A 72,089-nucleotide genomic window follows, 5' to 3' on the forward strand; every position below is an offset into this window, starting at 1 on the left:
CTTCTCCTCACCAAAACAACTTTTTATGGCGCAGAGAGCGTCTGTAATGAATAATTTTTATTTCTGTTTGACGCCTAGGGCGTTTGTTTGGATAATTTTTTTTATTTTTGTTGGATTTGGCGCCGTTTTGAGCGCAGACAAGTGGTAATTCGTCACCTTTTTATGTTCATCATTTTTATTTCGAGACTTTTAAATGCCTTCTCTGTTATTTGTGTATGTTTTGTATGTTGACAGACGTCTACTCTTGTGCCCCTGAGCAGGCGTTTGTAAGTCTCTGAGCAGGACTCCCATGCCCAAGTTTATTTTAGTTGATTGATTGATTGACGCAAGTCAATCAATCAGTATGATTGCCGCTGAACTTGGGTATGGGGATCGTTGAGTGGCTTTTGGTAGCGGCATGTTTTATGCTACGGCAGATAGGAGTAGTCCTGTGTGCCTTTGAAAAATAATTATCTGTTTTAAGGAAAACAATTTGCTTGGGGGATTTGCCCTCGTCTTAGAATAGTAGCGGCATGTTATATGCCGCAGCAGGTTGGAATAATCAACGACTGTTGGGAGTTTGCCCCCGTCTTAAATTGTTAGCGTCATGTTTTATGCCGCGGCGTATAGGAGTAATCCTATTTGCCTTGGAAAAATAAACGTTCGTTTTAAGAAAACGATTGTTGTTTTTGGGGGTTTGCCCCCGTCTTAAAATGGAAGTGGCATGTATTATGCCGCGGCCTATAGGAGTAGTCCTATTTGCCTTGGAAAAATAAACGTTCGTTTTAAGAAAACGATGGTTGTTTTTGGGGGTTTGCCCCCGTCTTAAAATGGAAGCGGCATGTTTTATGCCATGGCATATAGGAGTAGTCCTATTTGCCTAGGAAAAATAAACGTTATTTTAAAAAAACGATGGTTGTTTTTTGGGGGTTTGCCCCTGTCTTAAAATGGAAGCGGCATGTTTTATGCCGCGGCATATAGGAATAGTCCTATTTGCCTAGGAAAAATAAACGTTCGTTTTGAGAAAACGATTGTTGTTTTTGGGGGTTTTCCCCCGTCTTAAATTGGAAGCGGCATGTTTATTCCGCGGCATATAGGAGTAGTCCTATTTGCCTAGGAAAAATAAACGTTCGTTTTAAGAAAACGATGGTTGTTTTTGGGGGTTTGCCCCCGTCTTAAAATGGAAGCGGCATGTATTATGTCGCGGCATATAGGAGTAGTCATATTTGCCTTGTAAAAATAAACGTTCGTTTTAAGAAAACGATGGTTGTTTTTGGGGGTTTGCCCCGTCTCAAAATGGAAGCGGCATGTTTTATGCCTCGGCATATAGGAGTAGTCCTATTTGCCTAGGAAAAATAAACGTTCGTTTTAAGAAAACGATGGTTGTTTTTTGGGGGTTTTCCCCCGTCTTAAAATGGAAGCGACATGTTTTATGCCGCGGCATATAGGAGTAGTACTATTTGCCTAGGAAAAATAAACGTTCGTTTTGAGACAACGATGGTTGTTTTTGGGGGTTTGCCCCCGTCTTAAATTGGAAGCGGCATGTTTATGCCGCGACATAAAGGAGTAGTCCTATTTGCCTAGGAAAAATAAACGTTCGTTTTAAGAAAACGATGGTTGTTTTTGGGGGTTTGCCCCCGTCTTAAAATGGAAGCGGCATGTATTATGCCGCGGCATATTGGAGTAGTTCTATTTGCCTTGGAAAAATAAATGTTCGTTTTAAGAAAACGATGGTTGTTTTTGGGGGTTTGCCCTCGTCTTAAAATGGAAGCGGCATGTTTTATGCCGCGGCATATAGGAGTAGTCCTATTTGCCTAGGAAAAATAAACGTTCGTTTTAAGAAAATGATGGTTGTTTTTTGGGGGTTTGTCCCCGTTTTAAAATGGAAGCGGCATGTTTTATGCCGTGGCATATAGGAGTCACTAGAGGAAAAAACTTGATAAGTTGCTCTTAAAAGTGGCTTATAAGTTGCCCTTCGTAAGTGCCACCAATTGGGGGGTCACTTTTGTAAAATTATCAAAAGTTGCCCTTAACAAGGGCAACTTATAATCTTATAAGGTGCCCTTGTTGCAAACAAGGGCACCTTATGTGAAACTTATAAGGTGCCCTTGTTGCAAACAAGGGCACCTTATGTGAAACTTATAAGTTGCCCTTGTTGCAAACAAGGGCACCTTATAAGCTGCACATAAGTTGCTCTTGTTGCAAACAAGGGCAACTTTAGAGTTTTTTTTTTTTTTTTTTTTTTTAAAAAAAAAAAATCTGCAATATTATTCCTAATATTCTGCAATATAATTTCTGATTTTGCAATATAATTTCTGTTTCATCAAACATCAGCTTGACATTCTCAAAAATGATATAAATTTCAAATTTCCAATAATATTACCGAATTAATTCAAATGTAATTAATTAAATCGATAAATAACAAAATAATGTAAGAGTCACGAATAACTACAAGCCTTCTCTATTTATTACACCGAGGGTAGTTCACAATCGTTGAAGTAAGTAGCCCACTTGTCTCGAACTTCATCCAACTCCTTTTTGGTAAAGGGCCCCTCCCTTGGAGTTTTGAAAACCTTTAAAAGAACACCGTACATGCAAACCAATAAATTAAATTAAGTTTCATATGCGAAAACAAAAATTATATTGGTCGTGAAAACAATTATATTGGCCAAAAATGACATTTTTGAACCCAACTACCAACAAACGAACCTCTTTCCACATTCTAACCCTTTTTCATGATTTATAAGATTTGTCAGATGATTATAAGACTCATTTCAAGTTTGTTATGCACGCCTATTGGTCATTTGGATCGATATAGGTCATTTATGACCAAAAATGACATTTTCGATCCCAACTACGAACAAACGAACATATATCCACATTCTAAACTTTTTTCATGATTTATATGATTAGTTATATGATTATAAGACTCATTTCAAGTTTGTTATGCACGCCTATGGTTCATTTTGAAGGAAATAATGCCCTTGGTCCAAGTATGCATTCTATGTTAAGTCTAATAAATGCGGTTCAGTATTAATTAACAAGTTAATAATTCAGTGAGATCAAGTGAGCTGAATGCCTAGCTAGAGGCCGCTTCAGTTCAAGTGGAATTAATGATATTAATCCACAGCTTACTCTTGACTGAACCCGTAGGGTCACACAAATAGTACGTAAACGGATCAAGTATTTAATGGCATTAAATACTCCATCTATGAATATTCGGAACCGACGGATCTTGGTTTCAGTGGGAGCTAAGATCGTCACAGGCAAGAAATGAATACTCCGGAAACGATGATATTGCCGGAAACGGAAATATGGATCGTATCGGAAATATGAATATTATCCAAGTCGTAGATGTTACCGGAAACGGAAACATGGTACGTATCGGAAAATATTGTTGGAAATGGAAATATTACCAGAATCGGAAATATTGCCGGAAACGGAAATATTGTCAGAATCGGAAATATTGCCGGAATCGGAAAATAATTCCGGAAACGGAAATATTAAATATTTGTTCGAAACGGAAGTTAATTCCGGAATCGGAAATATTAAATATTGTTCGTATCGGAAATAGATTCCGGAAATGGAAATTTAATCGGAAGCGTATCGTACGAATTAGCATCGGACGAGGCCTGCCGGACGAAGGCCCAGCACGAAGCCAGGCCGTCGCCCAGCAAGCACGCACGCCACAAGCCCAGCGCGCGCCAAGGCCACGGATGCGTGGGCCTTGCTGCGTGGGCTGCAGCTCGCACGCATGGGCAGTCCTTGTGGCTGCCGTGTGTGTGTGAGTTTGTGCTCATGCGTGATTCCTGAATCAGCAAGAGTCAGTGTATGATTAAATGTCTATTCCTAATTGGATAAATTAATTAAATAGAATTCATGTAGGATTCTAATTCCAATTAATTCGCATCCTACTAGGATTACGATTCCTTTTCCATAACTCTATAAATAAAGGCCTAGGGGTCATAATTTATATACAAGTTTCAAAGTATTCAAAAGTGAGTTTTTTGAGAGAAAATCAAACACACATCTTGCTCAAAAGTGCCGAAATTTTCTAGTACCTTAAGGGCGATTCTAGTTGGTCAATCTTAAGGCGGATCCGGACGTGCTGTGGACTATCTACGGAGGGACGACACTTGGAGTCCTAAAAGACTTGTTCTTGTTCGGTTCGGGCGCAGCTAGGGAGGGCACGCAACAAAGAGTATGCATCTAATTATGCTATATGATTATGTGTAAATAATATGTTTCCTGGGTTAATGGTTGTTTCCGCATGATCTATGTAAATGTCATATGTATCATAACCTAACAGTGGTATCACGAGCCCCTTATTATTTTCATAATCTAAATTGCATGAACATGGTTAAATATTACAAATTTGCAAGAATTAAAAGGGGTGATTAATTTTCGTAATTGTTAATTAATTGCAAATTGCGTTTATTTAATTATATGTACGCAGTTTTTCGGCAGTTTCTTCATTACTCATCCGAATTGAGTGATTTTTGTGTCAATTCCGCATGTAAAAGGCATTCTAAAATTTTGACAAAAATAGTATTTTTCTGCCGAACCCAGAATTCTCAAATTCGAAGCCTAACTATGACTTTTCGAAGGTTTTAGTTTTTCGAATGCAAAATTTCGTAAATTTAAGATGTTAAATTAAATATTTGCTATTCCTGTTGATAAATCTTGAATTTTTGATTGACCTACTGCATATGTTTAACAAGTTTGAATGCCTAGTCTTGTTAATTATGCAATCTAATTTGTAATTATGATTAATTTGTTGAAAATTAGAATAATTTAGAATTAATTTGATTTTCATAATTAATTGTAATTTAATTAGAAACCTATGATTAAAAACCACCATAAAAATTGTAAATTTACGATAAATTTTAAATTTTTATGACCTAGACTTGAATCCATAACAATCGGAAATCAATTGGATAATAAATTTTCGATTTTTTCGCCCTAAAATTATGAAATTAATAATATTTATTAATTTGTCATTAATTTTAAATATAAATTTTAAATTTTATGCGATTCGTTCAAATAACTTGCACGCACGAAGCAATGGACGCTTCGTGTTACCCTTAAGGGGTGTTGTATAATGTGGGCATGCGACGACGAGCAAGGGAGCTCGTCGCCCGTGCGGCACGAATGCAATGAGCAAGGGCGTAGTGCACGAGCGCAAGGCAGCAGCCCTGCCTTGTGTCGTGTGCCACGAGCAATGAACGAATGGGCATGGGCGAAGGGCGAGCCAAGGCAGTCGCGTGTGGGCAGCAAGCGAGCTGCGCCACAACGCGCGCTGCCTCGCACAAGTGCGCGCAGCCTCGCGCGCAGCGAGCGCAAGCTCGCGTGCCACGAGCGCTGCGCCCAGCACTGCTCGCGCGCACAGCGCGCGATGTCGCTCGCCCAGCGAGCGATGTCGCGCACCAGCGAGCGATGGGTCGCGCGCGCAGCGCGCGATGTCGCTCGCCCAGCGAGCGATGTCGCGCCCCAGCGAGCGATGGCTCGCGCGCACAGCGAGCGAGCCAGCGCGCCCAGCGAGCGATCTCGCGCGCGCACTGCGAGCGAAAGCTCGCGTGCGATGGGGCGCTGTGCGGAGGCTTGCGATGAGACAGCAGCAGCTATGCGACGAGCGCATGGGCTGCGCGCACATGGCCAGCAATGGCTGTGTGCGTACGGCCCATGGGCGTGCAACGCGTAGGGTGTTTGCGTTACGATTAGATCGTTTTGAATGTTTAATTTGAAAATTTCAGTTCACGTAATTTTAATTAATTTTAAAATTAATAATTTGAATTATTTTCTTGGATTTTAATTTTGAATATTATAATTATAATAAATGTTATTTATTCTAATTATTTTACTAAAATTAAAATCATGAATTAATTTAAAAACGACTGAAATTGAATTAAATTTTTGGATTCAATTATAAATTGATATGAGCTTTAAATTTTAATTAAATTTGTATGTTTCCGGTTAGACTAGAAATACATTTTTATGTTTAAAATTGGTAAAGCATATGAATTTATTGGTTTAAGTGGGAGCGCTTTTTAGTCATAAACTCTTGATTAGGTCTACAAATCCTTAAGGTTAAAACAACTTGATTAGAATTAATAAGGACTGAATAATTGGTAGATTATTGGTGCCCTTGATTAATTGCTGCAAATGTTTACGTGATGCATAATGTGTTTTACTAACCAGCTATGTGGGCCATTCATGATGATGAATGGGTGAATGGTATATATATTGTATATGTACTGTTTTGCAGGTTATGAAGTGACTAGTATGGCCCAAATAGGATAGAAAATATGGTCTGCGTACCATTAATTTGAATGTAATTGGTCTAAAGCACCAAAGTTATTTTTCAATTCAAATATGGTCTGCGTACCATCAAATAGTTCTAATTAGTTATAGCTTATCCTATTTGAAGAAAATGGTGCCTCCCACGGAGATTTTCAAGACGGACTTTGAAGTCAAAGCTTCAAGATGAAGTCGGGCCATACTAGATCACAAATATCTTATGCATGTTTTAAGTTATTTATTGCTTTAAATATGTCTTAAAATGCATGAGATCAAAAGCTTGATTATGTTGCATGATTAAGGATTTTAGTTCACTTAAAATCTAACCAACATAGTAAGAGCCTTAAGTTCCAAACTTAAAAATTGAGTTAAAAGGTGCCATGCCAAAATATACACTTGCTTGGATATCCTTTACATCAATCTAGTAATAGTTTTCGCTCAGCGAGGTGTTACTTATTGGTCCTAAAGGGGCAAGGTACACAAATAATTGTGAGTACATGTTAGTTTTGGTGAAACTCAACGATATAAGTAAGGAGTCCTTTTATGTCGTGGCAAAATCGATAGGTTTACCTAATAAGTTCTTAGACGTACCTATCAACCAAGAGTAGTTTCTAGACTATTAGCAAAAGGCTTTTGCTTACCTAAAATGTTTTAGAATTGAGTCGACAAACTGTGCTTAATTCTTCAATGGTTTTAGGGTCTTGGAATCATTTTATTCACACCTGCCGGAACACATAATTCGAATAAAATGCTAATAACTTGTTTGAATTGCATGGTTGCTTTAATTTCAAGTTATTATTCATGATAAATGTTTAGACTTTGCATGCTTCAATGTATGTTTTAATTATTGTTTATAATTAAATATCTTGCACTGCAATAAATCCTTTTAGAAAGGTAACAGTAAATTTCCTCGATTGGTAGTGAATCCAAGAACGATTCACGGAAAAAGAGAGAAAGTGAGCAATTTAAAATGTACATTTCTTATATCGACTTTTATGGTTGTTTTCGAATATCAAAATCGAATGGCAAACCAATTGGTGCTTGTGAATTCAAAATACATTGTAGTTTTGAGATCATAAAGCATTGAGTTTAATACGCTCAGCTTTACCAATGGTTAACAACCTAATATCTTTGTCCATTTAATTCTCGAATGAGTCTAGTCCCTAGACATTCGAATAGATCGATGCTTAGAGAACTTTAGAAGCTTCTGGTAAGATCATCTAGTTGAAACAAAATATTCAACATAAATTAAAATGGTAAAGAACCTTGTTGGTGACATTGGACATGTCTAACAAAGTATAAAAGTCAACACTAAAGAATTCAATTCTTAAGACTATAAGAAAAGGTACAAGAAATAGGAAAACGAGGAACAAATGAAAGGAATTTACGATTCCGTTTTCTACCTATAAATTTATGTTTAAAGAGAAGTGACCTAGCAATCAAACTTCCTTGGTATCATATACCGCTTGAGGTTCTTACTTCGGTAATAACTCAAATAATGGAAGCTAGGATACACTAATGACCTACAAGTGGGAAATGAAGCATGGCAATGCTACATTAGTTGTAGGGTCATCTAGTTTGTTTTAAGTCCTTTCAAAGGCTGGAACTTAATGGCTATTTTGTTCCATAATCAACATACCTAAATTTCTGTTTTCAAACACAGAAAGACTCACATTCAAGAAAAAAAAACAAAGACAATGTTTGTTTGTTTATTTGAATAAAATGGTCAATTACAGGTTGAGTCAATATGCTTGATTAAAACAAACAACTCTTTAAAGAACTTTACTAAGGTTCAAATCAACCCCTTGATTTGAGTTCCACTAATCTTTGGCATTGTTGCTTAGACCATATCAACAAGTTAACATTCAAAAACTCTATTTTAATGGACTTTTGAAAGTTGGTTGATTTCTAGATCAACTTAAGACAAGCTAGTCTTACTTGTTGAAAGTAACAAAAATTGTGAACTATTGTTAGAACGCCTAGACAATAGAGTTCAAAGCTAAAGAAAGATTTTATGACTTTATTATTTCACATGGATTTGAGTGAATATAGGTTTATTTACTCAATGTGATATAAGTTTGAATCTGTTTGGCTAGTTCAAAGATTCAGAAGTATAAAATCCACTTGGCAAGAAATCATAAAGATCTAGGTTAGATCATGTTCATGATTACTTGAGACCAAATATGATCATCAATGATTGTGTGTTCACAATCTAGGTCCATAAGATATGGCATATCTACGTTGGAATGATCGAAGTCAATTAGTACTTGACTCGATCAATGATGAATCATAAAGACTTTTCCTATAATTTCTAAAACAAAATGCTCAACTACCACCAAACTAAACCAAATTCGTCAAAGCTATTGAAAAGTAATTTCAGAATATCTTTTCATAATATATCTAAAGAGTTCCTAAACTCAGTGGGAGCTTAGTGTTTGTTATTCAACAAACTAAGGCCCAAGCATAGATATATGTTTCATTGTGATTTATTCAAATGAGACACAAGGGTATTGTTTCTACCACGAATTTTTGAGAACATAATGTTTGTTTGCTCGAAATAATGTCCTTTTGGAGATTCGTTTCCAAAATGACAAGTGGGAGAAAATAGACCTCGAAAGTTTTCGAGGCGAACAACAAACATAAACGGACATTCCGGAGGCTTTTCGAAGTGCTTCAGAAAATCCGAACTTATTCTTTAAGGACTTTAGAAGTGGCTTTAAAGAATAGACATCTCTTAGAAGATTTTACAAGTGCTTCAAGGAGAACAGAATATTCAAAGGACTTTCAAGTGGCTATTGATATTCTATTGTTTGATGTTCTATACCCAAGTAGGCATAGAGTTCAAGTCACTGGAACTATGAGATTCTTCTATTAGATAGTAAGGAAACATAGAGTTCTGGACAATGAAACTATGAGATTCTTCTATTCGATAGTGAAGAAACCTACAACTTGCAGTCAAACTATTATCATGTAGATTAATGAGTTTATGACTTGTAAGAAAGCTATGACGAAACCTAGATTCCCTAAAATGGTTAGAGGCCATATATAGACTCAAATGTTTTAAATGGTTAGAGGCCATAAAACATACTCAATGTTTTGATGACAAAATTGAAATTTTGTTGATTTGCAAGAATAGTTTCACACCTATTGGTTGCAAGTTTGTTTTAAGGATAAAAACCATCAAACATGGAATTGTGTTCACACACAAAGCTAGATTAGTTGCTAAAGGTTACAAGCAAATTCATGGCATGGATTATGTTGAAACCTCATGCAAAATCGTAATGCTTAAGTCTATAATTCAAGCAATGATTGCATATTGGTACATATGGCAATTGGATGACAAAACGTATTCCTCAATCAAATGTTGGAATAAACTATGTACATGGTATGTCATAGGATTTGTGGATCCAAATAAATGCTTGAAAAGGAAAGCTAGCTTATGAAATCTAAGTCCAGATTTAAGCAAGCAATTGGGAATTAGAACTGTATTTTAGTAAAGCTAATAAGTATTTTAGTTTCATAAAATATACATGATTCTTATAGATATATAAGAAATTTAGTGGGAGTACTTAAAACTTAATTGGTCCTATGTGTATTACACACATATCTCTCTATTGTGAAATAACATTCAAATGCTAATGACTTAGATTTGAAATTATTCATCAATAATGGACCATGGCGAAACTTAGTACATACTGGGTATTAAGATCTATTTACAAAGATCTTATGATATTATTTTGGATTAAGTAATGGCATTTACTAAATCAAACACGAAAGTCTCCATTGGAGATATTCGACCCATGTGAATAAATCTAAGTAAAGGATGTTTGAACTATGTATAAGCATTTACTAAGTAAACATCAAAGGATCTAAATAAGATTCTTAACCTATATTATATGTCAAAGAATTTAGCTGAATTTAGTATCTACTGAAACTAGATAAGCTAAAGTTACATGAATAGAATTCAATTGGGAATTATTCTGCAAAAGAATTTATCATGTATGATATAATATGAGGATCGCCAAAAACGTATCGTATGACTTTAGGCATGACGAACATATACCAGTCTCTATTGATCTAAGTGAAGATCAACTAGATTCAGATCAAGAATACTTATGGTACTTGAAAAGGTACATAGGAATAGTTCTTGATTCAAGGAAATAAAGATATGCTAAATATTGATGCTACACGCATAAACACTGGCAAAGGATCAAGCAAGACCCTTTGGAGTTAACCATTGATAAGGACGAGCTATAGAGCATGGTGTTTTGAAATGGCAACATGGATTGGAGACCATGAGTTGTTGCGTGGGAAATTAAAATATTAATTTCTATGTTCTAAGATATAGTTGGAGAGTCTTCCACATATCTATGAACTGCTTGGATAGGTAAATCCAAACAAAGCATCACTAGCAACCTATGCAGTTGAAGTAAAAGTAATTATTGCCTAAGAAGCAATAAAACAGGGTTGTTTAAAGTTCTTCACTGAACTTGGGTAGATCACCTATCTGCTGGCTTGATGGTTCTTCATTGAAAAATGCGTGGAACCACTCTTGAAGCAAGAAAAACGTCTGCTAACTTAATGGTTCTTCATTGCAAAATGCGTAGAACCACTAATGTAGTAAGAAAGACTAGATCACATAATAAACAAACTCGAAAAGATCTTATCATCATATCTCAAAGAACATTCGATGAAAAGGATGTTAAGATTGGCAAAGCATGATAACTAAACCTATGCAACAAGTGAGAAGCAACACTCACGTTGTAGCACTGGAAATCAAGCATAGCTTTGAATTCCATGAATTGTTTTAGAAGATGGGTTTGAGGCCCATGGTTATAAAACATTGGGGTTGAACATTTATCATATATGAAATGTATTTTCATATTCCATTTAATCTTGGTTTAGTATTAAATGATGAGTCCCTTCAATTTGACGATATATTCAAGATAGACTGTCAGGACCAGTCCTGTGACTAAGAAATGTCTATCAAGTGAACTTGAATGTCAAAGGTTGAAAATGGTCCCTAATCGGAGTTTTCTATAAAATTGGACGCATAGAAAACGTTAGACGATTAGAATGCAAGATGACTAGTAGTTCTGTTTCTTGAACTATGTGGACATGGCAATGTCATAATCATTTGCATAGATACTTACTTTGGGAAGACTAGTATCGGACAAGACCTATGAAACTTTACTGTAAGAGATGAAAGTCTGTCATAAGTAAATTTCATTAAATTATTAGACACTAAATCCTCAATACCTGAGTGATTTGAGATTACTTGTTTGAGAACTGGTTGCTTTGACGTTGACCAACCGTCGCACCGTAAAAGGAGGCTATAAAGGCAACGCTCAGGTAATCACCTATCAAACGAAGTCTAATCTCAAGATCGCAAGATTGGGATTGTCCTCCCATAAATCGGGATGAGATGCTTAAAAGTTGTACAAGGCCACTCGGAGAGCTAGAAACTGTGAAATGCATGGCCGTGCTCGGATGAATCATAGGCTATGATTATCTGTTTATTTGATCAGTTGAACTCTGAAACCGAGGAACACCTCTGGACATAATAAGGATGACAACTCTTACCTTATGTTCAAGAGCAAGCATCGAGCGACAAAGGAATTAGGAAATGCACACTTGTCCCTAAGGACAAGTGGGAGACTGAAGGAAATAATGCCCTTGGTCCAAGTATGCATTCTATGTTAAGTCTAATAAATGCGGTTCAGTATTAATTAACAAGTTAATAATTCAGTGAGATCAAGTGAGCTGAATGCCTAGCTAGAGGCCGCTTCAGTTCAAGTGGAATTAATGATATTAATCCACAGCTTACTCTTGACTGAACCCGTAGGGTCACACAAATAGTACGTAAACGGATCAAGTATTTAATGGCATTAAATACTCCATCTATGAATATTCGGAACCGACGGATCTTGGTTTCAGTGGGAGCTAAGATCGTCACAGGCAAGAAATGAATACTCCGGAAACGATGATATTGCCGGAAACGGAAATATGGATCGTATCGGAAATATGAATATTATCCAAGTCGTAGATGTTACCGGAAACGGAAACATGGTACGTATCGGAAAATATTGTTGGAAATGGAAATATTACCAGAATCGGAAATATTGCCGGAAACGGAAATATTGTCAGAATCGGAAATATTGCCGGAATCGGAAAATAATTCCGGAAACGGAAATATTAAATATTTGTTCGAAACGGAAGTTAATTCCGGAATCGGAAATATTAAATATTGTTCGTATCGGAAATAGATTCCGGAAATGGAAATTTAATCGGAAGCGTATCGTACGAATTAGCATCGGACGAGGCCTGCCGGACGAAGGCCCAGCACGAAGCCAGGCCGTCGCCCAGCAAGCACGCACGCCACAAGCCCAGCGCGCGCCAAGGCCACGGATGCGTGGGCCTTGCTGCGTGGGCTGCAGCTCGCACGCATGGGCAGTCCTTGTGGCTGCCGTGTGTGTGTGAGTTTGTGCTCATGCGTGATTCCTGAATCAGCAAGAGTCAGTGTATGATTAAATGTCTATTCCTAATTGGATAAATTAATTAAATAGAATTCATGTAGGATTCTAATTCCAATTAATTCGCATCCTACTAGGATTACGATTCCTTTTCCATAACTCTATAAATAAAGGCCTAGGGGTCATAATTTATATACAAGTTTCAAAGTATTCAAAAGTGAGTTTTTTGAGAGAAAATCAAACACACATCTTGCTCAAAAGTGCCGAAATTTTCTAGTACCTTAAGGGCGATTCTAGTTGGTCAATCTTAAGGCGGATCCGGACGTGCTGTGGACTATCTACGGAGGGACGACACTTGGAGTCCTAAAAGACTTGTTCTTGTTCGGTTCGGGCGCAGCTAGGGAGGGCACGCAACAAAGAGTATGCATCTAATTATGCTATATGATTATGTGTAAATAATATGTTTCCTGGGTTAATGGTTGTTTCCGCATGATCTATGTAAATGTCATATGTATCATAACCTAACACATTTGGGTCGATATAGGTCATTTATGGTCAAAAATGGCATTTTCGATCCCAACTACCAACAAACAAACCTATATCCATATTCTAAATGTTTTTCATGATTCTTATGATTAGCTATATGTTTATGAAACTCATTTCAAGTTCGTTATGCACGCCTAAGGGTCATTTGGGTCGATATAGGTCATTTATGGCCAAAAATGGCATTTTCGATCCCAACTACCAATTTAAAAAGCGATAAATCACTATTAAAACATCCAACTCCACAGAGTTTCTGACAACGATTGTAACTAATAAGTAATTCCAAATTGCCACAGAAAGAAAGGTCGTGTAGAAACTTTAATCACCAAAAGGAGCATATGCCAAGACAACTGCTCCGAGTCCACTTCATAACTACGAAATTTATACATTGGTTACATGTCTAATTGCCAAATCACCAGTTTCGTGATCTAATTACCAACAACAATTGAAAATTACAGTGTTCGATCATGTTCAATGCAATGATATGCAAGTGTTCGACAACTATCTTTTGTTAAGTCTTCACAAAATTTGAAGAAAATAAATAAAACAAGAACACAAAAAGGAGAAGCCAACAGAACTAGAGGAAACCTCTGTCAATCCGGGATTGCTTCTACACCTAACACAAACAACTCTTGTATGTTATCTTCAGCATCTACGGAGGTAGTATACGTAATATTCAAGCACATATTACCAAACAGCTTCTGTGGCAACCACATGAAAATCCTTACGGGACCTTAACAACATCTAGTATTTAACATAACAGAAAATAATAGTGAAGCTCTTTACCTGAAAGAAAAATAAAGAAAATAATGCCAAGTTGCCAACGAAAGGGTTTCTTCACAAGTTCCCAATTAAAACATGGAGTACAAAAATGAGAGCAACCGAATTTGGCAAATTGCATTAATATTATCCATACATTTGATGATATAAAAAATATATTGCAGCAAGAGAAATTGCACTTCACTCTCAACATTTTGATTTTTTCAGGAAACCAGACCAATACAAGTCAGAAGACCAATACTACAAGGATATAAGGGTAAAGCTGAAAATTAATTTAAACAACAATCAAAATCATAACACATTTCTCCCAAATACATCCAAATCTCACAAAATAATAGCAATTCCGTGCCTAAAACCTACAGAATAGTAGTCCAATGCCAAAAAAGTAAAATTCTAAACAACGAAATTCTAAGAATTATCAGTGCATTTTTCCGTCAAAAATCAAACGAACTCAAAACCTTAACAGTCAAGAGACAATGCACAATTCAAATTAAAATGAACAATTAAAATTCAATATCCACAAAAATTCAATCTTAATATCAAAATTAAAATTCAATCTTTAAATATACCTAGGAGAGGAGAGAAGACAGTGACCAGGAGCGGAGGAGTGGGCGGCGGCGTGGGCGGCTGCCGTGGAAGGCGGCGTTAACACGGAGCAGCGACACTGATTAGTTTGAGTTGAACGACGCAGGGGAAGAAGAGAACGAGCAGCAGGTTGAAGAGGAGAACGAACAACAAGTTGAACGGCGCAGGGGAAGGAGAGAACGACGCAGAAGGAGGGAAGACGACGGCAGTGAAGCTGGTAAACGGAAGGGTGAAGCCGGTGAGAACGGATGTTTTGGGCTTAACTGGTTTCGATAGATTTAGGTCATTTGGAGCAAGTCAGAATATTGAAGAAAACAATTAAAAGGTGAGCGCGAATTTGAGAAAAAATTAAATTCACAAACACCTGTGCGTCGCAGCTTTATTAAACTGCGAGGCAAATGACTCTAAGATGTTCTCAGAGTCATTTGCGTCGCAGATTAATAAAACTGCGACGCACTTGATTGATTAAATTGCGTCGCTGTTTTACTAATCTGCGACGCAAATGACTCTGGGAGAATTTTAGAGTCATTTGCCTCGCTGTTTAATAAAGCTGCGACGCAAATGACTAAATTTTATGCTAAAATTTATCATTTGCGTCACATGTTTAGATTGGCGATGCAAATGCAGCGATGCAATTAAACGTTTTTGCACTAGTGCCAACTACCAACAAACAAACTTATATTCAAATTATAAACCTTTTTAATGATTTATATTATTAGTTATATGTTTATAAAACTCATTTCAAGTTCGTTATGCACGCCTAAGAGTCATTTGGGTCGATATAGGTCATTTATGGCCAAAAATGGCATTTTCGATTCCAACTACCAAAAAACGAACCTATTTCCATATTCTAAACGTTTTTCATGATTCATATGATTAGTTATATGATTATAAGACTCATTTCAAGTTCGTTATGCACGTCTATGGTTCATTTGGGTCGATATAGGTCATTTATGGTCAACAATGGCATTTTCGATCCCAATTACCAACAAATAAACCTATATCCATATTCTAAATGTTTTTCATGATTCTTATGATTAATTATATTATTATAAGACTCATTTCAACTTCGTTATGCACGCCTAAGGGCCATTTGGGTCGATTTAGGTAATTTAAGGCCAAAAATGGCATTTTCGATCCCAACTACCAACAAACGAACCTATTTCCATATTCTAAAACGTTTTTCATGGTTCATATGATTAGTTATATGATTATAAGACTCATTTCAAGTTCGTTATGCACGCCTATGGTTCATTTGGGTCGATATAGGTCATTTATGGTAAAAAATGGCATTTTCGATCCCAACTACCAATTAACAAACGAACTTACATTCAAATTATAAACCTTTTTAATGATTCATATGATTATTTATATGTTTATGAAACTAATTTCAAGTTCGTTATGCACGCCCATGGGTCATTTGGGTCGATATATGTCATTTATGGCCAAAAATGGCATTTTCGATCCCAACTACCAACAAATGAACTTATATCCACATTCTAAACCTTTGTCATGATTTATATGATTTGTTATATGATTATAAGACTCATTTCAAGTAATCTATGGGTCATTTGGGTCGATATAGGTCATTTATGGTCAAAATGGCATTTTCGTTCCCAATTACCAACAAACAAACCTATATCCATATTCTAAATGTTTGTCATGATTCTTATGATTAATTATATTATTATAAGACTCATTTCAACTTCGTTATGCACGCCTAAGGGTCATTTTGGTCGATATAGGTCATTTATAGCCAATAATGGCATTTTCGATCCCAACTACCAACAAACGAACCTATTTAGATATTCTAAACGTTTTTCATTATTCATATGATTAGTTATATGATTATAAGACTCATTTCATGATATTTATGAACGTCTATGGGTCATTTGGGTCGATATAGGTCATTTTTGGCCAAAAATGGCATTTTCGATCCTAACTAGGCAACTCCTAACAAATGAACCTAAGGACACTTTCTAAATCTTTTTCATGATTCATATGATTAGTTATATGTTTATAAGACTCATTTGAAGTTCTTTATGCACACATAAGGCTCATTTGGGACGATATAGGTCATATTTGGTCCAAAATGCCAATTTTCGACGGTTCATGCCAATTATAGTTATAAACCTGTTAGTTAATGCATTGGTCATTCGGTACCAGCAATCAGCAATCGTATGTTTAACATGATATATACTTCGTATTCAACACTAAACAGTTCAGTCATAAAAGCAAAACCATCCATTTCATACTAATTTGCTACCGCAAGCAGAAAGTTATGTTGAAGACCAACTATTTAATCTAGCACACTTGATAATATATGCAATACAATTAAGTCCACTTACCCAATCACTCTTCCGATTATATGGTGATCTTCAAGCCATAGTTGACCATCTGCTTATATCCCATCACTGTCGTCCCACAGATTAGCATCACCTGAAACAGAATGCTCAAGCATTAAGAGTTGTAAGCCTTTGATTTTGGATTTTAAAGGGAAGTCGTCTTAGCTATATATAACAAATAGAATCAAGAATATCATAGACCATTTGGCCAACAACACTATGAAATTTTCTATAGCAATACGAAAATGTAACAGTAGACGAATTTGTACAGCTACCAAAACCTTAACTTCTTCAATTCCCCTGCTAAAACTGAAAGGCTAGAATCGGTATTCTCAAATCCCTTTCAGCATTTATCTAGTGCGAATACCAGCCTATCTGCATAGCCAATTGCACCTAGTGAAGGATCTTGTCACTGTCCCAAGAACTCGACCCCATCTCAGCTCGTGCTATGTTGGTGTTCCCTTTGATTGCTCTCACACGTAGCAATCCAATCCCCATTTCTTCTGCAATAGCTTTGACCTGCCAGATATGTTGAAATATAAAGGACATGATCATATTGCCCTTTCTAAAAACAACTAATATGCCATAGATGTAGTTCTCTGTCAACAAAAAGGGTGGAGAGGAGAAGGCGTGACCATTTGTCTTTTCCAAGATTCTAAGTGTACTGATTGCTTCGTTCCATGCAAGTTAGGAATTTTCACAGATACGAAACTTAAGAGAAAATAAACCTAAGCTACAATTTCATCCACCAGCTACAACACTGCCCCAAATCAAACCCCAGGAAGTGAACTTAGGTCAGTTGACTATAAAACAGCAGCTGCAGAACCACAACCCATCCACCGGCTGCTGACAGAACAAACTCAAGCCAAAAAAACCAGTCCAATCACACTGCCACAAAGCACTAGCAGCAGAAAACCACACATCAAATTGTAACTGCAGAATCCCCTCCCTGACTTCCCGGAATCAGTCGCCTCAACACAGTATCCTTGTCCTAAGCAGCAAATTAAGGACCGGAGACTGCAGTCAGCCTGTTGAACTACAGCAGCAGAAAGCAGTCAACAGCAGCAACAGATCTAGCAACCCTCAAAATTCTGCTCAAGTCTTAACGGTTTCAGAAATAAATTATAACAACTAATTTCGTGAATTAACGGTCTAACACATGAAATTGTAGATTAAATATATTTCCAATTCATGGGAGTAAAAAAGAGTATAATGAAAAGAAATTTTGATGAAAAATATACAGTAAGGGCTGCCCCTAGAGAAGAAGATGGGAAAGGGAAGACTCAGGTAAAACGTAGCTAGCTCGTGATACAAAGAAGAGTTGTTTCCTGAACTGATGAAGACAACTATGCTGTAGTAGGTGAAGAAGACACAGATAGTTTTAACAGGATGCCTAGCATGATTCCTATCATTGCCACAAAAATAGAAAATTTGCACGAGAAGCCATAGTTACTTTTGCGCTGTCTACGTCTCTTCCACATTTCCTGAATCAACCCCAAAAAGAGCTATATTAGTAATCAACTCATTTTTACCCTGCTCGATGTTCATTAATTAGTGTGGGACTAAACTATTAGGCTGCTATAATAATATATATGAGAGGGTTAGCTATCAGTTTTTTAACCTTAATTTAATAATTTCTCTAATTCTTTGTGGTTCATGCAATCATGTCTTGTAATCTATCTACAGTGAGAAGTTGAAACAATCTACTGAGTACCAATTTCTCTTTGTTTCATGCATCAAATTATCTATCTAATCAAAATGAAGTCGATTACTGTAGACACCTACTTTTGTCCCCATTTCCGAAAGGGAGGGTTCGATGATGAAAACGTAAATCTCCACTTGACAACGCATCTCCTATAAAATAACGAATCTCAATTCCCCTTTTCATTTCACTCAAAACCTGCTATTTATGGAAACCTGCTAAAAATAGTAATTGCCGTAATGGGTAGTTGTTAAAAGTGGCAAGTCAGAAAAGATAGAAACCTGTCAGAATTAGGTGTTGCACTCCAACATAAATCCTAAATGAGATAGAAATTGCGAGAGAATCCTATTCCTAATATGATTCGAAAGTAAGAGTCACGTATTAATTAAAATCCTAACGAGCTTAGAGTTCGTAACGGGCCCAGACGCATCCCGTCACAAGGTTAATACGCACTAAAAGACTCAATTAAATCTCAAATACTCCGGATTCTAGGAATCCGAATCTGACTAAGAAAACAGCCCAGATCCTATTTTCAACGCCTGGTTCTGGGCGCCGAAATCTTCGGCGCCCAGGCCTGGGCTCTGAAAATACCTGGTACGTGTTTTTTCCTAATTCCTCGTGGATTAGAGTTATGCAATTCTATCTTTCCACGAACTCTTTTCTATAAATAGGGCCTTAAGTTCGACGTGAAAAACACACAACACACAATTATATTCTGAGTATTGACTCTAAACCCCTAAGCCTAAGCCTCACGCTGCAAAACTGATCACGCGTTCTGTCGCAATCGATCCATAAATCGAACAGAACGTATCCCGTCCCATAATTTGAGATTCGTTAAATAAAAGGAGAAAAAGCAAAGTCAAAGTGGTTAGTTTTCTGAGAACCGTGACGCACCTCTCAAGGGTGCATCGTAATGTGTCCCTTTTCCATGGTTTAATTACTTTCCTCGCCCTTTTATGAACTGTTAAACTAACTAAAATCTGATTGTTCGATCACGCTTAATAAATATGATATTTTTGGGAAATTGGATTATCATGCTAGGTCCCTTAAAACAATCTAAATCAGATAATCGCGCTCGATCTAGTACTATATGTTGCATATTATTAAAATCAACTCAGATTAGTTTAATAGTTAACGCATGTCCCTTCAATTATTTATGCTGAGCTAGTAAGGATATCCTGCCTCTGGAGTTATCGAAGAGCGAGTACTCCTCTCGGTAGTTAAAGTCCCCCGAACCCTCAATCTCTACCCTGCGGGTGTACGTTGAGCGATCCCCACCTCCAGGGATCACAAGGGAACCTACGGCCTTCGTGGTCAAACATAATTGCACTCCCTTTATGTCACGATAACCAGGTTTTGTCAGTTTTTCTCATTGTCGTTAAAAACTGAATGGCGACTCCTATATTACTAGTCAATTGGGTGTAAACTCACAGGAAATCCAATTACACTTGATTTGACAAAAAGAAGCGTCACACCCACGAGGGACGAGGTCACGCATTAGCCTCGTGCTTTTCGACCCCCTCACAGTGGCGACTCCACTGGGGATAGTGATGGAAATACTCGTGCTTGTAGGTAATCAAAATAGCCGAAGGGTGAAACGATCCTACCCCGCGTTTATTTCTCAATCAAGTTGGGACGACCTGAAAATCAGCATATTAATGTGAACGGACAGAACCGCATAACGAATCTTGGCTCCCTTGGTGTTTCATCTTGGGAGTTGGGACTAAGGATACCCATCACCAACCGGGGGGTGCATACGCTTCGAATGTTGTCCACTCGGCTCTTTCGCTAGTAGTACACCTGTCCCAAATTCAATCGCTCGCCCATTAGGTCCCTCTCGCCTGCATGCCCCCTTGGCTTGCACTTGCGGGTTGGCCTCTTGAGCGAAATTCGTCTGCTGAAGACACTACCTCGACCGGGGCATGTGTTGGATCTACGATAGAAGCGGTACCAAGCCAGGCGCAAATAACTACCCATAGAAGCCTATCATAAACTACATGACATATTATTATTGCCTCATGATGGAATGTTAGTTATGTGTAGCGAAATATATGATTGTGTGTGACAAACTATCCTAGAAAAACCAACGACCTTAAAAATTGCCCAAACATTCACAAACCAATTTGCCAAACAGTTATACCGAAACACGTGTTCCGCAAACCCGAACGATCGCCACAAAAATGAGCGACGCTCGGGATGGCCTGTAACGAATCCCACAAACGCTGCACAACGCGTAAAGGACGTTATTAGGCAAGCACGCAAAATCGAAGTCGCGTAAACAAAAGTAGACGCAAACAGAAAACGAGAACCAGCCAGGGACGCATTTTCAACACCCCTGGCTGGGCGCCAGAATTTCTCACGCCCGACTCTGGGCGCTGAAGTTGTTGTTTGGCCTTCTGGTCAGGCGCAGCAGCCTCGGTGCCCGCGAAAAAGAAAATACGTAGCAAAAAAAAACTTTTCAAAAAAAGAATTGCTGCGAGGGCGTAAGAAAAGCACTCGATTCTAAAAGAGACTCATAAAAAATAAATAAGCCTTTGTGTCGTCGTTAGGCCTCCTACGACGACAATGCTCGGCTCCAAAATCAAGCATGCTAATTAAATAACCTTGAATGTCACATGGGAAAAGTATTCAAAAAATAATGTTCGAATAAAGTCTTCAAGAAAAAATAAAATGTTCAAATAAATCCGAATCTAGACTAGGCTATGCCAAAGTACAATCTAAATCCTAGGTCTTAGTTGTCTTATCCATAGAATCGGTCCTAATGCTTGGTGTCGTTCCGCAAATAAAAAGGTTAAAACATATTGAGTCTCCCTTCCTAACATTTAAATCAATAAGCACCCATATGTAATTGTCATCCCTTGCTAAGAGTCTACGGCCTCAATACTCTCTCTCACCAATAAAAAGAATATGTTATGTATTTGCAAAATGGAAACAGTCACATTCTGGAAATCATTCCCCCATAGTCGCACAACCCCCAAAGTGAACCTAAGGTGTCAATACCATTGGCAAGAAAAATTAATGGCCTCAAGGCGTATGATCACATTGGGTCACAACCATCATAGTCCTCTCGAGCCACTCGCTCCTTGAAATACTCCTAAGTACGGACTAAAAGATTTTCCATGAATGCAACATGACAAACCATGAAAATACCCAAATCGGCATGCCATAAGGCTACCATTGGGGTAAAGAAATTTACACTAAGAGAGAAGCCGCACTAATGATTCTAGCCTTGCAAAAATAAAAATTCGATCTCCCCAATTAACTACCTTGCCAACATTAAGCAAAATGGCGCATGACAAATGAACACCCAAGGGTTAAAATCTGAAGTGTCAACCAACGAAAGTTATCACTAGAGGAAAAAACCTCAAGTGCGGGCCCATTTTAAGGGGTTTAGTGCGGGCTTTTACATGTGCAGCACATGGCCTGCCCGCACTTGATGTTTCTCAAGTGCTGCCAAAATATTGGCAGCACTTGATATTTCAAGTGCTGCCAATTTGGAAAATGAACCCGCACTTGACATATTTTGTACTGCCAATTTTAGAATATGAGCCCGCACTTGATATATTTGGTGCTGCCAATTTTGAAAATGAGCCCGCACTTGACATATTTGGTGCTGCCAATATTGAAAATGGGCCCGCACTTGATATATTTGGTGCTGCCAAATTTGAAAATGAGCCCGAACTTTACATAAAAATGGGCAGCACAAGCATAAAAATGAGCCGCACTTGGCCTATAAATGAGTCGCATTTGATCTAGATTTGTTGTATAACCGATTTCTCTGCTACATATTACAATTGGATGACGCCACTAATTAACCTCTATACGTCATATAAAAAGTATCCAATTATATAGATAATTAAATTAAATAGTATATAATTGTAAATATAAAAGTCGATTACATTACAATTATATGAAAAACTAGCTAGCATACATAATTTAAGATTCATTACAAGAAAATATCAAAGACAATCATTGGTAATGAATTTTGCCAACATTTCTCGAACTTCATCTATCTCCTCAAAGGTGAAGGGCCGCTCCCTCAGATTATTGAATACCTTAAAAATATCAACCATCAAACAATATATATACACATTAGTTATATTATAAATATTGAATCGTACAATAAATTAATACTTAATTTGTTCAGAACAAAGAAATAATGAACCGTATAATAATAAAATTGGTTAATTTCGGTCCCAACTTTCATCTAATGAACTTAAATAAATATTTTAAAGTCCTTTCATGTTTAATAAACTTAGTTTTATGTTTCAAAGACTCATTCTCACCCATTTTGGTGAAGTTATGCACATTTAAACCTCGTTAGTTCATTATCGGTCACATTTTGACTAAAATGGTTAATTTCGGTTCCAACTTTCAACTAATGAACTTAAATGAGTATTTTAAAGTCTTTCCATGTTTAATACACTTAGTTTTATGTTTCAAAGACTCATTCTCACCCATTTTGGTGAAGTTATGCACATTTAAGCCTCGTTAGTTCATTATCGGTCACATTTTGACTAAAATGGCTAATTTCGGTCCCAACTTTCAACTAATGAACTTAAATAAGTATTTTAAAGTCTTTACATGGTTGATACACTTAGTTTTATATTTAAAATACTAATTCTCACCCATTTTGGTGAAGTTATGCACATTTAAGACTCATTTGATCATTATCGGCCACATTTTGACTAAAATGGCTAATTTCGGTCCCAATTTTCAATTAATGAACTTAAATAAATATTTTAAAGTCCTTTCATGTTTAATAAACTTAGTTTTATGTTTAAAAGACTCATTCTCACCCATTTTGGTGAAGTTATGCACATTTAAGCCTCGTTAGTTCATTATCGGTCACATTTTGACTAAAATGGTTAATTTCGGTTCCAACTTTCAACTAATGAACTTAAATGAGTATTTTAATGTCTTTCCATGTTTAATACACTTAGTTTTATGTTTAAAACACTCATTCTCACCCATTTTGGTGAAGTTATGCACATTTAAGCCTCGTTAGTTCATTATCGGTCACATTTTGACTAAAATGGCTAATTTCGGTCCCAACTTTCAACTAATTAACTAAAATAAGTATTTTAAAGTCTTTACATGGTTGATACACTTAGTTTTATATTTCAAATACTAATTCTCACCCATTTTGGTAAAGTTATGCACATTTAAGACTCATTTGATCATTATCGGCCACATTTTGACTAAAATGGCTAATTTCGGTCCCAACTTTCAACTAATGAACTTATATGAGTATTTTAAAGTTTTTCCATGTTTAATACACTTAGTTTTATGTTTCAAAGACTCATTCTCACACATATTGGTGAAGTTATGCACATTTAAGCCTCGTTAGTTCATTATCGGTCACGTTTTGACTAAAATGGCTAATTTTGGTCCTAACTTTCAACTAATGAAATTAAATGAGTATTTTAAAGTCTTCCCATGTTTAATACACTTAGTTTTATGTTTCAAAGACTTATTCTCACCATTTTGGTGAAGTTATGCACATTTAAGCTTCGTTAGTTCATTATCGGTCACGTTTTGACTAAAATGGATAAATTCGGTCCCAACTTTCAACTAATGAACTTAAATGAGTATTTTAAAGTCTTTCCATGTTTAATACACTTAGTTTTGTGTTTCAAAAACTCATTCTCACCATTTTGGTGAAGTTATGCACATTTAAGCTTCGTTAGTTCATTATCGGTTACGTTTAGACTAAAATGGCTAATTTCGGTCCTAACTTTCAACTAATGAACTTGAATGAGTATTTTAAAGTCTTCCCATGTTTAATACACTTAGTTTTATGTTTCAAAGACTCATTCCACCCATTTTGGTAAAGTTATGCACATTTAAGCCTCGTTAGTTCATTATCGGTCACATTTTGACTAAAATGGCTTATTTCGGTCCCAACTTTCAACTAATGAACTTTAATAAATATTTAAAACCCTTTAAAAGTTTGATACATTTAGATTTATGTTTAAAAGATTCATTTTCACCTACTTTGGTCAATTTATGCACATATAAGACTCGTTTGATCATTATAGGTCAAATTTTCACTAAAATGGGTTATTTCGATCCCAACTTTCAACTAATGAACTTAAATGACTATTTTAAACCCTTTACAAGTTTAATACACTTAGCTTTATGTTTCAAAGACTCGTTCTCAACCACCTTGGTGAAATTATGCACATTTAAGCCTCGTTAGTTCATTATCGGTCACATTTTGACTAAAATGGCTAATAACGGTCCCAACTTTCAACTAATGAAATTAAATGAGTATTTTAAAGTCTTTCCATGTTTAATACACTTAGTTTTATGTTTCAAAGACTCATTCTCACCCATTTTGTAATTTTTTCTCGTTTGAACAATTCTATCAAATTAAGAATTTCCACTCTTTAAGATTTTGTAAAGTAGTACTACTTACTCACTCTGATGTTTTCTGTTGATAAGATGTAAGCATTCGAGGAAAGACAAGTATCATATTCAAAAACAGAAAAAAAAATAAGTGAAGACCGGAAAGTTTGGATATCATACAATTGCATAATAAGTTGATAACAAAAGCCATTATTATATTGCAGGAAAGAATGAAAGATTAACTTGTTGCGTAAAGCTACCTGATCATGCCATGATCTTGATTAGTTCTAGCCACATGCTTGAACATACCCTCAATTATCTCAACCTTGGGATACTGAGTACGCATTGATGCTCGATAACGAGAGATGTCACCATCCCCTGGAGCCTACAACATGTTAATATGTTATACATCAAAGTTTAGACCATAAAATGAAGTACATCAAGGATGTGTTGAATTTTCAAAAAGTTTCTAACACCAACATCAAATATCCAAAACTAAAGCAATCCCACACCAAGTCCCCCATTGTCACAAGGAGATCAGAAACACAAACAAAACATGTGCAACACAGCTGAAGAACAACCAGCAATAGAAATAGCGGAAACAACAACAACAACATAAATAACATCAACACAGCAATAACAGAAACAACATCAACACATCCTTGCTGTACTTCATTTAAGTACCGTATGGTAAGAACTAAGAAGTAGTTGCCATGCAACTGTCAGAAGCCCTAGAAAGTACACAACAACCAGAGAATCGCTAACTAAAGTAAACGGTCAACTACACACTCTTTCACTGTCAATTTGCTCCATTTCTGGAAAATGCACAATGAATTTTGGGGTCAGAATTATTGCCTGTATATTTTATTCAATTCTTTGAGGCATTCCTAAAACTGTCAAACCCTTCAACATCATATAAAGGGGGCATCTTCCGTCCAGTAGAAAAACGAATTTTAGGGTAAGTTACGTTGAAGAGACTAGACGTGTATAAGTTCGGAGTATAACACTTTGAAAACGTATTTATCTTTATGGGGTTGAGTTGTCTGTTACTCACAAATTACTAGTGATATCTAATAAGTTACGGTCTCTTGATTCCTCTTTTAATCAGATAAACTATCAATTCATTTAGACTTGTGTTGCAAATGAGACTTTGAGATATCTAAATGAAATCCCTAATGACAAGTTAACTACCTTGCCATTCCCACACCACCTTTGATTCACCCTTCACAAGCTTTGGATAGCGGTCTAAACGAGAGTCTGATTCCACCATATCTTCAACCTATTTAAAAGAAGGAAATCAAATGAGCATCAATATATGATGGGAAAGTGTATCAAATGGCAAGGACGGAAAACTGTAAATTGTACATGTTTCATGTTTAAAATGAACAAGATAAATCAAAAGGAAAAAAAAGGAGTAGAAAAACACACGGGTAGAGAAGTAAAAGGGTACAGTATAAGAATATCAAGAACATGTGTTCGGAAACTTAAAAATGTATCAAGAATTCCAGCGGAAGTAGAGGGTAAAGATAGGAAGAAAGAACTACCATCTTCCATAGAAGAGGATCTCTTCGTTCTTTGGGAGTAAGGATATGATCTCGGAGCCTTGAGGCAACTAACCAGGGTTCTCTGTCACCCATGCTCCCAGACATTAAAGCATTATCCTCCAGTGTGTCACAAACCTGTCATTTTTATGAAGAAAAGTTGAATAAATAACGGGTTAAAATATGTCAATACTCAATAATAAGACATACTGTATTAGTTAAATATTGTCATAAGAATGAAGTCAATGAACAGATTACAGAGAACCCTTGCTATATATTTAAAATGAACAATATATAGACCCCTAAATTAGTAATTAAAACTAAAATCAAGCATGAAATCTGGAAATTAAAACGACCAAATTAGGTTAAAAAGTATAATTGGTACAGATAAACATGAAAATCGATCATCAGGACAAAAGAATCAAATAAAATGGAAAGCGCATCAACTGAAATCTCATTTTCAAGCACTGCGTTTGCGACATCTAGCTTTAAGACCCTTTTCTGGTAACATTGCAAACTAGCAACATGAGTTTAAGACAACCAACCATAACCAGCACCCAACAACCTTCTACTGCTGACCAGAACAAAGCACACTTCGGATCTGAGCACCCAGACCAGCTGCTGCAACACTGCATCTGTAGAACTCCAGGAGACTAAATCACCAGAACCTGCTGGTCCGAGCAGCAAGCTACAAAGATCAGACCTGCAACATGTTTGAGTCCTGAGACATAAAACAAAGAGCAGAACTCAAAGAGCAACATGTTTGAGTCCTGCAACATGTTAGGATCCGTCACTTTGCTAAGATTTCTCTTTTTTGGCTTCGACTCAGAACCTGCTACAGATGACAAGGCTGGTTTCCTGAAATTAAGTGTAGAAGGTCTGTTTAGTGTTTACTATCAGCAATCCAAAAACTACCAGTATAATTTCAAATGGTAAAAAACAAAATGAAACCTCTCAGTTGGCTTCTTCTTAATCTCAGCTGGTTTTTCCCATGACTGTTGCATCTGAATAGAAAAAGTACACAAGAGAATAACATCTAACATATCACAAACATAGAATGAACCACAAATAGATGAAATCAGATCAATCACAACATGAAAACAACCATACCAAGACTCATCTTGATTTTCGCATCAACACTGAAATTGTGCATGTCAATAAGAGCTACTGGGCACACTGCTTTTGCCTTCCTCACTGCCAAAGATATGAAAACAGTCTCTTGTTCAACCAACTTCGCATCAACACTAGCAATCACCAACACAATAGCTAAACAGATCGACATTCAGACTAGCTAGCAATATAAACATCACAGTAAACAGAAGTTTAGTTTAGTTTTGTAATTAGCTTTCTATTTAGTCGGCCGCAACCCTAAAACAAAAAAAATTGGAATCGAATTAGTTTATTTTTGCAATTAGTTTTCTATTTATTCAATAGCAACCCTAAAACAAAACAAAAAAAATACACAGCCAGCCTGCACACAAGAGAAATAGCTTCATAAAATCAGACTGCATCCACCAAAGAAGCACAACATTAAAAACACAAGCAGAAGCAAAACATGGGCTGACTTGTGCACGTGTAGGTGATATTTTCTTCCCTTCAGATACATATCCCTCACATAGGCCTCTTCACCATTTGATATCTTTGGAGCCTTTGCAGCATCACTCTCAGAAATAGTATAGCACAACACCACAACCAATTCCAGCAATATCGAATACATTATTGACACTTTCGCATTGTATCAAAATGTATCCCATCATTCTACCACCATAATCATAAAAGGTTAACAGGTTTACCTTCTCAATTTCATAGTTTCATGAGTAGCCTCAGTACAAATGTGCAATACAATGAATTTGTCAACTATATGTAGAAAACCACAGCAGAATATACAAACACATCTGAATTTCATAAATTTTAGGCTGGAAACAAAAATTGGATACCACAATTGTAGTTCTAACTTAGTCAATATCACCACATTAATCTAATGATACAAAAATAATCACGTTTTAGCAGAAAATTACTTGAAAAAACAAATTAAATTCAACAAATGAACAATTAAAATTTGATAATTTCGGAAATCGAAAACAAAAGAGAGAACCTTGGAAAGGACACATTGTCGAAGAGATTGCAAAAGATGAAGGCATTTCTCCTGATCGTAATTAGAATCAACCACGCAATTGAGAAGATCCAATGCCTCTTTTCCACACACTGGTTTAGCTGCTTCCATTTTTTCAGATTGAAGAACAGCAAATTTGGGGGTTTAGCTGCTTCCATTTTTTCAGATTGAAGAACAGCGTTGATGCGGCTAGAAGAGGAAGCCTTCGTCGGTTGGGGGACACCAGCGGTGGCGCGACAAGTCGTTGGGTGTGTTCGACGGTGGGTGAACAGCAACAGAGAACGAGAAGGGGAAGGAGGAAGGAGGAAAGCGGGAAACGAAAAAAATGGAAACCTGAGATTTTAGGAAATCTTTTGTGCTGCTTATTTGTAAATGAGCCCGCACTTGAACTCAAGTGCTGCCAATTTTCTAAAATGAGCCCGCATTTGTGAAATTGTATTTTTTCTTTTTTTTAAATGATCTCAAGTGCTGCCAATTTTCTAAAATGTGCCCGCACTTGTGAAATTGTATTTTTTCTTTTTTTTAGTGATCTCAAGTGCTGCCAATTTACTAAATGAGCCGCACTTGATGGGAAGCACATGACGATTTTTCCTCTAGTGTATGGTCCAATTAGCCTAAGTCTGAGAGTTGCTTGGTCAAGTATTATAGGTTTACGCCACACCATTATTTTGAGTCTAGGCCACATCCTTGTATTCATACACGGGTTATAATCAGAAAAATTAATGAAAGTTAGAGTCTAAATCACAACTTCCAATTAAATCCCAGAGACTGGAGTCTGAAAAGAAAAAAAAAAAATTATTTTCGATGTAATTCTTTCGTTAAATTTCAATAAGGTAAAAATAACATTTTGAATCTACCCTATTTGCACATTTTAAGAAACGACTAAATACTCTTGCAAAGTAAGACAATTAAAAGGTCCACCCTAGGCCTATTAAAGTTAAAGGTCCACTATAGGCCTACCAAACGAGGCTCACTCAGTCTCGCCTCGTGACTCAAAAACCACAACCATCTACCTTTTATCCCAAGTTAAAAAAAATTTGAAGTATTTATGTTGGGGAGAAATCCCACGCAAAAGAAGAAAAATAGAAAGAGAAAAGAGCGAGCCATGAAATACTTAAAAAAGAAAGAGAAGAGGGAGAGCAAAAAGAGCGAGCCATGAAATACTTAGCCCGTACATCCCAAAGTGCGAAATTTACCCAAGTAAAACGATGGAAAAGAATTGAGTCAACCAACCCAAATCATAAAATTCTACGATGTCTACCCTTTCCAATCCTTATGTTCTTAGACGCCTTCGCTCTGGGGCCCCTGTTCAACCCATCCATGTTCTCATTGCCATAACCCAAAGAAACCATTACCTCGACCCTTGTTCTTGAACTTGTTATCAACTGCAAACCACGTACGGCCATTGACACGTACGTCATACCCATTATTTCCAAAACCTGCTCTTACATCACCATTAGCATAATGACCATATAACTTGTTTGAATACATCCTGTGATATACCCTTGAGCCGTCCCCATGCTATTCATTGGCCTTGGTTGATGTAATCCTCGTGCTTGCCTAATACCTATACAACTCATTCAACCCATCTTTCAAGCCGTCTTGAGTCACGAATAAAAAAAGAAGACAAATGAAAAGTATATTCTACACTTAACGCTTAACAAAAATAATAAAAAAAAAATACTTTGCAAAGCGCCTTTAAAGTTCGTCTAAAAAAGGGAAAAGAAGCATTTAGCGCACCAAAAAAAAAAAGATCCGCCCAGAAATAATTTTCAGCGCCCATAGCTGGGCGCCGAAATCTTTAGCGCCCCAGCCTGGGCGCTGAATCTCTTTGCTCGCCAAATTTTGTCCAGAAGTGCTCGTCATTTTATCCGCACATGCACGGAAAAATAACGAACACTTGAAGGGGTACAGCACGTATTCATATATACGTACCACCGAAAAATACATGTACTCAAAAAAAATATAAAACAAATTTTTGGCTTACGGCAAGGCAGCAGATTAAAGTAATAATAAACTTCACTTATTCTACCGTTTCAAATAATATGTTTCCACCTCCGACCGTACTTGTTTAAAATCGGCATTCTAAAAAACCTTTTTCTAGGCTAAGAACTACGCAAGACCTGATTCCAAATTAAATCTATTTAAGGCGGATAAGTAGGCAATCCATTATTCGGTCCAACCAATATTAAAGCCTATAGAAAAACAAGAATAAAAATAGAAGTCCCTTATTGAAATTTAACTACTTGCAATCCAAGTCATCAAGATGCCAAAATGAGCACACATCGAAAAATAATAAGGGCACGTACCCTTGCCAGAAGGAGCACTCACACTCCTAAGCACTTAGCCAAGACACGAAAAGATCGCTTTGCCTCAATCGAATGGGGGCTAGCGCAAGCGTCCATGACCTCTAAAGTACTCGACTTGACCCCCCCTAAAGCGAACTAACTCACTTAAAGACTTTCTTTCACCACTAGACATAGTCGTTCGCTTAAAGACCTTCTTTCACCACTAGACACAGTCATAATCGCCAACAAGTAGTAAAGGCAGTAAGCTTGCAATAAAGAGGATTGTTCTACGGCGTCGCCCCATCGTTCCTTCGAGCTCAGGGCACCCGTTCATGGTAACTCAAATGCTCGCGAATCCCCTTTTAAAAAAAAATCAGACATTGTCAATAGGACTTGGCACTTAACCAAGGCTCACTCTACTCAGACATATGACACGGGCATCTAAAATCAAAATCTGAAACATCATTAATGGGAAGACATAACTGCAACTGGGGGCTAAAAAATTGAAATGAAAGAGCTAGGGAAAGAACTAAGTATACCTTGACCTTTTGTGCAGACATACACCAAGTAAATCTAAGTCAATTTGAAAACGGTTTATATTCCCGCAATTCTGGAAAAGATGGCCTTAAAAGCCTAAGGCATATGCCAAACGGGCACAAGTATATCTTGACGCCTGCACCCTGGCTTCCAGCAAATCCTTAGACAGCATTTCAAAAGTAGTAACATTATTTTGATTCATTCATGTAATCCTGTACGAACCCTTCTATAAACCAACTTACTTAGGACACCTCGGACTGTACACAGTAGGATTCGGATTTTAAATAATTTCCAAATAATTTTCAAAGACTTCTTCGAACATAATAAAGAGTCGTTGGTTTAATCTAAGTATGCGTTTATCCCGATGTTGCAAGTGAGTCAAAAAGATTTCTAAATATTATTATGGGTAAAGAAAAGCACCTAACTTTTGGTCAAGGCACACTTCCACATGTTACTACCTTGTTCATGGCGATGTCGCATAATACGACATTTACAAGAGAAGTAGCAGGTCACTACTCGAACGTACCTCGCACTAAACGAGTCTGGTTCAAACTATTCATGATTCATGTCACCATGAATGCATAAACACGTATGCAAAGCTTTATAGCACCAAGCCAATCCCGTAGCTACAATTGGGGGCTTGAGAAAAACACTCTAAAAATGCTCGAAATGACGATTTTATCGCAAATTCTCGACGCTAATGCTATACATACATCACAGGGGCACAATCCTAAGCTTTAATCGTGTAAAACGAACCTTAGAATGGCTACAACCCCTCCCAAATTCTAAAGCACTACTTAGAATATATATAGTCACCCCACTAACAAGGGTAACTGAAAATCGCGAGTCACCAAAACTCCGATCAAACTACTGCACATAACGCTCGCCCTACAAGCACCTGTTACACAGTCTACTTCGTTCCAAAGCAAAAGCGAAAGAAAAAAAAAATCAAGGATAAGAACTGTCAAAATATACCTAGAAATCATTTTCAACGCCCAGAGCTGGGCGCCTATATCTTTAACGCCCCAGCCTGGGCGCTGAATCTTTCTGCTAGCCAAGTTTTGCCCAGATATAAAAAAAAAACACATGAATCCTCGCATCGAACGAAGTGATAAGCCGTGCAAACCCACGCGGAAGGTGCTACACTTGTTCGAGAACCTGAACGAGGCGTGATGAAAGTACTCCAATGCAAAAAATAATGATATCCCAACACCTGGAGAAATGTTCTAATACATGTTGTTAGGCCACACAAGCCTACGTCGCACCATAAGTTCAACCATCCCACGGTACAAGTCTAAAGAGAGAGAGTAAGGCATATTGCACTAACACGGCACGACCAAGAGCACGTGTAAAAGAGGCAAAGACTACTTATCGCCCAAATTCAAAATGCAAGCCACACGACTTCTACATTAGGGATTAAAGGTAGCAAAATATTACCTACCACGGAAGGGATAGCTCGCACCAACACGAGCGGAACCCCAAGGCATCTTTCTCAAAAGAACCTACAAAAATCGTACGCCAAAAGGAAGCATCCCAATGTGCATACTTGGGGGCTCCAAGCTACGAAACGACCATAGCAAAATAAAAATCTCGAAGAAAATGTTTGAACGATCGAAAGGGCACGATGCTTGAGCCCACCTCGTGAATGGGCCTGAACCCTACCAAAACTTCTAAGCAAACTATTCAAAATCAGTCATTGCTAAAAAAAAAATGGTTCAAGCAAACTGATTAATGGACCTTACACAACGACCATTCTATGAACGCTCGTTCGCACATACATATCATCATTCTAAGTATCGAACATTCACGAACGCGTTCAAAAGGAAAAATATACAACAACAAGAGCGGTCAAAGTCTTACGCCTCAAGGTATGTTCCTCGGGCCATATAGACTCGCCCAACTATCACAATAACTGTACGCCTTAAGAACAACAGTTCCTTAAAATAATTGCCCCAAAGCGACAAGCACCGTAGTCCACCAATCGGCTACGGCTTCTCAAGAAAATCACCACGTTCTAAAAACAAAGAAAAAATAAAAGAAAAGAGAATACATAGAACTTCCAAGTGAAATAAACGAATGAACAAAAGGCCAACTGTGTCATCAAAAGACCAGCCCAAACAACACTTTCAACGCCCCACCTGGGCGTGAATTATTTCAACGCCCAGGCCTGGGCGCCTAAAATGTACCCAGGCTCAAAAAAGGCCCTAACTTCTAGTGGGCCCTGCCATACTCATTCGACTTGAAAACTGCCGAAAGTCGCACCTCACGACTTTGTCAAAGTAGCACACCACTACAAAGATCGCTCGTACTTACGAGCATGATCCCAAACACGATCAAAGACATTACAAAATGCGTAGGAACCTCTTTGACAAAAAATGACCGTCAAGCACGAGTGCTTGGGGGCTCGAAAGAAAATATATATTTCAAAAGAAAGTGTGCAAAGTTAAAACGGTATTCCAGACTACACTGTCCGAAGTCCCGTGTTTGGATAACCTCAAAAAATAAAACCGGATTACGACCTCAAGACAAAGGTCGCCGTTGATACTTATACATAGTCCCCTAATCAAGGACCCAGGTAATGGCAAAATTGAGCCACAAAGACTAGCTCAAAACCATGAAAGAAGATGACCACAAGACAATGGTCCGTCTAAGCACGTTGTCAACCCACATTCAGGTTGCAACTAAATCCGAGCATCCCTCGAAAGAATTCGCTCCTGCAAGAATAAATGAAAAGAAATTCTCAAGAGAAATCACAAGAAAAAAAATGAAATAGGGACTTGTCCACCTCAATCAGGCAAGACCGCGGCACGCGAATCCCAAATCAAAAGGACGAATTCAGGTTCGCTCACCTCCAGCGAGCGGGGCGTCCACCCTTAGCGGACAAGGCTCGCCCACCTTCAGCGGGCGGGGTCTGCGTCACTAGCCGCGCAGGTCCTCAGTTTTCGAAAAATAAAGTCTTCAAATTCAAAATAGGCTCGCCATCTTCAGCCGACGGGGTCTACGTCATAAACCACGTAGGTCCTTATTTTCAAAAAGCGCAAACAAATTTCAAAATAGATTCGTCCACTTCTATCGGACGGGGTGTCCACCCTTAGCGGACAGGTTCGCCATCTTTAGCCGGCGGGGTCTACGTCACAAGCCGCGTAGGTCCTTATTTTCAAAAAAAAAAAGCAAACAAACTTCAAAACAGATTCGTCCACTTCTATCGGACGGGGTGTCCACCCTTAGCGGACAGGCTCGCCATCTTTAGCCGGCGGGGTCTACGCCACTAACCGCGCAGGTCCTTAGTCGCTGCAGCGATAACTTTTTCTGGTTTTCCCTTTTTCCAAAAATTAAAGGATCGGTTTTCCCTTTTTCCAAAAATTAAAGGATAGGTTTTCCCTTTTTCCAAAAATTAAAGGATCGGTTTTCCCTTTTTCCAAAAATTAAAGGATCGGTTTTCCCTTTATCCAAAAATTAAAGGATCGGTTTTCCCTTTTTCCAAAAATTAAAGGATTGGTTTTCCGTTTTTCCAAAAAAGAACGATGTGCTGGATTTTCCTTCGTTTTACGTCCCATAAAAACAAGGGGGTTTTTCTCGTTTAGCTAACCCTGAAAATGAGAATCTTTAAAAACATTTTTACCTCGTGGTTGGGCTTGGCCACGCCCAATTAAACTTTATAGCTTTGATTTTGAAAACATCTGTAGCTACTCCCAATGACAAAGTGAGGGAGTTTCTACACTTCTTTAGATCCTTCCAATGACAAAGTGAGGAAGTTTCTATACTATCCGTTGATAAATCCCAATGACACGTGAGGGATATGTCGACACTCCAAGTGATGACCCTTAAGTCAAATGTTATCACTCGGGGGCTCGTGAGACCCTCGCAAAAACAGGTCACCATGGCTTGTGTGGCGCACTCCGTCTAGTACTTTGACCATCGTCTTATTCCAAGACTCAATCAAAGTGGGGGCTAACTGTAGACACCTACTTTTGTCCCCATTCCCGAAAGGGAAGGTTCGATGGTGAAAACGTAAATCTCCACTTGACAACGTATCTCCTATAAAATAACGAATCTCAATTCCCCTTTTCATTTCACCCGAAACCTGCTATTTATGGAAACCTGCTAAAAATAGTAACTGCCGTAATGGGTAGTTGTTAAAAGTGGCAAGTCATAAAAGGTAGAAACCTGTCAGAATTTGGTGTTGCATTCCAACATAAATCCTAAATGAGATAGAAATTGCGAGAGAATCCTATTCCTAATATGATTCGAAAGTAAGAGTCACGTATTAATTAAATTCCTAACGAGCCTAGAGTTTGTAACGGGCCCAGATGCATCCCGTCACAAGGTTAATACGCACTAAAAGACTCAATTAAATCTCAAATACTCCGGATTCTAGGAATCCGAATCTGACTAAGAAAACAGCCCAGATCCTATTTTCAACGCCTGGTTCTGGGTGCCGAAATCTTCGGCGCCCAGGCCTGGGCGCTGAAAATACCAGGTACGTGATTTTTCCTAATTCCTCGTGGATTAGAGTTCTACAATTCTATCTTTCCACGAACTCTTTTCTATAAATAGGGCCTTAAGTTCGACGTGAAAAACACATAACACACAATTATATTCTGAGTATTGAATCTAAACCCCTAAGCCTAAGCCTCACGCTGCAAAACTGATCACGTGTTCTGTCGCAATCGATCCATAAATCGAACAGAACGTATCCCGTCCCATAATTTGAGATTCGTTAAATAAAAGGAGAAATAGCAAAGTCAAAGTGGTTAGTTTTCTGAGAACCGTGACGCACCTCTCAAGGGTGCGTCGTAATGTGTCCCTTTTCCATGGTTTAATTGCTTTCCTCGCCCTTTTATGAACTGTTAAACTAACTAAAATCTGATTGTTCGATCACGCTTAATAAATATGATATTTTTGGGAAATTGGATTATCATGCTAGGTCCCTTAAAACAATCTAAGTCAGATAATCGCGCTCGATCTAGTACTATATGTTGCATATTATTAAAATCAACTCAGATTAGCTTAATAGTTAACGCATGTCCCTTCAATTATTTATGCTGAGCTAGTAAGGATATCCTGCCTCTGGAGTTATCGAAGAGCGAGTACTCCTCTCGGTAGTTACAGTCCCCCGAACCCTCAATCTCTACCCTGCGGGTGTACGTTGAGCGATCCCCACCACCAGGGATCACAAGGGAACCTACGGCCGTCGTGGTCAAACATAATTGCACTCCCTTTATGTCACGATAACCGGGTTTTGTCAGTTTTTCTCATTGTTGTTAAAAACTGAATGGCGACTCCTATATTACTAGTCAATTGGGTGTAAACTCACAGGAAATCCAATTACACTTGATTTGACAAAAAGAAGCGTCACACCCACGAGGGACGAGGTCACGCATTAGCCTCGTGCTTTTTCGACCCCCTCACAGTGGCGACTCCACTGGGGATAGTGATGGAAATACTCGTGCTTGTAGGTAATCAAAATAGCCGAAGGGTGAAACGATCCTACCCCGCGTTTATTTCCCAATCAAGTTGGGACGACCTGAAAATCAGCATATTAATGTGAACGGACAGAACCGCATAACGAATCTTGGCTCCCTTGGTGTTTCATCTTGGGAGTTGGGACTAAGGATACCCATCGCCAACCGGGGGGTGCATACGCTTCGAATGTTGTCCACTCGGCGCTTTCGCTAGTAGTACACCCGTCCTAAACCCAATCGCTCGCCCATTAGGTCCCTCTCGCCTGCATGCCCCCTTGGCTTGCACTTGCGGGTTGGCCTCTTGAGCGAAATTCGTCTGCTGAAGACACTACCTCGACCGGGGCATGTGTTGGATCTACAATAGAAGGGGTACCAAGCTAGGCGCAAATAACTACCCATAGAAGCCTATCATAAACTACATGACATATTATTATTGCCTCATGATGGAATGTTAGTTATGTGTAGCGAAATATATGATTGTGTGTGACAAACTATCCTAGAAAAACCAACGACCTTAAAAATTGCCCAAACATTCATAAACCAATTTGCCAAACAGTTATACCGAAACACGTGTTCCGCAAACCCGAATGATCGCCACAAAAATGAGCGACGCTCGGGATGGCCTGTAACGAATCCCAGAAACGCTGCACAACGCGTAAAGGACGTTATTAGGCAAGCACGCAAAATCGAAGTCGCGTAAACAAAAGTAGACGCAAACAGAAAACGAGAACCAGCCACGGACGCATTTTCAACGCCCCTGGCTGGGCGCCAGAATTTCTCACGCCCGACTCTGGGCGCTGAAGTTGTTGTTTGGCCTTCTGGTCAGGCGCAGCAGCCTCGGTGCCCGCGAAAAAAAATACGTAGCAAAAAAAAAACTTTTCGAAAAAAATATTGCTGCGAGGGCGTAAGAAAAGCACTCGATTCTAAAAGCGACTCATAAAAAATAAATAACCCATTGTGTCGTCGTTAGGCCTCCTACGACGACAATGCTCGGCTCCGAAATCAAGCATGCTAATTAAATGACCTTGAATGTCACATGGGCAAAGTATACAAAAAATAACGTTCGAATAAAGTCTTCAAGAAAAAATAAATGTTCAAATAAATCCGAATCTAGACTAGGCTATGCCAAAGTACAATCTAAATCCTAAGTCTTAGTTGTCTTATCCATAGAATCGGTCCTAATGCTTGGTGTCGTTCCGCAAATAAAAAGGTTAAAACATATTGAGTCTCCCTTCCTAACATTTAAATCAATAAGCACCCATATGTAATTGTCATCCCTTGCTAAGAGTCTACGGCCTCAATACTCTCTCTCACCAATAAAAAGAATATGTTATGTATTTGCAAAATGGAAACAGTCAAATTCTGGAAATCATTCCCCCATAGTCGCACAACCCCCAAAGTGAACCTAAGGTGTCAATACCATTGGCAAGAAAAATTAATGGCCTCAAGGCGTATGATCACATTGGGTCACGACCATCATAGTCCTCTCGAGCCACTCGCTCCTTGAAATACTCCTAAGTACGGACTAAAAGATATTCCATGAATGCAACATGACAAACCATGAAAATACCCAAATCGGCATGCCATAAGGCTACCATTGGGGTAAAGCAATTTACACTAAGAGAGAAGCCGCACTAATGATTCTAGCCTTGCAAAAATAAAAATTCGATCTCCCCAATTAACTACCTTGCCAACATTAAGAAAAATGGCGCATGACAAATGAACACCCAAGGGTTAAAATCTGAAGTGTGAACCAACGAAAGTTATGGTCCAATTAGCCTAAGTCTGAGAGTTGCTTGGTCAAGTATTATAGGTTTACGCCACACCATTATTTTGAGTCTAGGCCACCTCCTTGTATTCATACACGGGTTATAATCAGAAAAATTAATGAAAGTTAGAGTCTAAATCACAACTTCCAATTAAATCCCAGAGACTGAAGTCTGAAAAGAAACAAAAAAAATTATTTTCGATGTAATTCTTTCGTTAAATTTCAATAAGGTAAAAATAACATTTTGAATCTACGCTATTTGCACATTTTAAGAAACGACTAAATACGCTTGCAAAGTAAGACAATTTAATGGTCCACCCTAGGCCTATTAAAGTTAAAGGTCCACTATAGGCCTACCAAACGAGGCTCACTCAGTCTCGCCTCGTGACTCAAAAACCACAACCATATACCTTTTAGCCCAAGTTAAAAAAATGTTGAAGTATTTATGTTGGGGAGAAATCCCACGCAAAAGAAGAAAAATAGAAAGAGAAAAGAGCGAGCCATGAAATACTTAAAAAAGAAAGAGAAGAGGGAGAGCGAAAAGAGCGAGCCATGAAATACTTAGCCCGTACCTCCCAAAGTGCGAAATTTACCCAAGTGAAACGAAGGAAAAGAATTGAGTCAACCAACCCAAATCATAAAATTCTACGATGTCTACCCTTTCCAATCCTATGTTCTTAGACGCCTTCGCTCTGGGGCCCCTGTTCAACCCATCCATGTTCTCATTGCCATAACCCAAAGAAACCATTACCTCGACCCTTGTTCTTGAACTTGTTATCAACTGCAAACCACGTACGGCCATTGACACGTACGTCATACCCATTATTTCCAAAACCTGCTCTTACATCACCATTAGCATAATGATCATATAACTTGTTTGAATACATCCTGTGATATACCCTTGAGCCGTCCCCATGCTATTCATTGGCCTTGGTTGATGTAATCCTCGTGCTTGACTAATACCTATACAACTCATTCAACCCATCTTTCAAGCCGTCTTGAGTCACGAATAAAAAAAGAAGACAAATGAAAAGTATATTCTACACTTAACGCTTAACAAAAATAATAAAAAAATACTTGGCAAAGCGCCTTTAAAGTTCGTCTAAAAAAGGGAAAAGAAGCATTTAGCGCACCAAAAAAAAAGATCCGCCCATAAATAATTTTCAGCGCCCACAGCTGGGCGCCGAAATCTTTAGCGCCCCAGCCTGAGCGCTGAATATCTCTGCTCGCCAAATTTTGTCCAGAAGTGCTCGTCATTTTATCCGCACATGCACGGAAAAATAACGAACACTTGAAGGGGTAAAACACGTATTCATATATACGTACCACCGAAAAATACATGTACTCAAAAAAATATAAAACAAATTTTTGGCTTACGGCAAGGCAGCAGATTAAAGTAATAATAAACTTCACTTATTCTACCGTTTCAAATAATATGTTTCCACCTCAGAACGTACTTGTTTAAAATCGGCATTCTAAAAAACCCTTTTCTAGGCTAAGAACTACGCAAGACCTGATTCCAAATTAAATCTATTTAAGGCGGATACGTAGGCAATCCATGATTTGGTCCAACCAATATTAAAGCCTATAGAAAAACAAGAATAAAAATAGAAGTCCCTTATTGAAATTTAATTACTTGTAATCCAAGTCATCAAGATGCCAAAATGAGCACACATCGAAAAATAATAAGGGCACGTACCCTTGCCAGAAGGAGCACTCACACTCCTAGGCACTTAGCCAAGACTCAAAAAGATCGCTTTGCCTCAATCGAATGGGGGCTAGCGCAAGCGTCCATGACCTCTAAAGTACTCGACTTGACCCTCCCTAAAGCGAACTAACGCACTTAAAGACTTTCTTTCACCACTAGACATAGTCGTTCGCTTAAAGACCTTCTTTCACCACTAGACACAGTCATAATCGCCAACAAGTAGTAAAGGCAGTAAGCTTGCAATAAAGAGGATTGTTCTACGGCGTCGCCCCATCGTTCCTTCGAGCTCAGGGCACCCGTTCATGGTAACTCAAATGCTCGCGAATCCCCTTTAAAAAAAAATCAGACATTGTTAATAGGACTTGGCACTTAACCAAGGCTCACTCTACTCAGACATATGACACGGGCATCTAAAATCGAAATCTGAAACATCATTAATGGGAAGACGTAACGTCAACTGGGGGCTAAAAAATTGAAATGAAAGATCTAGGGAAAGAACTAAGTATACCTTGACCTTTTGTGCAGACATACACCAAGTAAATCTAAGTCAATTTGAAAACGGTTTATATTCCCGCAATTCTGGAAAAGATGGCCTTAAAAGCCTAAGGCATATGCCAAACGGGCACAAGTATATCTTGACGCCTGCACCCTGGCTTCCAGCAAATCCTTAGACAGCATTCTAAAAATCGTAACAGTATTTTGATTCATTCATGTAATCCTGTACGAACCCTTCTATAAGTCAACTTACTAAGGCACCTCGGACTGTACACAGTAGGATTCGGATTTTAAATAATTTCCAAATAATTTTCAAAGACTTCTTCGAACATAATAAAGAGTCGTTGGTTTAATCTAAGTATGCGTTTATCCCGATGTTGCAAGTGAGTCAAAAAGATTTCTAAATATGATTATGGGTAAAGAAAAGCACCTAACTTTTGGTCAAGGCACACTTCCACATGTTACTACCTTGACCATGGCGATGTCGCATAATACGACATTTACAAGAGAAGTAGCAGGTCACTACTCGAACGTACCTCGCACTAAACGAGTCTGGTTCAAACTATTCATGATCCATGTCACCATGAATGCATAAAGACGTATGCAAAGCATTATAGCACCAAGCCAATCCCGTAGCTACAATTGGGGGCTTGAGAAAAACACTCTAAAAATGCTCGAAATGACGATTTTATCGCAAATTCGAGACGCGAATGCTATACATACATCACAGGGGCACAATCCTAAGCTTTAATCGTGTAAAACGAACCTTAGAATGGCTACAACCCCTCCCAAATTCTAAAGCACTACTTAGAATATATAAAGTCACCCCACTAACAAGGGTAACTGAAAATCGCGAGTCACCAAAACTCCGATCAAACTACTGCACATAACGCTCGCCCTACAAGCACCTGTTACACAGTCTACTTCGTTCCAAAGAAAAAGCGAAAGAAAAAAAAATCAAGGATAAGAACTGTCAAAATATACCCAGAAATCATTTTCAACGCCCAGAGCTGGGCGCCTATATCTTTAACACCCCAGCCTGGGCGCTGAATCTTTCTGCTAGCCAAGTTTTGCCCAGATATAAAAATAAAAAAAACACATATGAATCCTCGCATCGAACGAAGTGATAAGCCGTGCAAACCCACGCGGAAGGTGCTACACTTGTTCGAGCACCTAAACGAGGCGTGATGAAAGTACTCCAATGCAAAAAATAATGATATCCCAACACCTGGAGAAATGTTCTAATACATGTTGTTAGGCCACACAAGCCTACGTCGCACCATAAGTTCAACCATCCCACGGTACAAGTCTAAAGAGAGAGAGTAAGGCATATTGCACTAACACGGGCACGACCAAGAGCACGTGTAAAAGAGGCAAAGACTACTTATCGCCCAAATTCAAAATGCAAGCCACACGACTTCTACATTAGGGATTAAAGGTAGCAAAACATTACCTACCACGGAAGGGATAGCTAGCACCTACACGAGCGGAACCCCAAGGCATCTTTCTCAAAAGAACCTACAAAAATCGTACGCCAAAAGGAAGCATCCCAATGTGCATTCTTGGGGGCTCCAAGCTACAAAACGACCATAGCAAAATAAAAATCTCGAAGAAAATGTTTGAACGATCGAAAGGGCACGATGCTTGAGGCCACCTCGTGAATGGGCCTGAACCCTACCAAACCTTCTAAGCAAACTATTCAAAATCAGTCATTGTAAAAAAAAATGGTTCAAGCAAACTGATTAATGGACCTTACGCAACGACCATTCTATGAACGCTCGTTCTCACATACATATCATCATTCTAAGTATCGAACATTCACGAACGCGTTCAAAAGGAAAAATATACAACAACAAGAGCGGTCAAAGTCTTACGCCTCAAGGTATGTTCCTCGGGCCATATAGACTCGCCCAGCTATCACAATAACTGTACGCCTTAAGAACAACAGTTCCTTAAAATAATCGCCCCAAAGCGACAAGCACCGTAGTCCACCAATCGGCTACGGCTTCTCAAGAAAATCATCACGTTCTAAAAACAAAGAAAAAACAAAAGAAAAGAGAATACATAGAACTTCCAAGTGAAATAAACGAATGAACAAAAGGCCAACTGTGTCATCAAAAGACCAGCCCAAACAACACTTTCAACGCCCCACCTGGGCGCCGAAAATGTACCCAGGCTCAAAAAAGGCCCTAACTTCTAGTGGGCCCTGCCATACTCATTCGACTTGAAAACTGCGGAAAGTCGCACCTCACGACTTTGTCAAAGTAGCACACCACTACAAAGATCGCTCGCACTTACGAGCACGATCCCAAACACGATCAAAGACATTACAAAATGCGTAGGAACCTCTTTGACAAAAAATGACCGTCAAGCACGAGTGCTTGGGGGCTCGAAAGAAAATATATATTTCAAAAGAAAGTGTGCAAAGTTAAAATAGTATTCCAGACTACACTGTACGAAGTCCCGTGTTTGGATAACTTCAAAAAATAAAACCGGATTACGACCTCAAGACAAAGGTCGCCGTTGATACTTATACATAGTCCCCTAATCAAGGACCCAGGTAATGGCAAAATTGATCCACAAAGACTAGCTCAAAACCATGAAAGAATATGACCACAAGACAATGGTCCATCTAAGCACGTTGTCAACCCACATTCAGGTTGCAACTAAATCCGAGCATCCCTCGAAAGAATTCGCTCCTGCAAGAATAAATGAGAAGAAATTCTCAAGAGAAATCACAAGAAAAAAAATGAAATAGGGACTTGTCCACCTCAATCAGGCAAGACCGCGGCACGCAAATCCCAAATCAAAAGGACGAATTCAGGTTCGCTCACCTCCAGCGAGCGGGGCGTCCACCCTTAGCGGACAGGGCTCGCCCACCTTCAGCGGGCGGGGTCTGCGTCACTAGCCGCGCAGGTCCTCAGTTTTCGAAAAATAAAGTCTTCAAATTCAAAATAGGCTCGCCATCTTCAGCCGACGGGGTCTACGTCACAAACCACGTAGGTCCTTATTTTCAAAAAGCGCAAACAAATTTCAAAATAGATTCGTCCACTTCTATCGGACGGGGTGTCCACCCTTAGCGGACAGGTTCGCCATCTTTAGCCGGCGGGGTCTACGTCACAAGCCGCGCAGGTCCTTAGTCGCTGCAGCGATAACTTTTTCTGGTTTTCCCTTTTTCCAAAAATTAAAGGATCGGTTTTCCCCTTTTCCAAAAATTAAAGGATAGGTTTTCCCTTTTTCCAAAAATTAAAGGATCGGTTTTCCCTTTTTCCAAAAATTAAAGGATCGGTTTTCCCTTTTTCCAAAAATTAAAGGATTGGTTTTCCGTTTTTCCAAAAAAGAACGATGTGCTGGATTTTCCTTCGTTTTACGTCCCATAAAAACAAGGGGGTTTTTCTCGTTTAGCTAACCCTGAAAATGAGAATCTTTAAAAACATTTTTACCTCGTGGTTGGGCTTGGCCAGGCCCAATTACATTTTATAGCTATGATTTCGAAAAAATCTGTAGCTACTCCCAATGACAAAGTGAGGGAGTTTCTACACTTCTTTAGATCCTTCCAATGACAAAGTGAGGAAGTTTCTATACTATACGTTGACAAATCCCAATGACACGTGAGAGATATGTCGACACTCCAAGTGATGACCCTTAAGTCAAATGTTATCACTCGGAGGCTCATGAGACCCTCGCAAAAATAGGTCACCATGGCTTGTGTGGCGCACTCCATCTAGTACTTTGACCATCGTTTTATTCCAAGACTCAGTCAAAGTGGGGGCTAACTGTAGACACCTACTTTTGTCCCCATTCCCGAAAGGGAATGTTCGATGATGAAAACGTAAATCTCCACTTGACAACGCATCTCCTATAAAATAACGAATCTCAATTCCCCTTTTCATTTCACCCGAAACCTGCTATTTGTGGAAACCTGCGAAAAATAGTAACTGCCGTAATGGGTAGTTGTTAAAAGTGGCAAGTCATAAAAGGTAGAAACCTGTCAGAATTTGGTGTTGCATTCCAACATAAATCCTAAATGAGATAAAAATTGCGAGAGAATCCTATTCCTAATATGATTCGAAAGTAAGAGTCACGTATTAATTAAATTCCTAACTAGCCTAGAGTTTGTAATGGGCCCAGACGCATCCCGTCACAAGGTTAATACGCACTAAAAGACTCAATTAAATCTCAAATACTCCGGATTCTAGGAATCCGAATCTGACTAAGAAAACAGCCCAGATCCTATTTTCAACGCCTGGTTCTGGGTGCCGAAATCTTCGGCGCCCAGGCCTGGGCGCTGAAAATACCTGGTACGTGATTTTTCCTAATTCCTCGTGGATTAGAGTTCTACAATTCTATCTTTCCACGAACTCTTTTCTATAAATAGGGCCTTAAGTTCGACGTGAAAAACACACAACACACAATTATATTCTGAGTATTGAATCTAAACCCCTAAGCCTAAGCCTCACGCTGCAAAACTGATCACGCGTTCTGTCGCAATCGATCCATAAATCGAACAGAACGTATCCCGTCCCATAATTTGAGATTCGTTAAATAAAAGGAGAAATAGCAAAGTCAAAGTGGTTAGTTTTCTGAGAACCGTGACGCACCTCTCAAGGGTGCGTCGTAATGTGTCCCTTTTCCATGGTTTAATTGCTTTCCTCGCCCTTTTATGAACTGTTAAACTAACTAAAATCTGATTGTTCGATCACGCTTAATAAATATGATATTTTTGGGAAATTGGATTATCATGCTAGGTCCCTTAAAACAATCTAAGTCAGATAATCGCGCTCGATCTAGTACTATATGTTGCATATTATTAAAACCAACTCAGATTAGTTTAATAGTTAACGCATGTCCCTTCAATTATTTATGCTGAGCTAGTAAGGATATCCTGCATCTGGAGTTATCGAAGAGCGAGTACTCCTCTCGGTAGTTACAGTCCCCCGAACCCTCAATCTCTACCCTGCGGGTGTACGTTGAGCGATCCCCACCACCAGGGATCACAAGGGAACCTACGGCCGTCGTGGTCAAACATAATTGCACTCCCTTTATGTCACGATAACCGGGTTTTGTCAGTTTTTCTCATTGTCGTTAGAAACTGAATGGCGACTCCTATATTACTAGTCAATTGAGTGTAAACTCACAGGAAATCCAATTACACTTGATTTGACAAAAAGAAGCGTCACACCCACGAGGGACGAGGTTACGCATTAGCCTCGTGGTTTTTCGACCCCCTCACAATTACCATCTTTTAGTTTTTGATATGAATGTATAATCACATCAGTTACGGCTACATGTAATACAGAACAGACAAACATTTGTATTCACCAATATTTGGGTAAAAAATATTTACTAACATAATTCAAAAAAATTAATCTTCAGCTTAGGGCCGATTCTAATAAGTTCCAGAACTAAAATTTACACCCCCCTCCCTTAAATAATTATTATCACCACATATTAAGTTCCTGCATCAGTTATTGAATACTTATAGGGCCAGGGGGCTCAGTGTTAGAATCCAACCTTCCTTTACTTGTATTTCTCCTTTCTATTGCTTTCTAGGATCTTTCTAATAGTTTTCTAGGCTTTAGGAAGAATTATTATGTTACTGTAATTCCAGTGTTCACTGGGACAATTTAGCTAATTCAAAATAAACCTCTATGAGGGGTATGAACCAATACCTCTCATCAGAAGTTGCCTTTGCTTAATTCATGTGTTGTTGCTAGCCTTTATAGATATTGTGCTGTCGCATGCTTTTAAGCTTTCCAAGACCCATCAAAATCCCTTGCAAAACAGATACACTCTCGTCGTCGGTCCCGCTTGTGCCTGCTGTGCGCACACAAGCGCCCCGATCGACCCTCGACCCTCGCTCTTGTCGCCAATAGGCAAGAGTGCCCATTCTAAAGCAGACATCCGCTCGTGCCCCGAGCCTTGAGATTCACTTTCCGCACAAGGCTTGCGCCCTTGCCGTCCCATAGGCAAGAGCGCGCCGCACGGATCCGGTGTCAAAACACTCGGACCGTGACAGTTGGTATCAGAGCCAAGGTTCAAACCTAGGCATCGAGAGACCCAAGCAAGCAATTTGAGATGGAAACGATCGAAGAAAGACTAGCCTGGCTAGAAGGCAAGTCTGAGAGCTGGACCCGACTCGAGGAAATTGTGATTGGCCAAGCCAAAGAGATAGAAAGACTCGAGGGCGCGGTCGATGAGCTCATGCAAGAGAAAGAAGCGCTTCAGGAACAACTCAACTTTGTCCAGAAGCAAGCTGAAGATGCCCAAGACAAATGCGCGACACTGATGCGCGCTGCAAGGACTGACTCGAGTGGGGGTGGTGCGATGAAGATCAAACCTCCAAAACCTCGAGACTATAGTGGGGCTAGAGACTCGAAGGAAGTTGATAACTTCCTCTTCGACATGGAGCAGTATTTCAGAATTTTTCAACTGAGTGACAATCTAAAGGTGGATACCGCGACCATGCACTTGTCGGATGATGCGAAGCTGTGGTGGCGCACCAAGCACGCCGACATCGAAGAAGGGAAAATAAAGATAGACACCTGGGAGGAGTTCAAGAAGGAACTCAAAGATCAATTCTACCCCGAGAACACCGAGTTTGTTGCAAGAATGAAGCTACAGGAGATCCGCCACAAGGGCTCCATACGCGACTATGTGAAGGAATACTCGGCCTGCATGTTGGACATCCGAGACATGAATGAGAAAGATCGGTTGTTCAACTTTGTTCACGGGCTGCAAGAATGGGCGCAGCGCGAAGTATTGAGGGCGAAAGTGGACACGCTTTCGGCCGCTATGACTGCTGCAGAGCGATTGATGGACTACTCCGCGGGAAGGGGTCATCGCTCGGAAGAAGGAACAAGGGGGACGCCTACAAGCTCGGAGGGCCCGACTCCAAGCTCACCCAAGAGTGTGAGAAGTGACTCAAGGGTGTCGTCCAGCTCAGTCGGAGGATTCAAGAAAGGAAATGGGGGAGGAGATTCACAGAAATCCTGGTCATCACCTTCCGTATCAACAAAGGAATCCAAGATCAACACGCCCTCGGGAAACTTTAGTAGACTGAACTGTTTGCTATGTCGAGGCCCACACAAATGGTGGGAATGCAAACACAAAGGGGAGATCGACAACCTACAGAGGAAGTTGTCGGCCATGTCCGTGGAGGAAACCCCAAAAGAGACAGAAGAAGAAGCATGCCATGAGGACGAAGAACCCCGCAGAATGAGTTCCGTCTACATGATGTATGCAATGGGGAAAGAGGGCCCGAAGACAAGAGAGGAATCCACAAACATGATGTACGTGGACCTCGTGGTAATTGGGAGGAATGCTCGAGCCATGGTAGACACTGGCGCCTCTCACAACTTTGTGACCGAAACAGAAGCCCGAAGATTGGGGTTAGTGCTCAAGAAAGGAGGCGGTAGCATGAAATCCGTCAACTCCAAAGCCAAGCCGATTCTCGGTGTGGCAGAACAGGTGGAAGCAAAGTTGGGAGACTGGGAAGGAAAAATGAACTTCACTGCCGTCAACATGGACGACTTCAACCTTGTGCTTGGATTGGAGTTCCTCCGCACCAGCAAAGCAGTTGTAATGCCTCACTTGAATTCTTTGCTTGTAGCAGGTGGACAAACTTGTCTAGTTCGAAGTACAGGTACCCCCACAAAGACAAAAGAGAAGGGTCGATTCCTTTCGGCAATGCGAGTGATGGAGCCACTCAGAAAGGCGACATCTCAGATACCCCCTCGCATCAGAAACAAGAGACAAGATGCAAGCTCAAGCCAAACCGCTTCGAGCCAGAAACCAAAAACAAGGAAGACTTGGATTCACAAGACTCACCAGCCTATCGAGACACAACAAGATTCAAGAAGACTCCAGCAACCGCCATCAACCAACGGCGCAGAGAAGACTACAGAGTTTAGAATAGGAGCTTTTTCTTTCATCTTTTGTAACTCTCGTAAGTCGACGAGGGCGTCGACAGCTTAAGTGGGGGAGGATGTTAGAATCCAACCTTCCTTTACTTGTATTTCTCCTTTCTATTGCTTTCTAGGATCTTTCTAATAGTTTTCTAGGCTTTAGGAAGAATTATTATGTTACTGTAATTCCAGTGTTCACTGGGACAATTTAGCTAATTCAAAATAAACCTCTATGAGGGGTATGAACCAATACCTCTCATCAGAAGTTGCCTTTGCTTAATTCATGTGTTGTTGCTAGCCTTTATAGATATTGTGCTGTCGCATGCTTTTAAGCTTTCCAAGACCCATCAAAATCCCTTGCAAAACAGATACACTCTCGTCGTCGGTCCCGCTTGTGCCTGCTGTGCGCACACAAGCGCCCCGATCGACCCTCGACCCTCGCTCTTGTCGCCAATAGGCAAGAGTGCCCATTCTAAAGCAGACATCCGCTCGTGCCCCGAGCCTTGAGATTCACTTTCCGCACAAGGCTTGCGCCCTTGCCGTCCCATAGGCAAGAGCGCGCCGCACGGATCCGGTGTCAAAACACTCGGACCGTGACACTCAGGGCCACCCTACAGCATGCATTTTAAGTATTTTAAATTCAAGCGAGCGAGCTTCTGTTTTTACAAATTTTTATTCTCTTTATGTAAATGGAGAATAGTGAAGAGACATTATAGGACGATTGCATAGCTTTGATCTAACGTCAGTACCAATCATTTGATCATATATGTCATATAACTGCTTAGAAATAACATGAAACTTTTAAGACAAGCTAGAGAGTAAAGTTTCTTGTTAATAGATCCATCATTTCAAAAGAAAGTTGAAAGCTTACCAATTCATGTTGGAGTTGTTGTGTTTGTCGAACAGCTAAATCTCTTTCTTCTTTTACGCGCTGCAAAATCTGTTTCTGTCCAAGGGAGAGAAAGAGAGAGGAAGTAAGCAAAAGGAGACAAAAGTGAGGCTGGAAATGAGTTTGGTTCATAATAGTATTCTAGTTGTTGTTTTATCACGTGGTCCATACAGAAATGCAAGTCAGGGTAGCTATCTGAGATCATGCGCCCAGGAGAACAGCCTCCCATAAAGAAAAAGCAGCGGACCACCTATTTAATTCCATCTTAATAAAACTTATTTCATCCTCGTAAAGCTGTGAGCTATCTATTTCTGAAACTACTACTACTATGTGATTTTGTTGTATCCTTAATGAAAGCAGTGTACAAAAAATATTAAAGTTTCAACCATGTGTGTCCTTCAACAATAGCCACGCCAAAAAAAAACAAGGAACACTAACACGCTTTAAGATAGTAACTTACATCTTCAACACTTGAATTGCCCTGAGCCTGAAATGTAGAAAGAAAAAGATGATATATTATATAATTGCTATAAAAGAAAATTAAGAATATGTAAGCAATAAACAGCAGCTAAGAAAACTGGAGATACAGTGTGGAGCGACATCAGCACCACCATAAAAAGGGTCATCTTTGAAAGGAAGTCATAAAGGAGCATAGAAATAACAGTGCACTTTAATACGATGAACTCACATTTAAACCTTTTCGAGCTTAACTGTTGAAATGATAACAAATTAGCAAGACGTGACTAATGACCAAGACTCGATTATTAATATTTACAGGCTTACAGCAGTCTGACTCTTCAATACCAATAGTAAAGAAAAACCAAATTACGCATGTGATTCTCTTCAAAAATAGATATTACTTTAAAAGGTTCATCTTCTAAATTTCAAAATTTCACTCACAGGTTGTATTCAATTAAATTCAATCTAAGAACCTTGGGATGAGATCCTTTCATCATGATAACATTGCACTGAAGCATGGTAAATATTCCAAATATTCCAAAAGAGCAAGGAAACAAACCTTTATCCACTTTCAAGACCGGTCTTTGAAGAAGACATTGTAATATTCTCCACTGACAGAGCATTCTTGTAAGCTGGTTGCGGACATTCTTTTCCATCAGCAACAACGACCCTCTTATACGTGCTTATAGTTTTACCTTCACCAATCTCCTTGACTTGGCCAAGCAGTCACCACCAGACTCAGAGCAATATCTGATGTTGATCTCATTGTATGGCCTTCAGCATCATACAAACGATGAACCCAATTAAACCCAATTAAACCATAAAAAAAATCAGCAATCACAGCAACCAAAATCCTCAACAAAACCCAATTAAACCCTCTTTAAACCCTAGAAATTCCTATTCAAATTCAAAAACAACATTCGCAACAAAATCCCAAACTAAATTCGTACAATTTATAAATTATATTCACAACAAAATTCGAGGAATAATTCAGCACATATTCGCATAATAATTCGCATCTTAAATTGCATAATAATAAATCGAAGTAATTCGCAGCAAAATCCTCTGTAAGTCGTAGATAAATCGAGCAATAATTCGCATAACAATTTGCACCAAAATTCGCAGAAAACAGAAAAATTATCAAACCTAAATCACAAATTTTGAACAAACCAAAAATTCGGAACTTGAGGAGAGAAATTTGAATAAGCTCATACCAAGAAAAACCCCAAACTGAACTCAATTGAAGTCATTGCCGGTCGAGTGGAGAGAATTGCCCAATGGTGGTTCTTCTTGTCGAGGTCGTCGCCGGTGGAGTGGAGATAATTGCGAGAGTTTAACTGCGAATTGAAGAGCAATTGAAGAGTGGGCCGGCGAGCAGAGAAGATGGAGAAGAAGAGTAGCACGCGGGAGCAGCAAGAACGAAGGAAAGCATCAGCAACAAAGGGAAGCAGCGAGAAAGCAAGGGTTTAGTTGGGGGGTGGTGGAGAAGAAACAATGGTTTTGTTGGGGGTGGTGGGTGAGAAGCACCGAGCAAACACCGAGAAGCAGTGAGAGCGCGGGGATGATTTTTTGTGGCATGGGAGGAAATCCTAGTTTCAGTACAAAAGATTTACTTTTTATTTATTTTTTTTATTTTTTGTCAATTAAAAGATGCTCTTGTTAGATAAGGGCAGCTTTTAATTTTTTTTTTTTTTTTTAACCATTATATGTTGCTCTTGTTGTATAAGGGCAACTTTTGATGAGCAACTTATAAGGTTTTTTCCGCTAGTGAGTAGTCCTATTTGCCTAGGAAAAATAAACGTTCGTTTTGAGAAAACGATGGTTGTTTTTGGGGGTTTTCCCCCGTCTTAAATTGGAAGCGGCATGTTTATGCCGCGGCATATAGGAGTAGTCCTATTTGCCAAGGAAAAAATAAACGTTCGTTTTAAGAAAACGATGGTTGTTTTTGGGGGTTTGCCCCCGTCGTAAAATGGAAGCGGCATGTATTATGCCGCGGCATATAGGAGTAGCCCTATTTGCCTTGTAAAAACAAACGTTCATTTTAAGAAAACGATGGTTGTTTTTGGGGGTTTTCCCCTGTCTTAAAATGGAAGCAGCATGTTTTATGCCTCGGCATATAGGAGTAGTCCTATTTGCCTAGGAAAAATAAACGTTCGTTTTAAGAAAACGATGGTTGTTTTTTGGGGGTTTGCCCCCGTCTTAAAATGGAAGCGGCATGTTTTATGCCGCGGCTTATAGGAGTAGTCCTATTTGCCTAGGAAAAATAAACGTTCGTTTTAAGACAACGATGGTTGATTTTGGGGGTTTGCCCCCGTCTTAAATTGAAAGCGGCATGTTTATGCCGCGGCATATAGGAGTAGTCCTATTTGCCTAGGAAAAATAAACTTTTGTTTTAAGAAAATGATGGTTGTTTTGGGGGGGTTTGCCCCCGTCTTAAAATGGAAGCGGCATGTTTTATGCCGCGGCATATAGGAGTAGTCCTATTTGCCTAGGAAAAATAAACGTTCGTTTTGAGAAAATGATGGTTGTTTTTGGGGGTTTTCCCCCGTCTTAAATTGGAAGCGGCATGTTTATGTCGCGGCATATAGGAGTAGTCCTATTTGCCTAGGAAAAATAAACGTTCGTTTTAAGAAAACGATGGTTGTTTTTGGGGGTTTGCCCCCGTCGTAAAATGAAAGCGGCATGTATTATGCCGCGGCATATAGGAGTAGTCCTATTTGCCTTGTAAAAACAAACGTTCATTTTAAGAAAACGATGGTTGTTTCTGGGGGTTTGCCCCTGTCTTAAAATGGAAGCGGCATGTTTTATGCCTCGGCATATAGGAGCAGTCCTATTTGCCTAGGAAAAATAAACGTTAGTTTTAAGAAAACGATGGTTGTTTTTTGGGGGTTTGCCCCCGTCTTAAAATGGAAGCGGCATGTTTTATGCCGCGACTTATAGGAGTAGTCCTATTTGCCTAGGAAAAATAAACGTTCATTTTGAGACAATGATGGTTGATTTTGGGGGTTTGCCCCCGTCTTAAATTGGAAGCGGCATGTTTATGCCGCGGCATATAGGAGTAGTCCTATTTTCCTAGGAAAAATAAACGTTCATTTTAAGAAAACGATGGTTGTTTTTGGGGGGTTTGCCCCCGTCTTAAAATGGAAGCGGCATGTATTATGCCGCGACATATAGGAGTAGTCCTATTTGCCTTGGAAAAATAAACGTTCATTTTAAGAAAACGATGGTTGTTTTTGGGGGTTTGCCCCCGTCTTAATGGAAGAGGCATGTTTTATGTCGCGGCAAATAGGAGTAGTCCTATTTGCCTAGGAAAAATAAACGTTCGTTTTAAGAAAACGATGGTTGTTTTTTGGGGGTTGCCCCCGTCTTAAAATGGAAGCGGCATGTTTTATGCCGCGGCATATAGGAGTGGTCCTATTTGCCTAGGATAAATAAACGTTCGTTTTGAGAAAACGATGGATAAACGTCTTAAAATAGTAGCGGCATGGTTTATGCCGCGGCATATAGGAGTTGTCCTATATGCCTTGGAAACAAATGTTCGTTTTAAGAGAACGGTTTCCATAATTTTGATAGGTGATCAGCCTATACTTGTGCTAATCTGGGCCACTTCTTAGGCTTCAATCAATTAGGCTTGGAATTGTTGCTAATCTGGGCCACTTCTTAGGCCTTTATTCGATTAGGCTTTTTGCATGCATATGTTAGATAAATTAGTATTCGACGTGCGAGTAATAAATAGTACGAAACAAGTAGAGTAGTATTATTTATAACTTTGTAAGGCAAATTTAGCCGGTTACAAGAGAGATTACTACCCTATCAGGACCGTTATAGGTCATTCTTCAGGCAACAGATTCTTCAATGAAGGATGAAATCAGAATACATATCTTAGAAAAAATATTTCTTGAGATTGTCTGCATTCCAGGTGCGCAGAATAGGTCAGCCTTGCATGTCTTGAATGCGAAAGGTTCCATCCCTGACTTCATCATAGATCTCATAGGGTCCTTCACAGGTGGGCGTCAGCTTGCCCTGCTCATTGGCTCGTCCCACAGACTCCATTTTTCGGAGAACAAAGTCTCCTACCTTAGGCACTCTTTTAGAGACTTTCTTGTTGTACTCCCTCGCCATCCTTATCTTGTACAACTGTTGCCTTAGTGCCGCATTTCCTCTAGCTTCGGGCAAAAAGTCCAATGCCAATTTCATCATTTCCTAATTGGCATTCTCGTCATATAGCATGACCCTCAGCGTGTAGGTTCACACATTTCTATAGGGAGTACGACCTCCGCACCATAGGCTAGCAAGAATGGGGTTTCGCCGGTGGAGTTCTTAGCCGTGGTGCGGAATGACCATAAGACATTTGGCAGCTCATCAGCCCAGAGACCCTTAGCTTCGTCCAGTTTCTTTTTATTCCCCTCAGAGATTATCTTGTTGAATGCTTCGACCTGGCCATTGGCTTGGGGTCATCCTACAGAAGCAAAGCAGCTGTGTATGCCGTGGTCTGCTAACCATTCCTTCAGCTTAGGCGTCTCAAACTGAGGCCCATTATCAAAGACGATAGCTTGTGGTATTCCAAAGAGAGTCATAATCTTTTTCCAAATAAACGCCATTACATCACTAGTCCTTATATCCTTGAGTGCTTCTGCTTCTACCCACTTGGTGAAGTAGTCGACGGCTACAATCACGTAGCGCCGGCCTCAAGGGGGTGCTGTATATGGTCCTAACAGGTCCATCCCCCACTTGGCAAACGGAATGGGGCTTAGAATAGGGGTGAGAGGGTGAGCCGGCCTGTGAATGAGATGAGCAAATCGTTGGCACTTGTCACACTTCTGCACCATGGACAAGGCGCCTTCTCTCAGAGTGGGCCAGTAATAACTAGTTCGTAGGGCTTTTTCAGCTAAAGCTCATCCTCCGATATGGGAGCTACATAATCTTGTTAGGTTATGATACATATGACAATTCATAAATCATGCGGAAAAACCATAAAGCCAGGAAAACATATTATTTACACATAATCATTTAGCATAGTTTAGATGCATACTCTTTGTTGCGTGCCTTCCCTAGCTGCGCCCGAACCGAACAAGAACAAGTCTTTAGGACTCCAAGTGTCGTCCCTCCGTAGATAGTCCACAGCACGTCCGGATCCGCCTTAAGATTGACCAACTAGAATCGCCCTTAAGGTACTACTTATTTTCGGCACTTTATAGGCAATTGTATGACTGAATTTTGCTCTCAAAAAATCACTTTGAATACTTGAATGCTCGATGTAAATATGTGACCCTAGGCACCTATTTATAGAGTTATGGAAAAGGATTTGGAATCCTATTAGGATACTAATTTATTTAATTATAATCCTACTAGGACTCTAATTAAATAAACTAAATCTTTTAGGATTAGATTTAATCATATGACAAATCCCGATAGCTTTAGGATTCTAGTAGCACACAAACACACACGCACGCACAGCAGCCCACGAGGGGCGCCATGCGCGCGCGCGCAGCCCGCGAGCTCGCAGCCCACTGCCGCAAGCCCACACGCTGTCGTAGCCTTGGCGCGCGCTGGGCCTGCCTTGCGGTGGGCCTGGCGCAGCCTTGGCTGGTGCGTTTGTGGCGCGCTGGCTTGCTGGGCGATGGCCCGGCTTCGTGCTGGGCCTTCGTCTGGCAGGCCTCGTCCGATGCTAATTCGTACGATACGCTTCCGATTAATTTCCCGATTCCGGAATTCATTTCCGATACGAACAATATTCAATATTTCCGATTCCGGAATCAATTTCCGTTTCGAACAAATATTTAATATTTCCGTTTCCGGAATTATTTTCCGATTCCGATAATATTTCCGATTCTGACAATATTTCCGTTTCCGGCAATATTTCCGATTCCGGCAATATTTCCATTTCCGATAATATTTTCCGATACGTACCATGTTTCCGTTTCCGGCAACATCTACGACTTGGATAATATTTATATTTCCGATACGATCCATATTTCCGTTTCCGGCAATATCATCGTTTCCGGAGTATTCATTTCTTGCCTGTGACGATCTCAGCTCCCACTGAAACCAAGATCCGTCGATTCCGAATATCCATAGATGGAGTATTTAATGCCATTAAATACTTGATCCGTTTACGTACTATTTGTGTGACCCTACGGGTTCAGTCAAGAGTAAGCTGTGGATTAATATCATTAATTCCACTTGAACTGAAGCGGCCTCTAGCTAGGCATTCAGCTCACTTGATCTCACTGAATTTATTAACTTGTTAATTAATACTGAACCGCATTTATTAGACTTAACATTGAATGCATACTTGGACCAAGGGCATTATTTCCTTCAAATCCCTGATGTAGGTCGTCCAGAATTTCCTTCCCTTTCTCAGGAGTGACACACCGCAGAAGGGGTCTGGAAAATGACTTCTTTTACAAAACTCCATTCCACCATTCAAACCAAGAAATTTTCTTCTGAATTTTGGCGGCTAGACTTGAGTCGTCTGGAAGTGAGCCGTCTACTTTGTATGCAATGATAGGGTCCATCCAAGTTGACGACCGGTCAAGAATTGCTACCACATGAGCACATAACTCTTGTTCGATGCTTCGTTTTTCTTTCACTTCCCAAAACACATGACGTGGAGTATCACATGAAGCTGAGCTAGCTAGCTTAGACAGGGCATCGGCCTGATTGTTTTCTGTTCTAGGAATCTTCTTAGCCTCGAAACTCTTCAAATGTTCTATTTCTTGACGCACAGCTTGCATGTATTTAATCATGTTGGGGTCTATTGCCCCATTGTCTCCATTTACTTGACTTACAATGAGTTGTGAGTCAGACAAAGCCCGTATTTCTTGAGCTCCGACAGCTTTGCACATTTTTATGCCGGCCAGCAGAGCCTCGTATTCAGCCTCATTATTAGATGTTTGGAAGTTGAATCTCATGGCGTACTCGTACCTATCTCCCTCGGGAGATTGGCATATTATGCCGGCTCCGCATCCGTTCTGGGTGGACGACCCATCTACATATACCGTTCATCGGGTTGCCACATTCTTTTCAAAAGTTGGCCTCGTCATTTCTGCAATGAAATCGGCTAATGCTTGCCCCTTGATAGCCTTTCGAGGTTCATATGAGATATCAAATGCATTCAACTCAATTTCCCATTTGAGCATTCGCCCAGCGGCATCTAGTTTAGTGAGCGGCTGTTTCAAGGGTTGATCTGTGTATACCACCAGTTTGTGTCCCAGAAAGTAAGGACGCAGCTTCTTGCTTGCCATAAAAAGTGCAAGTGAAAACTTCTCAATTGGAGGGTATCTCAATTCGGCATTCTGCAGGACGTGGCTCACAAAATAGACGGGGAGTTGCACTCCTTCTCTTTCTGTCAACAGCACAGCGCTCAAGGACCACTCGGAGATGGCCAAGTATACATACAAAGTTTCTCCTTGAAGGGGACTGACAAGTCGTGGTAAGGTGTGGAGATATTCCTTTAATCGGACGAAGGCAATTTCTGCCGATTCAGTCCATTAAAAAACTTGCTCTTTTAGGCAATAATGACACTTATCACCTGCTCTTGATAAAAACCTTCCCAGGGCTGCTAGGCATCCAATCAGACGTTGGACCTCCTTTACAGATTTTGGAGACGTCATATCTATCACTGCTTGTACTTTGTCAGGGTTGGCCTCAATTCCCCTTTCATCAATTAAGAATCCCAAGAACTTTCCTGCCGTCACTCCAAAGACACATTTCTTCGGATTCAGTCTCATATGATATTTTCGGAGTGTCTCAAAAGTTTCTCTCAGATCAGCCAGGTGTTCTTCACGTTGCTTGCTTTTTACTATCATATCATCAATGTAGGCCTCAATGTTCCGTCCCAACTGATTAGAGAAGACGGTGTTGACTAGACGCTGAAATGTGGCCGGCGCATTCTTTAAGCCAAACGGCATCACTTTGTAACAGTGCAAGCCTTGCTCAGTAACAAATGACGTTTTCTCCTGATCATCTGGCCATAAAGGAATTTGGTGAAAACCAGAATAGGCATCCATGAAGGACATCATAGCACGACCAGTCGTCGAGTCTACCAACCGGTCTATCTTGGGCAGAGGAAAGCTGTCTTTTGGGCAGGCCTTGTTCAGATCCGTGTAGTCCACACTCATTCTCCAGGATCCATTAGGCTTCGGCACCAACACTACATTTGCTACCCAATCTGGATATTGACTTGGCCGTATGAACCCAGCATCTAACAACTTCTGTACTTCCTCAGCTGCGGCTTTGTTTCTAGCCTCGCCATGATTTCTCTTCTTCTGACGAACAGGTTTCAAGGAATCATCCACGTTGAGTTTATGGATGGCTACACTTGGATCGATGCCCGGCATCTCCTCCACAGTGAAAGCAAAGATGTCCTGAAACTCTCTCAAGAGGGTGACCAGTTGTGCCCCAAGCTGATCGTCAGGAGAGACCCCTACAGGCACTATCCTATCAGGACGCGCTTCATCAAGGATGATTTTATAATGGCCACCTACCGGCTCAGGCCGTCTTGTCTCCATGTGGGACGTGGAAATGACAAAGGTTTCTTTCTTGACTTTATCTTTTATCTCGTCTAGTTTTCTTTTTGATCCTGCTCTGGCTTCATCAATCTTGATGCCTCCCCAAGCCTCGGGACTTAGTGTAGTGAGATAACAATCTCTTGCTAGCTGTTGGTCACCATGAATAGTGCCGACTTGACCTTTATCACAGACATACTTCATAAGCATAAGATGAGTGACGGCCATTGCTTTGGTCTGATTTAAAGTGGGACGGCCCAAGATGATATTGTAGGCAGTGAGGTCTTTCACAATCAGAAATCGGACGTTCAAGTTCCTACTTTGATGCCGGTGTCCTACTCGGAGGGGCAGAGTGATGATTCCTTGGGGATAAATTATGCCGCCTCCGAATCCAATGATGGGGTAATGTATCTTTTCGATCGTCTTAGGGTCGTGTTCAAGACGATTCAGACAAGCTCTACTGATAATATCTGACGAACTCCCCGTGTCTACTAAGATACGCCTTACTTTGAGGTTTGCTACCTTCAGTTCAATAACCAAGGGATCGTCATGGGGAGTGGCTATCTTGCCTCTGTCGGCTTCACAAATCTCTACTTTAGGGAAGCGATCCATTGGAACTTTTCCTGACAACATTACCTGCCCCAACCAGCTTGCATAATCCTTTTGCCCTCTCATTGTTGGGCCCCCAACGGCTAGGCCTCCTTTGAATGTAATGGAGGGGCATATTAGAAGAGTATGGAGGAATCTGAAGGTTGATAAGGGGAGTATGGTTAAAAAAGGGGTGTTCCTGGTGAGATTTCAGTCTATGGAATCGTGGGATAAAGTGTTGACAGGGCATTTTTTCTTTGAAAACAAACCACTGATGCTTAGACCTTGGACAGTTGATATGAACATGGAGAAGGAAGAGATAAGGGTGGTTCCAATCTGGGGTCAGCTGAAATTGAATTTCAAATACTGGGGTGAGAAATCCTTGTTCAAAATAGTGCAACAGATTGGAACTCCCATTAAGAGGGGTCAAGCAACTCCCACTACTACAAAATAGGGCTATAGCAACGGCCTAAATGTGTTAGCAAAGATCCATTAAATGTTGCCATAGACCTATAGCAACGGTTTATATGGCGTTGCCAATAGGTGGCGCTGCTATAACTCTACAACAACAATTATGGTACCTTAGGCAACAACTTTATAAAACTGCTGCCATAGATATCATTAGCAACGCTTTTCTTAGGCAACGGTTTTTATCTTTTGCCAACAGTTTTATTATATCTAAGGCGACAGTTATTGAGTTTTAGTAACAATTATTTAGGATTTCAAGCAACACTTTTAATGTTTAAGATAACGCTTTTATTATGTATAGCAGCACTAACAACAATCTTTGACAACGTTTGTTGCTCTAATATTGCAACACTTTTAGAGTCTATAGCAACATTTCTTGCTATAGCTATTGCGGTACTTTTACACGAGTCTATAGCAACACTTTTTGCTACACTATTGCGGCATTTAATGTGAATCTTTTGTAACATTTCTTGACACAACTATTCCGGCACTTTTATATATGTGAGTCTATAGCAACTATTCTTGATACAATTAGCGACACTTTAACACAAACTTATAGCAACAATTTCATATATATTTATTTGGTAGCTCGTTAAAATTAAAAATATTATGCCAAAATATCCACCTATTTCAAAAGTAAAACATTAATTTCAAATTAAGTTTTTTTTTTTTTTTACAATAAAATATCCATTGTTCTCTTTGTCAAGAAATAAAATTTAAAAATAAAATCTCCTTAATGATCATTCTAATAAAAAAAAACCATTACTATAATATAAATACATCAATTAAGAAAGCTAATGAATCTCCAAAAAGAACTAATAGTTCAAGAAATTAATCTAGAATCTATCTAACATTTAATTTATTCGTCCAAACTCAGTCCACATGAACTTCAATCTATGCTCTTCCTACCATCCTGTAAACAGAAAAATGATAGTCAATATAATAAGAAAAACTATTGCATGTAATTAAAAAGAAATAATACAATTAATGAATGACATAAAAGTGAAATAAAACTAGCAAATAACACATGATCCGAAGGATAAAAAAAAAGAAATAGGGAGAAACTTAAACGAGGAGCACATCTAAATTACCTAATTTCATATGAAAGTTTCCTAGAGAGACCGAATCTAGTACAAATCCAACTTCCAAAAGACACAAACTGCTCAACATTACTAGAACACAACCATATTTAGCATGGTATACTAACACATTATAAGAAAACAGCAGCACCTGATTAGACCAACACATTTAAGTCACATGATTAGAGCTCATGTATTATAAGATGCAACACATTAAAGTCACATGATTAGAGCTCAGAAAGACCAGAATTGCTATTGAGCAAAGCAGAACTAAACTGGGAATTGGATATAAGTTATTATTAATAGCATTTATCATTACATATTGAAAAAATTAGGGAGGTCTGTACTCTGTATTCTGTACTTTATACAAAGGGAGTATTATGACTAAAGAACTACACCGTAGTACATAGCATGGAAAAAAAAATAAAAAACGTAATCCAGATGAAGATGCAACCAGAATATAACTATATACTTCAACGAAAATTTCGAAGAGACAATCCTCAAGAGAAGGTGCATATTTTTATTCAAGCTACTGAAACCAAATCCCTCAAAACTCACACTTGGTCAGGAGAAGATTTGCCTACTGAAAATAAACCTATTTCTAGGGCTATGATGTCAAAATTTTGGATAAACATGTGTATTACTATGGTTTTCCTAGAGTCTGTTTGAGAGATACTAGAACAAAGAAGTACTAGCTAATCTCTAATATTTGAAAGTATGTACAAGTCATACTGTATATAACCTCCCTCCCCCCCCCCCCACTACCTGAACAAAACACTTGCAGAACTGCACCTGAAAACCACTCAGCCCAAAAGAAACTTGTTGTAATACTGCTTGAACACACCAGCAACCAGAAGCTACCCTTGCGGAAATAGAACAACTACTAGCATATCAAAATCTGCTAACTGAGAACAGAACAACTACAAAAAATTCAAGCAGAACAGACCAAAATGAACTCAGTTTTAGGTTATTTTCTTGTTATTTTATTTTTCATTTACCAATTTCCTGCTTCCGCTATACATAAACAAGCACAAACATTTTGAACAACAAAATTCCAAGAAAAATTGAAGTTCTAGCTCATTCCATCTCTCTCCATAAACTTCCTATTTTCCGGAACTTCTCTCATTAATTCTCACTAATTTTAGGATAATGAATTATGTAGTTCCCATTACTTTTACTTGCTTTTTCTCTGACAAGTTCATACAAGTTCGTTTTTGCAATTTTGGCAAATGATTTTATGCTTAGGTCGTAGAATATTTTGGTGAATTTGTGTGAAAACTTGTTAATCTCAGTTATCTTTCCAGCAAATTTGAAGTTTTGATTAGGTAAATGCACCTACAAGCTTGAATAGCTGAATTGGTTAGAGCGTGTGGCTATTAACCACAAGGGAGACATGAACTTATACCTAGTCATAATAGTATATAGTAGCAGCATCAGGAATTAAAGGCAAGGGGAGACATGACTGTCACAAACAAGAATAGACTTACTTCTTAATTATGTCATAATCCACAAATAAGACGTGTTCTTACTTCCTAATTATATCATAATTTCACAATCATCAAACACCATAATTCCACGATTATCAAACACCAAAAGCATGAATTTGTCCCTCAATAGAATCCTTTGCGAAATAATCATCAAGACCTACAGTGCACAAACATCTCATCACCCATAACAGAAAACTAGGGCTCCAACAAACAAAAGAACGGCAAGAAACAAGTAACACCCTACTTCATTAACAGAACCAACACCCTGCAAACCTGACTGCACCAGAAAACATAAAAAACAGAGCACCAGAACAGCCCCAAAAAAACGGAATCCACAACTGCAACGAAAACATAAAGCACCACAACAACTAATTTGAAAACCTAAAATACTGTTCTCTTCCTACCATACAGAATTCAAAACTCAATTACATCAACTAAATGTAGGTGCCCATTCTGTTCGATATATCAATTAATTATTAGCTCGCTAAACCAACTATAATTTCAATCAAACAAATCCGAAAGCAGATTTTAAGAAATAGATGAATAGAAGGTGCCCGATTTTTGAAATTTCAGCAAAGAGATGATGATGATGAAGAAATTAAAATAAATAAATAAATAAATAAGAAAGGAGAAGGAGAAGGAGGCTTACCAAAGTTCCGTTGAAGAACGGCAAATAGTCAAAGAGACGATGAATAGTTTTGTGAACCTAGATGAAGGTGCCCATTCAATTTAATATATCAATTAATCAATTTTTAACCCGCTAAACCAAATCAACGATAATTCCAATCTAACGAATCCCAAACTCAATTATAGAAAATAGATGAATAGAAGGTGCCCGATTTTGAAATTCAAGCAACTAGTTGATGATGAAATTAAATTTAATAAAGAAGAAAGGAGAAGGAGGCTTACCAAAGCTCTGCAGAAGAACGATGATTAGAAAAAGAAGAAGAACAATCGAAGATATGATTATTAGTTTTGTAAATCTAGGTTAAAACCGTGAGAAAAAGAACCCTTTTAGTTTCTCAAACCCGCTTCAATGAAAATTTCCTTTTAGTTTTAGTAAGCGACTTTAGTTTTTTTTTACCCATTTATAATTTATTCAACTTAACGATTTACATGTCGTTGCTATATATTTCTATAGCAACGACTTTCTAAAGTTAAAATGTAACTTTATCAACAACATAAAACCGTAGCTATAAACATACTTGTAGCAACAGTAATAAAATTGTTGCTAAAGCAGCGTTGCTATAGCCCAACTTTGTTGTAGCATGCTAATAGGGATAAGATCCAATTTACAAGGGTGTTAGTGGAAGTTCCTATATATGGATACTCTCCCTGATTTTGTGGCATTTTTGGATGAACATGGTGAACTTGTCAAGGTGGCAGTGCATTATGAATGGAGACCTACCATATGTTCCAGTTGTAAGATGGTTGGCCATGTAGCTACAGAGTGTAGAAAGGGTGGTGTCATGAGGAGATGGGTTTAGAAAACCACTCAACCAGTGGCTCAACCAGTGACTAATTCTGTTGTTACTAAACCTCAAGTGGATCAAGAAGGCTTTCAGAGGGCTCTTAGACCTATTAGAGTGAGATCCTCTCCTGTTGTCCCTACTCAAACAGTTAATTCTTATGAAGTCTTGACAGAACAGGATCAAGTAGGAGGGAATCTGGATGTGTCAGTTGGTAGTGATGTTGCTATACAAGTGGATATTATTACTGGAAGAGGGAACTCTTCCTCCCCCAATGGATAGAATCCTTTCTTAGAATGTTATTAGGGGGCTTAACTCTCCTCACAAACAGGATGACATCAGAAGATTCATTCAGAAATATGGGGTTGGATTAGTAGGCCTTCTAGAACATAAGGTTAAGGGTGCCAATTTAGGTATTCTTTACCAAAGGATGTTTTCTAATTGGTGTTTTACCACCAATGCTAGTTTCCATGCAGGAGGTAGAATTGTGGTGGCTTGGAAACCAGGTAGTTATACTCTAAGTATTGTGGCTGCTTCTAGTCAGTTTCTTCATTGTTTAGTTGCTCCAATAAGTGGTAAGCCTAGCTTCCATTGTACTTTCATCTATTCCTTTAATACAAGTGTTCAGAGGAAACAGTTGTGGAGGGATTTGAAGGCCATCAAAGTTCTTGGTCCCTTGATTTTGTACGGGGATCTAAACTGTGTCATGTTTGCTGATGAGAGGGTTGGTAGTATTTTTAGGCAAACTGAAGTGGAAGAAATAGTTGAGTGCATGCAAGAGTGTGAAATGAATGATATAAAAAGTGTAGGCAACTTATTTACCTGGAACAATAAACAATAGGGTGCAGCTAGAGTTTTTTCCAATCTTGATAGAATTATGGGAAATGTGGCTTGGCAGAATGTTTATAGTTCTGCAGAAGTGTGTTTTATGAGTGAAGGACAGTTTGATCACTACCCTGGCCTTCTTACTGTATTACCTGGTGTAGTGGGAGGGAAGAACCTTTCAAGTATTTTACCATGTGGAAGAACTCTCCTGATTTTCATGATTCAATTTCTACTGCTTGGAATACTACTATTACTGGTAGTAAAATGTATATTGTGACTAGAAAACTGAAGAAAGTCAAATCTGCTTTAAAAGAGCTCAACAGGGTGGGTTTTTCAGATATCCAGGCTGCTGAATTGAGTGCATACCAAGATATGTTGAATGCACAAGAAGCAATGCATCACAATCCTACTGATCAGGTTTTAGCTGTTCAGGAACTGCTTGCCACTAATGTGTACAGAGTTAAGCATAAAGATTACCTGGAATTCTTGAAGCAAAAAGCTAAGGTTGACTGGATTAAATCTGGAGATGAGAACACAACCCTGTTTCACCAGAGTATCAAAAGTAGAAATGTGCATAATCAAGTCTATACTATTCATGACATGAGTGGGGAGTGGAAGGATGATCCAGTGGCTGTGTCTGATGCTTTTGTCTCTTATTACAAATCTCTCCTTTGCACCACTCATGCTCATAGGAAACCTGTGATTCAACAAGTTGTTCAGATTGGTCCTGTTTGTTCTGAAGATCATAAGACAATCTTAAATGCTCCATTCACTGCTGAAGAAGTCAAGGTGGCATTGTTCTCTATCAAAGGTAATAAGGCACCTTGGCTAGATGGCTTTGGTTCCCACTTTTATAGGGATACATGGCAAATTGTGGGTTCTGATATCATTGATGTTGTTTTAGATGTGTTGTATTCTGGTAAACTTTTAAAAGATGTAAATCACACTGCCATCACTGTTATTCCTTAAACCAAATGTCCTAGGAATGTGAGTGATTTCAGACCCATTTCATGCTGTAACACTTTGTATAAGTGTGTTACTAAAGTATTGTGTGGGAGATTAAGGAGAGTCATACCTGATCTCATTTTGGAAAACCAGGGTGGTTTTGTTCATGGGAGATTCTTAGTGCATAATATTATGGTAGTCCAGGATCTTGTGAGGCCGTATGGTAGGAAGAGTGTCAAACCTAGTTGCTTGATGAAAATTGACTTGCAAAAAGCTTATGACACAGTTGATTGGGAGTTTCTCAAAGAAATGTTGGTGTGTTTAGAGTTCCCAGAGCAATTTATCAAGCTTGTCATGGAATGTGTTACCTCTCCTATGTTTTCATTGATGATAAATGGTTTAATGCAAGGGTTTTTCAAGTCAAAAAGGGGTTTGAGGCAAGGAGACCCTATGTCCCCCCTATTATTTGTCATTTGCATGGAATACTTGTCCAGAATTTTACAGAAAATGAGTGGGTTGCAGCACTTCCAGTATCACCCAAGATGTAGTCAACTTCAGTTGACTCACTTATGTTTTGCAGATGACTTGATCTTATGCTGCAAAGGGGAATTTCCTTCCATTTATTTGTTACTTCAAGCTTTCAAGTTGTTCTCAGACTCCTCTGGTTTACAAGCCAATAAAGCTAAATCCTCCATTTACTGCTATGGTATGTCTGAAGTTGTTGTGAAAAGAGTTTTAGAGGTGTCTGGTTTTAGCAGAAGTAATCTTCCATTTCAATATTTGGGTGTTCCTATTAGCTCAAAGAGGATTTCAGCTGCTCAGTGTGGGGTTTTGGTTGAAAAAATGACAGCTAGAATAAGAATTTGGAGCTCTAGAAATCTTTCTTACACTGCAAGGGTGCAACTGATTCATTCTGTTATTATGAGTCTTCATGTGTATTGGGCCCAGATTTATATTCTCCCTAAGTGTGTGCTGCAGGAAATTGCTAAGATCTGCAGGTCTTTTCTTTGGAGTGGGAAACCATTCAGTCAGAAACCAAGTAATGTAGCTTGGGACAGTACCTGTATGGATAAAAGTGTAGGTGGTTTGGGGTTCAGGAATGTACTTTTGTGGAATGTGGCAAACATAGGAAAGTATGTGTGGTCTCTTGCTACTAATCAGGCCAATGTCTGGACAAAATGGGTGACCTCTGTGTATTTCAAGTCGGTACTGGAAGAAGGTTTGTGCCACTTAGGAGAAGCCGAAGCTGCATTTCTCTTATGCTGAATTGTGTTCAATGCAGCACTATTCTGTCAAGCAAGTTTATGAAAAATTGGTGGGGGGTAAACAAAAAGTTCACTGGGATAAAATGGTGTGGAATCGTCTGAACACTCCAAAACACAGGTTCATCTGCTGGCTTGCTGTTCAGCAGAGGTTGCAAACAACTGCTAGATTGGCCAGTATTGGTGTTAGTTCTTCTTCTGCTTGCCTACTGTGTGGGCAAGGGATAGAGAATCATGATCATCTATTTTTCTCATGTCTTTATAGTAGTAAAAATCTGGTTGAGTTGAAGGTCTGGTTGGGCATCCAGTTGCCTGATTGTAACTTGCAACAGCTTATCAAGAAATTTGGGAGTAGTAAGCACTCAAAAATCAGGAAACAGGTGATGTATGCAGGCATTGCTGCTGCTGTGTACATCATCTGGACGAGCAGGAATGACAGTTTTTGGAATGGTGTTGTTCCAACTGTGCAACATTCTATGTCTAGGTTGAAGCAAATTGTTAGAAGTAGAATTCATATGGTTATGCCAAATTCTGTAAGTAGAAGGGATAGTCAATGGTTTTTGACTTTGTAAGTAGTGGTTGTTTGGTGTCTGCTTGCTCTAGTTCAAAATGGTCCAACCTAGTTGGTTTGTTTTGCTAGAGTTAGCTTAAGTTGTAATCGGTTTTGAGCTAATATATTCCTTATTTACTTAGCAAAAAAAAAAATTTAACATATTTTTGTTTGTGTCAAGTATACATAGTTTAAATAAAAAGAAGAGAAATTATGCACTATGGAGTCAACAGACACCTAATTATATGACATAATAATACCATAATTAGTTTGGGGTAGGAATTTATCTTTGCATTGATTATGCTAGTGGTGATACTTAATTCTAGGTGTTTTTAATCTTTGATTTAGTCTTTGTTCCGGGTATGGAACTGTGAGAATGATCTGGGAAGCCCTGGCCCTGTCAAGCAGAGCAAACGTAAGCTACCCTCGGGGGTTTAACCGAGGAAACCCCCTCCGATGCCTAAGTCAGCAAATAATTAAGAAGTCTTTAGAGAGAGGATATAGAGAGAAGGTGGAGCAAGTACCGTGTGTAAGAATGTGTCCCATCATGAATGATGTGGGTGGTATTTATAGGCGTACTATTCTGTACTTTGGCCTACTAGGGTGTCGCCACGTGTGACGGCGGTGTACTTCATCTTTGTCTTCTAGCCAGTAAGTCTTCCTTTGGACCCTATGCGGTCAGACTAGGTTTTGTCCTGTACATTAGCATGCTCTGGGACCATTGGCCTGTCTGAACCATATATGTTCAATTTGGGGTCTTGAGCCTTTTCCTGACTTTAATTGTCCTGGGCAGAGCGGCTTTGCTCTGCTGCCGGTGCTTTGTCCTTGCCGGATATGACCCCGTACAACTAGTCACTCAAGAGTAGAACTGACTGCTTGAGTTAGGTCTGCTCTTTTGTTTCATGCTCTTGACGTTTTTGAATTTGCAATGTTTATTTTTTCTCCGTCTATACCGTTTTTTATATGATTGCCAGTCCCTCAAGAGTAGATCTGACCTCTTGAGTTAGGTCTACTCTTCACCCCCTTTTTTTTTGACACGTGGGTGTGTGGTTTTGGCGGGATTTTCTTGAGGGTGGAGTGGTAAATTTGTCAAGAATTAACCGTCATTTTTTCGTGCCACGAGTCGCTCGTCTTGGGTGGTCTATGGAATCGTCATTGAATCTGGGCCGTTCTTTGCTGTGTTCGAATTTGGTCAAATGATGATGACACGTGCCCATCATCCGACTTTGGTAGCCGAAACATCGACTGAATCCTAACCGTTCCTTGCTGATTTTAAAAAGTGGGGGGGGGGGGGGCTCCATCCGTCTTCTTCTTCCGTTCTTATTTTCTCTCTCCTTGTTTTTTCTAGAAAAAACACCTGAGCGCTTCCATCTTAATTCACTTACCCATTGTGAAATTACCTTCAAAATTCGAACTTTTCTTCATTTTCGTGTTCCTTGTTAACTTTTCGGTCGATTGCTGGTGTTTTCGCTGCTTGCGGTGGTTGTTCGTTTCGCCTGTTTTTCTTCGCCATTTTTGGGAGGAGAAGTTCTTATTGCTGCGCTCTTTTCGGTCGTGATTTCGTCTCCTTTCTCCGGTAAGTTTGTATCTTTACTCTTTTTTTTCGTGTGTTCCTGAGTTTTTTGGGTGGTTTTCTTTTGTTTATTGCCTGAATTCTTTGCATTTTGGGGTTTCTTTTGGCTGCAATTTCTGGTTTCCGCCATTATCGTGTGTTTGAAGCTTGTGTCCTTTTCACTTCTCCCCCCCCCCCCCATTTTTTTTGAGTGTTATTTACTTTGGTGCCCTTTTCCCTTTTTCTTGTGGCTTTCAGTTTACAATGTCTGATGCGTCTGATAGCCAAAATCCTAGTAGTTCAGACGCAAAAAGTGTTTCCTCTGCCTCCTATGCTACCTCTTCTCCTTCCTCTGTCTCTTTATCTTCTGATGAGGAGACTCGAGCTTTTGCTGAACACAGAACTAAATCTATGCATGATGTTTTGTCTCGCTCTGTGCCCGTTGTAATTCCTATATCCTCTGATGAGGATTCTCCTAGGGAAGAATCTCCTTCCCCATACGTGGGTGGCCCTAGGTGTCTCACCTCCACAGCCGACTTGTCCCCCTCTCTTCGTCAGATCCTTAGGGAGATGCACCATGACTATCTTTCCCGGATAGTTAGGATAAATCCGCTATCTGATGCCCCCCCAGGGTTTGATGTTCAGCCTCTTTCTGAAAAGGCCTGGTTAGATGATTTTGAGCAGCTTGCGGGAGCTAACGAGTCTGAACTGTCTTTGCGTGTTTACAGACGCCGGGAATCGATTTTTCGTTCTATGATGGCTGACCCTGTTACTATCTCTGTGGGTGAGCAAGCTGATGGGGGAGAGATTTTAGCCCAGGTGAATGAGTTGAGGCCTTTTCCTAACTATGTGGAAGAGAATATTGTGCCTAGGGATCAATTGCCCTACCTATCTGAGGTCGTTGCCTTTGGTCCGCTAAATGCAAAGCTGAATACCAAGTGGACAGATGTTGCGCGGAAGGAGAACCACGCTGCTGTTGGGAAGGAGTTTTATGGTCTACCTGACGGTTATCAGCTTATTGTGCCGGCTGATGATGGTCGGATTACTCATCCACCAGAGGAGTGTATAGGTGTTTACGCCTATAGCTTGGACTTTGGTCTGCGCTTTCCTCTGGATCCTACCCTGGTGAAGATCCTTCGTGCCTTTAACATCTGCCTGGCTCAACTTCATCCCTTCGCTGTGCGTACTTTGGTCAGTTACATCTGGGTCTGTTGGTTTTTGGGTTTTCCTGAAACCCTTTCTTTATGCAAACAAGTACATCATCTTCGTAATAGTGGTACTGGTAACAAGATTGGCTGGTTTTCCATTTATTGCAACCGCGGGAGGCTGACCTGTCACGGCATGCCTACTGGTTAAAAAAGTGGAAAGATAGGTTTTATTGGCTTGTTGTTCCTGCCGACTTTCCTGTTGCTCGAGGATTTGTCCGGCCTCGAACCCGTTTAGAGAGAGTGGAGATTTTGGATGGTGCTGTTCTGGAGAAGAGGGCATTTGAACATTTCTCTTCCGAGCCGAGGTTCAACACTTCTGGGAAGGAGGTTGGTCGGTTGCCCAAGGTGTGGCTCCCCCATTCAAGTTATATTCTGCGGAACGACATACTGTCCGCAATGTTCCTTTGCTCTACCCATCCTCAAGGTTAGATTTTTTGTATCCAATTTTCCTTGTGTTTTTTTTTCTTCTCTTGTTCTTCTTTTCTTTCCTTCTCTTTTTTTTTTTTTTTTTTTTTAATTTTTTTTTATTTTACACTATGTTTTTTTTTTGTGTTGCCTTTGTCCCCAGGTCGTCGGTTTTTGGATCTTGAAAAACTGGGTGTTCGAGTTGATGGTTCTTTCATCTACGCTGCTCCTCCCGACCCTGCCGCGGATGGGTATCAAATCCTGGCTGACCAGATAGAGGGTAGCCGAAGAAGCTCTACCCGTCGATCTGGTCGAGGGGAGGCTTCTAACTCTATACCAAGGGTGTCCAGGGCTGTTTCCTCTGTATCCACTAGTCCAGTTGGTACCCTCGTTCGTCGGGCACAGACTTCTCGTGGAGCCTCTGTACGGGGTTCTTTGTCTAGCTCCCGTCGCAGCCGAGCTGACTTCGAGGCTGAGCTCGAAACTCCGGTAGGAGATGTTGGTCAAGATTTTGGGGAGGTGGCCAACGAGGTTTGCGATCAACCTGGTCGCTCTGGCTCTGCGTCCGACCCGATGGATATTGAAGCTGAAGAGCCCTTTGTTCAGCGTCCTGGGAAACAACCCAGGATTGAGGAAGAAATCGAGCTACCTCGGCCTCCTCCTTCTATGGCAGACCCCAATCGCAGTAACACCTTCGGGAGCTCTCTTCGGCAGTTTATAGAGCATGAGCTGCATGAGAATGACGCCTTGGCCGATGATCTTGATCTGCATATTAGTGGTCGGCATAAGGAGTTTGTCGAGAAGGAGTACCTCGACATTCGCCCCCATGTTGATCCCGAGTTGTCTGCCATATTTACTACCCACTCCCCCTCTGATCGTACCTTTGTTCCTCGTTGGGACGTTTCGGAGTCGGAAACTCTTTATGGGAATTACCCTGAGAAAGGTGGCACGCTTGCTTTGAGGATGTTGCGAGGTCTGCAACTGCCCCGTGATCTGCCCGGCGAGCGTTTGTATACCCCAGGAGCGAATGCGTGCCAGAAGGTCATGGAGGTATACTTAGTTTATTTTTCATGATATATGTCATATTAATTTTGCTCCCCCTCTTTTTTTTATAAGTGTTTATTTACGACCTTTCTTTCCTTCTTCTTTCTGTTCGTGAGCTGACAGAGGTTTTCATAGTCTACCAGAAGCGACTTGCTGCTAACGCAGCTCATATGGAGGCTCAGAAGAAGAGAATCGAGGACCTAACGGCTGATCTGGAGATGTCTTTGACCTGCTTGACCTCAGCCAATGATCAGCTGAAACTCGTTACTGAAGAGCGTGATCAGTTACGAAATGACCTTTCCTAGGCCCAAATTGATCTTGTCACTGAGCGGCAGAAGGTTGATTCACTTCAGCAGGATTTTCTTGCCGTTGAGCAGGCACATGACAATGAAACAGCTCTTCTACAGAACACCATCGAAGATCAAATTGCTGCTGCTGTTCGTGACTTTCGCCGGTCAGATGAGCAGTACGC

At 39.6% G+C, this 72,089-nt stretch overlaps 2 protein-coding genes and 3 long non-coding RNA genes across 10 annotated transcripts; 1 reads left to right on the forward strand and 4 right to left on the reverse strand.

Moving 5' to 3' along the window:
- Window positions 1–2,258: 2,258 nt before the first annotated feature.
- Window positions 2,259–18,441, reverse strand: LOC130471336 (uncharacterized). Its single transcript, XR_008931999.1, has 2 exons — window positions 17,006–18,441; window positions 2,259–2,552 (listed from the first exon to the last, which is right to left on the reverse strand). It is a non-coding gene; the product is annotated as an uncharacterized lncRNA (long non-coding RNA).
- Window positions 13,697–15,126, reverse strand: LOC130471337 (uncharacterized). The gene is made up of 2 exons (XR_008932000.1): window positions 14,642–15,126; window positions 13,697–14,078 (listed from the first exon to the last, which is right to left on the reverse strand). It is a non-coding gene; the product is annotated as an uncharacterized lncRNA (long non-coding RNA).
- Window positions 18,442–22,529: 4,088 nt separating the features above from the next.
- Window positions 22,530–51,822, reverse strand: LOC110778621 (uncharacterized). Of its 5 annotated transcripts, none has more exons than XR_008932001.1 (11): window positions 51,440–51,817; window positions 50,785–50,999; window positions 50,227–50,253; window positions 49,749–49,823; window positions 27,707–27,790; window positions 27,548–27,600; window positions 27,162–27,454; window positions 26,600–26,734; window positions 26,247–26,334; window positions 25,316–25,440; window positions 22,530–22,759 (listed from the first exon to the last, which is right to left on the reverse strand). XR_008932001.1 is itself a non-coding variant. In XM_056841398.1 (11 exons), the coding sequence occupies exons 7-11, from the start codon at window positions 27,229–27,231 to the stop codon at window positions 22,744–22,746; spliced, it is 447 nt and encodes a 148-aa protein (XP_056697376.1). In that variant the 5' UTR covers window positions 27,232–27,454; window positions 27,548–27,600; window positions 27,707–27,790; window positions 49,749–49,817; window positions 50,227–50,253; window positions 50,785–50,999; window positions 51,440–51,822; the 3' UTR covers window positions 22,530–22,743. The 5 variants fall into 5 exon arrangements, 3 of the variants coding, with proteins under 3 accessions (XP_056697376.1, XP_056697375.1, XP_021838865.1); XM_056841398.1 differs by having other exon boundaries at window positions 25,316–25,433; window positions 27,142–27,454; window positions 49,749–49,817; window positions 51,440–51,822; XM_056841397.1 differs by having other exon boundaries at window positions 25,316–25,433; window positions 27,142–27,454; window positions 51,440–51,820.
- An 8,679-nt stretch (window positions 51,823–60,501) lies between these two features.
- Window positions 60,502–63,454, reverse strand: LOC110779230 (uncharacterized). 2 transcript variants are annotated; one of them, XR_008932004.1, is made up of 4 exons: window positions 63,267–63,454; window positions 63,007–63,063; window positions 62,358–62,514; window positions 60,502–60,704 (listed from the first exon to the last, which is right to left on the reverse strand). It is a non-coding gene; the product is annotated as an uncharacterized lncRNA (long non-coding RNA). The 2 variants fall into 2 exon arrangements; XR_008932003.1 differs by lacking the exon at window positions 62,358–62,514 and having other exon boundaries at window positions 63,267–63,446.
- A 1,389-nt stretch (window positions 63,455–64,843) lies between these two features.
- On the forward strand, window positions 64,844–65,620 carry LOC110779229 (uncharacterized). The gene has a single exon (XM_021983763.1). The coding sequence runs from the start codon at window positions 64,844–64,846 to the stop codon at window positions 65,618–65,620; it is 777 nt and encodes a 258-aa protein (XP_021839455.1).
- Window positions 65,621–72,089: the final 6,469 nt, after the last annotated feature.

The sequence above is a fragment of the Spinacia oleracea genome, chromosome 4, assembly GCF_020520425.1.
Source record: "Spinacia oleracea cultivar Varoflay chromosome 4, BTI_SOV_V1, whole genome shotgun sequence".
Taxonomy (NCBI): domain Eukaryota; kingdom Viridiplantae; phylum Streptophyta; class Magnoliopsida; order Caryophyllales; family Amaranthaceae; genus Spinacia; species Spinacia oleracea.

Bases quoted from the DNA above. Each gene is read 5' to 3' on its own strand.
- LOC110779229 (XM_021983763.1), top strand. From the start codon at position 64,844: ATGTGGAAGAACTCTCCTGATTTTCATGATTCAATTTCTACTGCTTGG.
- LOC110778621 (XM_056841398.1), bottom strand. From the start codon at position 27,231: ATGCAGTGTTGCAGCAGCTGGTCTGGGTGCTCAGATCCGAAGTGTGCT. The intron at 26,735-27,141 runs GTTGGTTGTCTT...TAAAAATGACAG, and splicing joins GTTGTTGGGTGCTGGTTATG to GTTTGTGACACACTGGAGGA. The intron at 26,335-26,599 runs GTAGTTCTTTCT...TCTTTTAAATAG, and splicing joins ATCCTCTTCTATGGAAGATG to GTTGAAGATATGGTGGAATC.